Here is a 72,089-nt window from a genome sequence, read left to right as displayed (position 1 = left end):
TAAAGGTTATATCATAACATATCCTATTCTATTATGTACAAAATTCAAAATCTGCATAGTTAAGATGCAATTAGTCAGTTTGAAATTCTATCAAAAGTACTTTACAGGAAACCTGTCAAGTCAGTTAATGAAGGAAATTGGTTACTCGGTTAAAACGAAAAAAAAAAAGGAGTAAATCGGTAAAAGGTGAACCGAGTGCATTTAATGTTTTGACTTAACTTGCACGGAGCCCAATAAGGTATTTTTGAGTACTTAAAGGTATTTTCGCGGTCATTTTCTTTCACTAAGTTTTCAAGAGAGCAGAGTAGAGCGAATCAAGGTGATCAACCTTCATTCAGAGCGAATTTCAAGGTATTTACATCAAATCTATTCACACTGTTAAGCTAGTTTCTGATCTAGTCAAATTGCTATTATCTATCGAGTGTGAAGCGTCAATCGTTTGTAAACCCTAAGGATAATTTGCTAAATTTTACCTGAAACCTACTATGGCGCCCAAGATCCAAGATCCCTTAGTTGTCAAAAATGTGGAGAAGCCCTCGCTGAAATATTCTTTGACTCCCAAAGTCGCCTCTAAACCGGATGACAAAACTGCATTTTCACTCATCCCGGATCGAGTCTTGTTAGTTGAAGATGTTAGATTCTTCACCAAATGTCGTGTTGAGGAACTTGGTCATGTTGAGATTAGTGATACATATGATGAACTTTGTACTAATGGCAAAATGAATAGCAAATTCGAGCATATCAAAATCAAGGGATTAACTAAAGCCCTAGCCTATCCCCGTGTGTTCAAACCCCAATGGGTTAAGTTTGTCTTGAGTAGAGTACATGATGATTTTATGTAGCTAGAGGAGCAACCATTCAAAATCACTAAGGAAATCATTCATGTGATCACCGGGTATCCTATCTATGATCATGCACAAGCACAGAAAATGATATCACAGAAGGAGCTAATCAGTCTAAGTACAGTAGAATTTGATTACCGAGGACTGAAATTGAACAATGTCACTGATGCAGAACTCAAGTTTGCAATTAGAGTAATTGGTTACTATTTCTTCCAATCTGCAAGGGAAAACAGTGTACCATGTGTCGCAGTTGACTTGGCCTACAAAATAGTGAAGAAGGGAATGAAAGTAGATTTATGTGAAGTGCTACTGAAGAACTTGTTTGAGAACCTGAACACAATAAGGAAGCCGAAGAAAAACAACTCGGCAAATAGACTGAAGTTTGGTTCACTTCTTGTATGCGTGTTTTTCTACTTTGAGAAGTTCTTTCCCTCAGTCAATAAACTAGTTTGGGAGCTACACTGACCTATCACCCATCAAATCAATGATTTTATCAAGAAACTGGGAGATAACTTTAATGATATCATGGATGACTATTTTAGCAAATTTCAAGAGAAGATGCACAACAGGTACAGGATTCCACCACAACTGGTAGAAAAATATAAGGATGATATATGTTTTGAGGTGGACATTGATTATTGTTACATGAATGTTGTTGAACTGAGGACTCAATCTTTTCCACCAATGGGTTATGAGATTGACTATGATATAACACATCAGCAAATCGATGCCTATCTATCGTTGCCAAGGCATGCTACTGAACTAAGATATGGAACATATGAAGAGGTGAAGGAAAAAGTAAAAATGAGCATTGTAGTACCTAAGGCTACAAGAAAAGCTACAAAAATGATAAAGGTTTTATCTAAGAAATTCGGAGAAGAATCCTCCTCTACACCTGTCAAAGGCAATCTTGCCATTACCGAAGAGGAATCAGAAGCTCAAGAGGCAGCAATAACATTAAGTACCGAGTTGCCTAAGGGTAAAGTTTTGAAGAGAAAGATACAGGACATTTCAAAGGCCCTACCGACACCACCAACAAAGAGACCCAGCACTAGAGCATCAGCTACATAACCGAGTAAGAAACAAAAGAGTGTTACTGTACCCAAGGTAACCAAGACCTATAAGAAATCTACTCGGAGACTCATTTTGGCAAAAGAGTCTAGTGATACAGAATCTGATGATGTGAACAAATTTTAGATTGTAAAAAGCAAAAAGGTAAATATTCATAGTGTTGAAAATTTTTGTGCCAATCTTAAAGAATACGGTGGATTTGCAGGATTTAGATATCTTAACTATGAGACTAGGAATAATGATGAGAAGCGACAAATTGAAGAAGTTGTCATCTGCACACTTCTAAAGTTTCAGCTAGCTCCATTAGAACTAGTAAAGTCACTTCCAAGTGAATTATACTTACATATTGATAACAGATGGAAATATGCAATGGACTCAGAGAAAAAAATAAGAGAAAGAAGTCTAGTCCATCTATTTCCTTATATGTCTGTAGCAGAAATTAAGGAACATTTGACCACATACAATTATAAATTTCTTGTCAAACAGAGAGCCTTAAAATTGATGAATGGGCTATACATTGATGTGGAAAATGAGACAAAAGCCAAGTGGCAGGAAATCTTCAAACTAAAGGATGTCGGTGAACAATCTCAAATTGAAATTGTTGATGTCACCGAGCAAGATCCTGGTGTCACCGAGCAAGGTCCAGACCCAGCTGACACTATTCAAATTGATGAAGATGTTATGGATGAAGAAGCACCGAAGCAGGAAATGATTGAAGGCACTACCTATGCAAAACTTGTATCTAGTGAATCTGTTTTAAAACTGTTTATGGTGAAAATGGATAACAATAATAACGATATTGAAAGGCTAAATGAATTCAACCACAAAACCCTAGCCTAACAACAACAAAGATCCACCATAACATATGAAGATTACCTAAGACAATGCAAATCAAATGAAATCACAAAGATTATACTATCACATGTCCAATAGGGTTTGAATCTCCATTCTTCATATCTTCATTGATCTTGCTTGATATATTTGCTCTCAGATTTTATGTGCACAAGAGCTCAACAAAAAACGGAATGTGGCTGCAAGTAGGATCGCCTATGTTCAAAAGCGTAGTGTAGTCAAATAGTCAACAGGGGGGTTTGATAATGAAGGAAACATCTCCTTATATAGAAGACACTATATGAAATGGAGGGATAAGATTGAGAGGTGTAAAAGGAGGTCGGCTATGATTAGAGGGTAGGTAAAAGAAATAATAAAATAATGAAAGGGGTATGTAGTGTATGAATTAAGAGATGAATGACATGTGTCATGGGTAGAAAAGGTTAATGAATTAATTAAATAAATAAAGATTTATTTAATTAATAGAAGGAGTGAGATCAATTAAATAAATAAGATATTTATTTAATTTAGGAAAAGGATAATTTAAATAAATAAATGTATTTATTTAAATGAGAAATAAGGCTAGAAGAGGATAAATGAATTAATTAAATAAATAAAGATTTATTTAATTAATAGAAGAATTAAGCTTAGATAATTAAATATTTATTTATTTAGACTGGACAATTTTGGGTGTCTACATTTTGCCCCTCTTTGAGACAATGCGGCTTGTCGTGTTGTTTCAAAGAAGATAAGATGAATTGATACAGAGTTGCCCCAAGATGGGAATGATATGCCCCCTCGAGAGATTGGATGAAAATGTGTGAAAAGACCACAGACAATCTCTCGATAAGAAAGAAAGGCTAGAATGGACTGACCAGATAAAGTGACAAAGTCACAGGATAACGAAAACTGACACAAGAGACTAGGGTTAGGGTAGTCTATAAGATAGACCACGAGGGGAAAACATCCTCATTGTCATCTACACATCCAAGAGATCGGAGTGCAGAGAGAGAATAGAGCAGCAGCAGTCAGCAGAGATGGCATTAGTGCATAGATTCAATCGCGTTCACCGATATCAGAGGCCAGCAGATGCAAGAGAGCCGATAAGTACCACAAAACCTCCTTGTACTTTGTTGTAATAAATGTTGTCATTAATGCATGCTAGGTAATGTAATAAATGTGTGTTTATGTTAGGAAAACGTGTTTGTGTCCAAAAATGTGAATTTGTGTCTTCTAGGTCAAATCGACAGTTCTGTGATGAACATACGTTGTCGATTGGATAAGTTGTTGAGAGGATACACTCAAGCAGATCCTCTGGAGAAAACTAGGATAGCAAATAGGGCTAGGATTGACAATTCTGTGATAAAACATACGTTGCCAATTATGAAACTTCTCAGGAGGATTCACTCAAGCAGAGGCCCTAGGATAGGATAGATCAAGGCACTTTGTGATGAACAGGGAGTACCAAGACAAAGTACTTTGTGATGAACAGGGAGTACTAAAAAAAGAGCAGCACTTTGTGATGAACAATGAGTGTAAATGTAAGCAGCACTTTATGATGAACAGTGAGTGCAAATGTGAGCAGCACTTTGTGATGAACAGGGAGTGCCAAACACATAGTACTTTGTGATGAACAGGGAGTACCACTAGGATAAATAGCAACATTTTGTGATGAACAGTGAGTGTCACTAGCACTGAGATGATTGATTTGTGTGACTGTAGGAGCATTTGCCTATGCTGAAGTCACGGGAGAGATTCTCATCGACTCAGATGTTGTGACCTGAGTTGACAGCCGAGGACCGAGCTGCGATTGAGACTATGGGATTGAGACATATTTTGTATGTGCCTGAGTTTCGGGTGAACATGGGATTGCTAACTGCACTGGCGGAGAGGTGGCACTCTGAGACTTGTATTTTTCATTTGCCGATGGGGGAGATGACAGTCACCCTGGAGGATGTATACAGGATTCTACGGATACCGATCGATGGGGAGCTAATTCTGTACGATCGAGACGGAGACAGGGATGCCCTTAGGTGAGTGTTCTAGGATCTGAGACTGGAGATGAGGGTGGGACATGTGGCATGGGATACCGTGACATGGACAGGATTAGTACTACCAACAGTGTTGGCAGGAGTGATCAGTGGGTTCCTCTGTCTGGATAGGGCGACACGAGAATTGGCTGCGGGATTGGGGAGGAGGAAAGGAGGAGGATGAGACAACTAGGCTCAGGAGACAGAGGGGACAAGAGAGATGATCATGGGGTGAGTCCTTCCAGGGCTCAGACTCTGTCAAGGCCAACTGGCTCTGAGGAAGGGAGTTCATCATAGCCGTAGAGGGCTCCCTATGTATCAATTTTGTACCATTTTGTATGATGATGTAAACACCTTTGGGTGATTGTAGCCATATGATTTTGACATCATTGTATCATGACACTTATGATTATATATATGAGATGATTCATCTTTACGGCAGTTATATGCATGTGTACCTATGTGATGTATGTTTCTATGTGATACTTATGATATGGATGCAAATATGTATATGATGCAATGCAATATATTTTTTTGTTCTTTTATGTTTTATATGTGTATGCATGATGCAAATGTGAATGTATGTAATGCAGATGAATATGATAATGCAAATGTAAATTGTGCTAACAGGTGTTGTGTGCAAGATGGGATGTGTATATGGTGAAAATGGATAACAATAATAACGATATTGAAAGGCTAAATGAATTCAACCACAAAACCCTAGCCTAACAACAACAAAGATCCACCATAACATATGAAGATTACCTAAGACAATGCAAATCAAATGAAATCACAAAGATTATACCATCACATGTCCAATAGGGTTTGGATCTCCATTCTTCCTATCTCCATTAATCTTGCTTGATGTATTTGTTCTCAGATTTTATGTGCACAAGAGCTCAACAAAGAACGGAATGTGGTTGCAAGTAGGATCGTAATGTAGTCAAGTGCATAAAAGATTATTAGGGTTTGATAATGAAGGAAGTATCCTCTTATATATAAGACACTATATAAAATGGAAGGATAAGATTGAGAGGTGTAAAAGGAGGTCGGCTATGATTAGAGGGTAGGTAGAGGAAATAATAAAATAATGAAAGGGGTAGGTAGTGTATGAATTAAGAGATGAATGACATGTGTCATGGGTAGAAAAGTTTAATGAATTAATTAAATAAATAAAGATTTATTTAATTAATAGAAGAAGTGGGATCAATTAAATAAATAAGATATTTATTTAATTTAGGAAAAAGATAATTGAAATAAATAAATGTATTTATTTAAATGAGAAATAAGGCTACAAGAGGATAAATTAATTAATTAAATAAATAAAGATTTATTTAATTAATAGAAGAATTAAGCTTAGATAATTAAATAAATAAAATATTTATTTAATTAGATTGGACAATTTTGGGTGTCTACAGGATGCAGTTGTGATATCTATATGTATGTATGAAATGCCTATATGTGGTAATGCAGGTGCAACTACATGAAATTAAAATGTTTTTGGTGTGTCATTATACTTAGTCATGTGATAGCGGGCTACACGGACTCGAGAAGGACGATGGAAGTCAATCAAGAAAGGGGGATGAAAGACAGAAGATATGAAAGTGAAAAGAGCTTCTTATGCATTATCATCATTGGGCTTTATTATGGCAAGTAGGTTATGACAATCGAGGCATATGTTCGACTCAGAAAGTCATTGTACCTGTTTGCATGGAGATAAGATAGTTACAAACAAGGAATGCCCCAGTTCACACTAGACTCACAGTGTCCTCATATCCTTGGACAAGTCATAGCATTACTAAGAGACAATCCACAGACAGCAAATACAAATAGGTGACGATACCCCATCCTTGCCTTTCTAGTCAAAGACATCCTGGAGATAAAATCTCTAGTCAGAGATATCCTGGAAAAGCTAATAGATATGTCACCAAAAGATAAAATCAAAAGAAAACCAAGACTCGACACCAACATCCACTATAGTCCTCAAATTTAGTGTCTCTTGTCACTTGTATAAGTCTTATTTGATTGTGGTCACAATGTTTACTTTCACAGAAAGGATAGATAGCACTGAACCATATGTTGTCTGAGTCTGTTGAAAGATTTGATTTGTTGAAGCCCATTGTTGTTGTTGTGTCTCATCTGAAACTGACTGAATCCATGAAACTGATACTTTATTGCGACGAAGATGAAACTTTATTGCAGATCTGTGATGCAAATGTTGTTTTATTGCAGATTGCACATGGATAGACTGAAGGAAGCTAAAAGAAACTGTACTCCTCGAAACATGTGATGTTCTCAGTTCCACACCCATCACTAGACGTAGGATTTGCCTTAGCCACAGATAGGATCTGATTTATTATGGATGGAAAGGGAGGTGAAAAGGGAGGTTTATTATGAATGGCTAATCAATCTTGGGTAGATCAATAACAAGCCATGATGGGAATGGGTAAGTTTATTATGAACGAATAGGTTGTGAGTGTGTGCAAAGTGAAAGGATGAAAGTGAATCTTGAAGGAGGGAGGAGCAATGTCTCTACGCATGGCGCTGGTGACCCAGTTTTCACTATAGTACTTGCCTAGGGCGCAACCGAAGTGGTTTTCACCATTGGACGAAATTATTTCTTTACTTTTTTCGATTTTTCAATGTTTTTTTTTTTTTTTTGTCACAAGGCGCCTATTTGTCAGGTTTTCACCAAGTAACGATTTTTTATGTTTTATGATTTTTTTATATTTTGAATTTTTTTTATTTTTTTGTATTTTTTGAATTAGGATATTCCAAAGAGCTATGTGTAGAACCTGCGAAGGTGCATGTTGTTGATAGGATCCTCCAAAAGTTCACCTTCTGTAGTTGAGAGCTGATATGCCCCACATCCATATGCTGCTGTAATGATGTAAGGACCAAGCCAATTTGGTTCAAACTTGACCTTCTTCTCTCTGTCTTGCTGATTTTTGGGGTTTTCTCTTAGAGCCAAATCACCTACCTCAAATGTGCAAGGCTTGACTTTGTGATTGTAGCTGCAACGTTCCTTGACTAAATGATATGTAACTTGAGTGACTGTCTTCCTTGATAAAGGAACTGAGATAGAATTACTAATGTGTGGACTACACAGGCTTGTATGTGTGTCACCTGAAGAAGTTTGAGCATCCTTGATAACAAAGTCCTTCAAGGAATGTCCATTAAAGGTCCATGACGTATCGTCGGAAGGGAAAGGATGTGTGGAACAAGTGGTTGAGTTATGAAGGCTTATGATTGTGAAAAGAAGTGAAAGTATCATGACATGATGAAGACTTAGGATCAACAAGTATGTTTTTTTATTTGAAATTTTAAAACTTTTGCCTCCAGTTATTTTGATATTAGGGGAGATCAACTCTTGCTCTTTTTTCTTCATATGATTTTTATCCTTGACTTTGATTTTTGCAGAGTCCAATAGCTTTTGATTTTGATTTGGACTAAAGAACTTTTCTTTATTATTGACTTTTAGATTTTTCTTTTCAAAGCTTGATTTTTTTATCCCCAATTAGTAAGGGCTTTTGTGATTCTTGTTGATCCAAGTTTGGAAGTGGAGAGGAAATGGAATGAATGGATGATATGGTAAGGCTATGTGATTTTTCAAGAGGGTTGGCGATACACTCAAAAGATTCTTCGTTGGAACCATTCTTAGGAGTATTTATATCAAGAGATGCTTGCACCACTAGAGGAGATTTGCATTCAGACTTAGTAGCTACAACACTAGGTGGTTCACACCCAATTCCTTGGCATTGCAAATTCTTTGTATGTTGTTCCTGTCAACTGAATGTGTTAGGAGATAGTAGGAGTTGATCAACATGAAAGATATACTCCCCACATCCCATGTCTTTAACATTGAACTTTTCTTTGATCTCTACTTGTTTTGATGTAGAAGCTTTCAATGATTCTGGATCCACATATGATGATGAAGGAATAGCTTCTCGATTGACTGGGATTGTTATTTCTGATCTAGTTTGCATATTGTTGCAATATATGAATGGATTTGGGTCAACTTTGACGGTCACTTGAACTCCATTATGTGGGAACTTGATACATCAATGATATGTAGATGGGACTGCTCTCATCTCATGAATCCATGGACGTCCTAGCAATGTATTGTATGTGAGATCGAGATCAAGTACTTGACAAACCACATCCTTTGTAACTAGCCCAACTCTGAGAGGTAAGGTGACTGTACCCTTGGATGAACGCTCTTCATCATCATATGCCTTAATGGTAATTTTGTTTGTAGAATTCACAGCTTTATCAGAATATCCCAATTGTTTAATAGTGCTCAATGTACAAATGTTTAGACCTGCTCCTCCATCTATCAGGACTCGTTTTATTTGATGTTTGTGTATGAAGGCTTCAATGTGTAGAGGTGCATTATGTGGCTGACTCACGGAGGCGTCGTTGGCTTCTGTGAATGTAAGGGAGTGTGGAACAGAAAGGTATCCCACCATGGCTTGAAACTGGTCCACGTTCAGATCGGTAGGGACGGAAGTGTCTCTCAAAGTTTTGCCAATAATGGCTTTATGTGCAGGGGATATGCGTAAGAGCTCAAGGATGGAGATGAGCGCGGGTGTCTTCCCTAATTGTTCTACAAGGTCATACTCAGGTTTGGTTGATGAGGAAGTGGTGTTCTTGGCTGGAGCACCTTGCAAAGTGATTTTACCTCGACGGGTTGTAACATGACATTCACAGGTAGGTTCAGAAGAAGATCCAACGCCTTTTAAGACAATCTTGGGTCTCTGGGTAGAATTCTCAGGGTTTTTGTCCTTGATGATAATGGTAGAGACATAATTGTCCATCGAGATCTAATCAAAGTTGTAGGATGCTCTGGTATAGTTGGTTTGATCATCTGTGACTTTAGCTTTTCCTTTGTCATGTTTTGGGAATGGTTCCTTAAACATCTCATGTTCTTGATTGGATGAGTGCCCTTCAATCTCAATGTCACCCCTATCAATGAGATCTTGTATGATGTTCTTCAGTCGATGGAAATTTCCTATCTTATGACCCTTGCTCTTATGAAATTCACAATATTCATCATCATTCCACCAATTTGGTTTAACCTTTGGTTCATATGAAGGAAAATCCGGAATAGTGATTACCTTGTTTGCCACTAGCTTTTTGAAAACTGACTCAAGTGGTTCTCCCAATGGAGTGTACTTCCTTCGTGATTTAGAAGTTGTTTGAGTATTCACCTGATTTGATCTGGAAAAAACGAATTTGGGTCGCACTGTATTGGCATCAACAACACCATCATTGACTGTGTTCTTGTTTTTATTCCAAAATCTTGGCTTGTATTTTCCTTTAAATTCATCTTTGTTTTCCTTCAATATCTTAATGACTCCTTGTTCAATTAGGACCTTTTCTGTCGCTAAGCCTTTTTCAATGACGTCCTTGAAGGTGGACAAACAAGCTTTCCTTAGATCATAGCCAATGTCTTTGTTAACATTTTGAGTGAACATCTCTACCATTTGTTTTTGTGGAATTTCACAAGAGCATATGCTAGCTAGATTCCTCCATCTTTGTAAAAATGATGAAAAAGAGACTCCCATCTTTTTGCTTGGTGTTGCACAAAGTAGTGATTGATATGTCTATCTCTATGTTGTAGGAGAAATGTTGAATAAATGCCTCTGCTAAGTCACCCCATGACTTAATACCAGGTGGAAGCTGGGAGAACCATTCCATAGCTTGATCACCTAGGCTTTGTGGGAATAATCTCATCAAATATGTCTCTTCTGAAGCTACCTCAATGCAAGCTGTGAAAAACTGTCTTATGTGTGCCTTAGGATCCCCTTTTCCTCTATACTTATCAAACTTAGGTGTCACAAAGTATGTAGGAAAAGGAGGCATTGGAATGCTCTTGTCAAATGGATAAGGACATATGTCTCTCATTGTGTATGTTGGCTTCGGTGTATTTATGTCCTCCATTTTCTTTTGTAAGTCCCTGATTTGTTGCTCCAAATTGTTCTTAAGTGGAGATCGACTTCTTGGACCATACCCTATGCTTGAGGCACCAATTGGAGGAGGAGCATGTTGCATATATGGATGATATTGATCATACACATGTTCATATGGAGGAGGTCTATAGTGATGCTACATATATGGACCACTTGGTATAGATTCATGTTGAGGAACGAAATATCTATTTTGTCCATGTATACCATACTCTACAGGCATGTCATGTTCTAATGTGTTGCCCCCAAATTTGACACGGGGTTTCCTTGTGTCCAAATTTTGAGCATACCTTTGAATATCCAATTGCTTTGGTGGTTGATCCTTAGCATTGATATGTGATTGAGCATATTTCTCTGCATAAGACTTCCATAATGGTCTGTGAAGGTGAGTATCATATGCTTGACCATGTGTATGTGCGACCTCTGGTTTTTGAATCAAAGATGATGGTGATTCAGGCGCAAGATGTGGTCTTCTATTGCCTCCACTATTAGGTCTCCTGTGATCCATGTTGAGGTGAGGTTGTTGCAAAGGTCGACTTTCCATTATTTGAGACATGTCAAAATCATGAGGTATCTTGGCTCCACTTTGTGCCATCATTTGTAAGAGGTATTGTCTATCCCTCCTCATTATTTCCTCAACCAATCGATTGAAACGGGGATCCATAATGGATTCTTCCACATTTGCTGAATGTATGGAGAAGTTGTCCATATTGTAATTGTGTGTATCATTGTTGTTTGTAGTGTCCATGTTCTCAACATTTGGAACGTTTCTATAAGCATCCATGTCAGGTAATGTAGTATGATCAGTATTGAAAAAGATATCATTGTCATACTCATAGGAGCTCATGTTTGTGGACTCTTGAGCCTCTTTAGTTTCTCTCCTAGATTTTTGAAGACGGGTTTCAACCATGAACTAGGTATTGACCGAGATGTGTGAGACTAGATGAAAATGGAAAAAGTATGGAAGACCAAGGGTTGGATGGAATGTAAATGAATCTGAAGTGTACTTGCAACGTCCAAAGTGTAAGACCAAGTATGTATGTAGTAGAGTAGGTGTGACTTCCAAAAAGAGGATAGTTTCTCTTGATGAGTAAGTTGACCTTGACTCTAAGTAAGACCAAATGAGACCCAAAGGTGATAGACCTTGATGAGGGACCACTTAGCAAAATGTTGTTGTATGTAGTGTGTTGACAAAGTACGATGAGGACAAGCAAGTGACCTTTTGACTCAAGTTTAGACAAATGTAAATTTAATGCAAGATGTAAAGCAATGATGGACTTTGTGAGACTCGACGACAAGTTGAATGCTAGATGAAAACTTGGAGAAACAACCTAGGAAGCTCAAGAATTCTGAAACTGATTGCTCTTGTTTGCTGGACTGTAAAATATTTCCAATTTGTGAAGTTGTTGGTTGTGACCAAATCTGAATGTTTGACTATTTTTCGTGACAAGAGGACACAATGTTGATGAGGACTCAATGTTTGCAAGTGTTTAGACTCAAAATGACTCCAAGAAAAGTGTGTTGTTTGATGTAAAAATGTTTTGCATACACTTGAAGACACAAAAGACACAATGTTTTGTTGTTTGGTATTGAATATTTTGAATGTTTAAAATAAGTCAAGCACAATTCTTATGGCTGGCTAAGACAATAGTTGTTGATCCCACATGAGGTTTTACCTCCAAGGCTACACTATTCAGAGTGGATACTTAGATGGTTGACCTCACTGGCTCCACCCTCGGCACTCACTTCTCAGGTCAGCCAAGCATTAGTCCCCACCCCGTGGCGAACTTTGTATCTCTGCTAAGAACCATATGTGTGTGGGCCGCTACCAGAGGTCCGACCTCCTACCTCAACAACTAGAAGGATTTTGGCTTCTAAAACAAAAAAGTGCTAGTAAGAGCATCCGCTCGTGTGGCCATACATGCGGCACTTTCAGCTCTATAAATACAGAAGGCTCCCAGCTGGTAGGAGTTACGCCCTACAACTGATCAAATAAATTTGATCAAACGGGTTTATGGGGAGACATAGTGTCGGTATGAACTAATCAGCACACATTATCCATAGTTTTCACCATGAATATAGTTGTTTATAGTGGTTCAGAAGATGTGGGTTTTCCTCGCTACCACTTGGGTTGTTCTCTTCTCACTAGTGGTCCTAATGACCACACGGGAAGACAGACCCTCTAAAGATTAAACAAAAAGAGCCTATTGCTCAAGACACAAGATAATGGTTCAATTTTAGTGCACCAATTGAAGTGTTTGCTAATATATGAAAACAAAGCACACAATAAAAATCAAAAACCCTTGCCAAGGTCCTGCAACAAAGATCTATTAGTAGTTTGGATTGTTTGAAATAATCACCCCTTCCTGCAAGCACACAAGTTAGATAAATTTTAGATCCAAAAGACTTTGTGAAATAGGGGTCTTCAACAATGCATTTTGTTGACCAAATCAAAGATCTGATTCATCATAAAAAATGACCACCTGTAAAATTTCAAGAGATTTCCAGAAATGTAAGAAAATCCAAAAAAATTGCTAATTTGCTCCAAAAATTAATTTTTTATGAAAATTCATATAAAATGCAAAATCGATCCAAAAAATCTGAAATTTTTACTGAAGAGTCCTGATAGTCTTCCAAACCTGCATAAAAAAAATTCTGCAACAAATCCAAGCAGTATGTGAGATATGAGTAAAATAATGCAAAACCCTAATTTTTAAAGATCTGATTTTTGAGGAATGATTTTGCATCAAATTTAAAATCAAAAGGAACAAATCCTATGTATAATTCTAAAATATTTCCAAAAATGTAAGAAAATCCAAAAAAATTGCTAATTTGCTCTCAAAATTAATTTTTTATGAAAAATCATAAAAAATTCATATAAATTGAACAAGTGATCCAAAAAATTTGAAATTTTTACTGAATCTTTCTAATACTTTTCCTGACCTGAGCAAAAAATGTGATCCCAAAATTTGAAGCCGTTTGTGAGATCTGATCAAAATAAAGAAAAACCCTAATTTTTAAAGATCCGATTTTTAGGGAAATATTTTGCATTAAAATTAAAATCACAAAGAACAGATCCTATGTATAATTCTAATTTATTTCCAAAAATGTAAGAAAATCCAAAAAATTCTCTCGTTTGCTCTCAAAATTAATTTTTTATGAAAAATCATAAAAAATTCATAGAAAATGAAAATTTGCTCCAAAAATTCTGAATTTTGGATTGAGAGCTCTTGATACTTTCTTCAACCTGTAAAAAAAATTTGGTGCAAAATTTCCAAGCCATTTGTGAGATATGATCAAATTTCTCTAAGATCTTGATTTTGTGTCCAAAACCCTAGCTACACAAGATTATTCTTCAAATTGTTTTACAAAACAACAATATAGGGTTAGAAAAATCTGCAAAAAACACAGATCTAAAAAAAATACATGTCCCACGGTGGCGTGACAAAATTTTTATGGTGAAAATGGATAACAATAATAACGATATTGAAAGGTTAAATGAATTCAACCACAAAACCCTAGCCTAACAACAACAAAGATCCACCATAACATATGAAGATTACTTAAGACAATGCAAATCAAATGAAATCACAAAAATTATACCATCACATGTCCAATAGGGTTTGAATCTCCATTCTTCATATCTCCATTGATCTTGCTTGATATATTTGCTCTCAAATTTTATATGCACAAGAGCTCAACAAAGAACGGAATGTGGTTGCAAGTAGGATCACCTATGTTCAAAAGCGTAATGTAGTCGAGTAGTCAACGGGGGGGTTTGATAATGAAGGAAGCATCTTCTTATATAGAAGACACCATATGAAATGGAGGGATAAGATTGAGAGGTGTAAAAGGAGGTTGGCTATGATTAGAGGGTAGTTAAAAGAAATAATAAAATAATGAAAAGGGTAGGTAGTGTATAAATTAAGAGATGAATGACATGTGTCATGGGTAGAAAAGGTTAATGAATTAATTAAATAAATAAAGATTTATTTAATTAATAGAAGGAGTGAGATCAATTAAATAAATAAGATATTTATTTAATTTAGGAAATGGATAATTTAAATAAATAAATATATTTATTTAAATGAGAAATAAGGCTAGAAGAGGATAAATGAATTAATTAAATAAATAAAGATTTATTTAATTAATAGAAGAATTAAGCTTAGATAATTAAATAAATAATATTTATTTAATTAGACTAGACAATTTTGGGTGTCTACAAGAACAAGTTCAGCCTTATCCGCTGGTGAAGCCACCTGTCTCAACCAAAGCTCCTAAGGACACAGATCAAGGTACCGAAGGTAACAAGTCTGAAATAGCAAAAGATACAACCAAAGATCAGACGTCTCAAGCACCGTCAAGCACTGCAAATGTTACAGCTGAGACCCCTAGCACCGAGACACCCAAGGACACTACAACGGCTACAGGAACCGACCAAAATGTTGCATCTACCGAGCAACCTACCGAGGGTTAGCAAGCCTCACAAGCACTTGTCTTAGTGCAACCGACCAAAGGAAAAGAGAAGAAGGTGAGAAAGCATAGTTTCAAAATTGATTTGACTAAACCAATAGTGTTGCCCAATATCAATATCTCAAAATTAAAAGGGCAAGCACTTACCGATTTCGGTGAACTATGCAAAGCAAAGGCCGAACAGGAAAAACAATTGGCTATTCAAAAGAAAAATAAAGTACTTCCGAAGGTAAAAACACTACTAACAGAAATGCTACCTTCAGCAACAATGTCAACCGATGCAGCCATCCACATTCAACTAGATGAACTCCTTACTCAAATAGAAACATCTGGAGTTGATGCATCTAAGTACTTAAGCAAGCTAAAAGATAAAGAGCTTACAGCAAAAATGATTGAAGAGGTACAAAAAGCTCTAGCTATAGGAAAAGTAAAGCTTGTCAAATTCATTGTTGAGTTGTCCCCTCAACTAAAGCATATTCTTTATTTATTTCAGAAACTTTGTACATTCTCCTTATTCATTAAAAATATCAAAAATAAAACTGATGCAATTGAGAAAGAGATCACCGATCTCTCAACTAAGTTAACCACAGAGCCTAATTCAATTCAGAATTTTTATACCAAGCTTCAACAGCTCATGGCTCAACAGTTAGAACTCAGAAATGAAGAGCATAAAATCAAGATGGATATAATGACCCTTCAGACATTATTCCTTCCTCATCTCTCATCAGTACAGGAACAGATCAATAGAGCTACACACCTATCAACTACACAAGAGGGAAGCACTCTTGATGGCTTAATATCACTATTAGCTGATATTCAAGCACAAAATTCATTAATGGAAAGTGTAAAGGATTCACTCTCAGTCACCCTCATTGACGCTCGAAACAAGTATAAATCTATTTTTGATCAGTTACCGCCCCCGGATGGAAATTAAGTTTTTGATGTTTGTCAAAAAGGGGGAGTAATATTATAATACTACATAGGGGGAGTAATACTATATTTAGAGAGTGATACAGTTTTGGTAACACAGTTTTAAGTATTGTATACAAGGGGAGTATACCGAGCAGAATATACAGAGCAAGCAGAGCACACAAGCACATAAGAGAACTGAGCATGCAAAATTCAGAGTTATGTATAGAATAATGATAAGGGGAGTATATCTGCATATACTATTTCATTGACTATTGTATATATTGTCAAGTGTAGTCATTTTGCAAAGTATATAGATTTTTGAGTTATGACTTTGAAAGTAGTTTTTGTCAAACATCTCAACTAATGTCAAAAGGGGAGATTGTTACTACTTATCAAATTGCCATTAGTTTTTATATTCAAAGTCATACTATATATTCTAGTCGGTTAGCATTACCGAATCATGCAGTTGGTACACACAGAGAAGTCGGTATGAATAGTCTAGTCGGTTAGCATTACCGAATCATGCAGTTGGTACACACAGAGAAGTCGGTATGAACAGTCTAGTCGGTTTCACAGAACACGGTATTCACCGAGCTATTTATCGAGTATCTTTTTATGGCTACCGAGCAGTAAAGTTAACACACCGAGTTGATATTCACCGAGTGAAACGTGTTACCAGATACATTGAACCTAGACATGCACATGAAAACGTGTTACAAGATCGAGGCACATCTAACCGTTATTATATTGGAAATTGCACTAGAAGATTGTGTATGATTGCAAGGTCAATCTAACCAATGAAATATTTTGTTTACTTATTCATTTGAGGAATCTTGTTTGTAAGATCGAAGCAATGAATTAGATCACCGTTTTTAAAGATCTATTTATACAGCATGGGAAGAGAGTAAAAAGTGTGTGTATATATGAAGGAAGACTGTTACAGAGACACAAAGAGGTCACTGAGAAGGTTATTAGAGAATAGTCGAAGAACAGAGTAAACAGAAGGGTTTACCGAGTTACAATATGAGTTACCAAGGTATGCTATAAGCAAGGTAATCTTATTCTGAACACATAGAATCTAGTATAACATTTCAAATGTAAAGTTGCAGATATTTGTAATGATTTTATTGTAATATTGTGAAGTTGAAAGAGAAACCTTTAACAGGGTAAAAGACTCTAACCAAGTCTATAAATTGTAAAGCCTCTAACTAGGTGCAACATTCAGATTAATGTTGTAAAATCCTTTAGCAAGGTAGATCTAACAAATCTTGTTACTTCTAACAGGGTAAGCTATCAGAAATAGCTAAATGTAGCTCTAACCGAGCAATCTTTATTATTGCAGTAGTGAAGTTGTGGGTATCATCCCCACCGCAGTTTTTCTCTCTAACCAAAAGTTTCTGCGAGACCAAAATATATGTGTTATGGAGTGAATCATGTATGATTGTTATCTGTTTGTTTTAACTTTATTTTATGTTACTGCACTATTCTGTTTATGCATAACAGTAAGGTTATTATTGAAGAAAGGTTTTGGAGTACTGATTCACCCCTCCCCTCTCAATACATTAGCTTTCCATATTGGGCCTAACAGTGAGGTATTAGCAGAAGTGAATGTCCAAATAACAACGAGGAAATAAAAAAAGTATGTGCAAGGAAAATTCGAAAGAAAGCATGTGGAAAGCACCGTTTGGGAGAAATAAGGAAAATACTATATCAAACATTTCAATCCTACATATGACCATACACAAAATACCTACATAGAAATGGAAATAAAATGGAAAGCAAAAAAATGTTAATTACACATATAAGAACTAGTTCACACCAACTTAGACATGAGACCAAAAGATGGATGAGTGCGCAGACAAAAGGTGTAGTTATTGCACTCAACAAGTGGTAGAGAGAGAATGGTATTACATCATGGAATGGTCAGCTTACAAGGATATTCGGATCAATTATATTGAAACACTAAAAGTGGACAACTTGAGTAATTTGTTTGAAGAAGAGAAGATAATAAGAGTTGCAGATTTCTTCGTCAAGATACACAGTAGAAGATCCAATATGCATAAGGAAAAAGAAATTTAGGTGCCCTATTTTGGATGTGCAGTTTTTTCTTTGTTGGCAATCTGTGATCTCATAAACTGCTTGACCTGGTAGACATGATTAAAAACATTCATTCATTCAATCATCATTCCATGTCATGGTCAGCCAATCTCACACGTTTAAAATATATATTGGTAGGCATTTAAATGATGATCAACTAGCAGAACTAGAAGTTGTATGTGAATCTATCGTAAATCTTAGGGCGCAACGCATTCACCAATAGGGATTTAAGGATAAATATTATGATACTCAATAAATTTGTAACATATATGATGTACTCTCAAACAACTGGGGTAGTAACGGAAGCAAGGGTTGGATGTTTAGAGGGAGTTACATCTTCTTCATGACCATACAATGGTTTACACGAATGAATTAAAAAAACAATAATCTCTTGTAAGAATTGGGCAGTGAATCCTTCGTAGCATATTTTATTTCAACAGCCTTATGATCAGTGATATTCTTGCTATTAAGCTAATAAAAAAGGGAGCAATGTTAAATTAGTCAAGGGGAATCGAGCCGGCCAAAGGGAAGTAGGTGTTCATGTCAACTTCTGGGAAACTCCGATGGAACCATGTGTTTGAGGAGCAATGATCAAACAGTCAAAGCTTGATGACAGCATGATTAAATATGTTGCCTCAAACCTGTTAGACAAGAAGACATCTAGATTCCATAGCTAGCCACTTAAAACCGAATTAGGGGAATTTCAGTTGACTTGGAAACTTAAATCGATTAACGTGTTGTGGTGAGTAGTACGTAGGGAAGAGATGTGTCTTCCCATGTGGGAAGACATATCTCCTCACTACGTAACCCCTCATTCACATATATAACTTGCATACAATGAGGATGATGAAAACACCGAAATGAATAAGTGGTGTACATCCTTCAATCCACACTACAGCAGTTCAAATACAACTTTCAGGTTATATCTCCATCTCTTATATCTTCTTGATCACAAAATTTTCAAATAAACTTAAAATGGTATCAGAACCAAGTTAAGGAAGATCAAATTAAATTATGTAACGATGTTATAGACGTTCACCCAACCCTTAGTAGATCACATTCCTAATAATCCTAATGGCAACCGAAGTTAGGTTTGAAGATCGATTAGATAGAGCATCAAATTTTGTATCTTGGAAATTCAGGATCATGCTTGTTTTAAAAGAAAATAAAATTGACTCCCATGTCAAAAGTGAAATTCCTGAACCCTCTGATGTTACAGAGAAAATTCAATGGAGCAAGGACAGTGAGAAGGCTCTTAAGATAATTATGGATTCAGTGAGAGACCACATTGTGCCACTTATTTCTAAATATGAGACGGCTTTTCAGATGTTCAAAGCCCTAGCCAACATTTATGAAATCAACAACACTAGCAGGGCTCTCACCTTAAAGAATCAACTACACCATATGAAGATGAATAAAGGAGAGACAGTTACATCCTATTTCTTGAGGATCACTGAGCTTAGGGATCAACTATCCACTATTGGACATCTAGTAGACAACAAAGAACTTGCTATAATGGCTCTAAATGGACTTCCTACCTCATGGGAATCGTTCATTCAAGGAATCAGTGCTCGTTCTAAATTTCCTAAGATCGATAGATTGAAAACCGATTGCATTCAAGAGGAATCTCAGCCTGTCACAAGAGGAATAAAACAAAACAATGGTAATGAAGACATTCAAGTTCTAAACTCTAATTCCCACAAGAAAGGAAAGAAGAACAACTTTAAGAGAAAGAGGGACAACCGCTCAAATGGAAAGAGGTATTCAAACAAGAAGAGAGACATTTCTAAAGTACAATGTTTTAGATGCAACAGGCTTCAATGGTAGAAATTAAGAAAGGGAGTGATTCCGAGAAACTAGTCTTCTACTCAACCCTCTCTAGTCAAGTCACCTCCATTTCCAACACATGGGTGATTGACAGCAGAGCATCTCGACACATCACTGGATTTCGTGAGCACCTAGATACACTTGTGGAAAATTCAAATGAAGAAGTGACAATTGGTGATGACTCAAATTATCCAATTATGGGAATAGGAACCTGCAATATTAACCTAAAGTTAGGCATATCCCTACAACTGACTGAAATTCTATTTGTACCTGGTATAAAGAGAAACCTTGTCTCAATTTCTGCACTTGAAGATAAGGGTTACAGATTAACCTTTATGGAAGGATAGGTACTTGCTTGGCCAAAGAACTCCACCATCAAGAAAGCCCACACCATTGGAGTAAGACAAGGGAGCCTCTGCAGACTTTGCACCACTCCACCTCAAGCCTTGATTCATGAGACTCCAAATTCGAATGAACTTTAGCACAGAAGATTAGGGCACCTTCATTTCCATGCCCTACCTAAGATAGAGAAAATGGTGATTGGCTTACCCAAGCTAAGTCAAAATTTCGAAGGAGCCTGAAAGGGGTGTGCCTTGGGAAAGAATACTAAAGGGTCTTTTAATTCTAGCAACAGTAAATCCAAAAATGTATTAGAATTAGTTCATTCTGATTTATGTGGACCCATGTCTCTACCTTCCTTAAGGGGATTTTTATATTATGTAATATTTGTAGATGACTATTCTAGGAAGACCTGGATATATTTTCTGAGGTACAAAGAGTCTGAAGAAATCCTTTCTAAATTTAAGGAATTCAAAGCTCTTGCAGAAAACATGACAGGTAAGAAAATCGTAACCTTAAGAACAGACAATGGGGGAAAATACACTTCTGATATGTTTAAAGATTATTGTATAAATGTTGGGATTAAGAGGGAGTTAATTGTACCTTATAACCAACAACAAAATGGGGTAGCTGAAAGAAAGAATAAGACTAGTAGAAGCTGTTAGGGCTATCTTGTTTGACCAAAATATAGAAACCTCATTTTGGGTTGAAGCGTCTAGGACAGTTGTGTACATTCAAAATAGATGTCCTCAATCTCTTCTTGATAATAAAACCCCTGAAGAAGCCTTTATTGGTAACAAACCTGACATAAGTCATCTCTGGATCTTTGGGTGTCCAGTCTATATTCATGTTCCCAAAGAAAAGAAATCAAAGTTAGAGCCTTCTGGAAAGAAAGGGGTATTTGTTGGGTACAGTGAAACCTCTAAGGCTTACAGAGTATACATACCTGGTCAAAGGCAAATTGAACTAAGCAGAGATGTCATCTTTGAAGAAGACATAACATTCAGGAGGTCCAAAAGCTCTAATGAATTAGAACACCAAGATCCTCCTACAAGCATGGATGAGGATTCCACCTCTGAGATTCAGAGGGAGACCCCTGAAAACGTTGAGCATGAAGTTCAAGGCTTAGCTTTAGAAGAACGTTATCCCGAAACTAGGAAGAGACCACTTTGGGCTAAAAAGATGCTTCAAGAAGCTGAAATTTATGTTGCTCCAAAGGGGACCTTCAGAGAAAGTAAGAGACCTAACCTATTTTCCAGTTATACTGCCTTGATGAGTGAGATCATTGATGCAAAACCTTCCTGTGTTGGAGATGCTCTCAAGCATCAAGTTTGAAAAGATGCTATGCCAGAAGAGTATCAGTCAATTCTGAAAAATGATGTCTGGGATATTGTGCCTAGGTCTAAAGGCAAATCTATGGTATCTTCTAAATGGCTCTTCAAAATCAAACATGCAACAGATGGCAACATTGAGAAGCACAAAGCAAGGTTTGTTGTCAGAGGTTTCTCACAGAAAGAAGGTATTGACTATGAAGAGACATTTGCTCATGTTGCCAGATACAGTTTTGTCCTTGCAGTTTTGGCTATTGCAGCATCTAAAGGATGGAAAGTCCATCAAATGAATGTCAATACTATTTTTCTGAATGGTAAGATTGAAGAAGTTTATTTAGAGCAGCCTGAAGGTTTTGTGATTCATAAGGCTAAATCGCATGTCTGCATATTAAAGAAAGCTCTATATGGACTGAAATAGGCTCCAAGAGTATGGTATGAAAGAATTGATCACTCTCTCTTAGAATTAGGGTTTTCCAAGAATGAAGAAGATCTAAATCTCTACTACAAGGTAATCAATGGTGAATTATTAATTCTTATTCTTTATGTTGATGATCTACTAATTACAGGAGAGGATAATTGTATTTCTCGATGTAAGAAAGAATTAGCCTTTGAGTTTGATATGAAAGATTTAAGAATTCTTCACTACTTCCTTGGATTAGAATTTTGGCAGTAGGCAGATGGTATAATCCTTAATCAAGGAAAATACACCATTGATATACTCGAGATTTGGAAGGATGGATTGTAGATCCATGACCACACCTATGGAAACAAATCTGGACAAGTTAAAGGAAGCAATTGCAAAATCAGAGTTTGCAGATCCTACCTTCTACAAACAAATTATTGGATCTCTGATGTATTTGGTAAACACAAGACCTGATATATGTTATGTTGTTAATGCACTAAGTCAGTTCATGTGTGAACCTAAGGAAATACATCTTCTTGTTGCAAAACATATTCTGAGATATCTTTGAGGAACTATTGGTTTTGGTCTGAACTATAAACATGTAGACCTTAACCTACATGTATTCACTGATTCTAATTGGGTTGGAAGCATAGTTGATAGGAAAAGCACATCAAAATGTTGCTTCAGTTTAGGATCAAGAATGATCTAGTCTGAACTATAAACATGTAAACCTTGACCTACATGGATTCACTGATTCTGATTGAGTTGGAAGCATAGTTGACAGGAAAAACACATCAGAATGTTGCTTCAGTTTAGGATCAAGAATGATCTCATGGATATGTAGAAAACAGTCCTCAGTTGCTCAGAGATCTACAAAAGTTGAATACATTGTAGCCTCCATGGGAGCAAGAAAAGCAATATGGCTCAGAAAATTGCTTGTAGAATTGTTTGGTCAACCCTTAAATCCTACTGTCATCTATTGTGACAATCAGAATTGCATCAAGCTCTCAATGAATCCAGTATTTCATGACAAGTCTAAACACATTGGGATTCTTTATCACTATGTTCGAGATATGGTGGAAAGGAATGTGATCCAACTGAATTATATAGTACAGGTGATTAGATTGCAGACATTCTTACCAAGACTCTCTCCAAGATCAAGATTGAACACTTATGAGATAAACTTGGAATGGTTGAAAATGTTATTTAATTGAGAGTCTCGGTTATTCTGATATACTAATATATTTAAAGATGTTTAAAGTGTAAACTCTTTTATTTGTCATGTGTGTGACTCCATGACTTCATGGACCCCCTGTGAACATTATTGAAGGGTGACAACTTTTCAATAATGAACACTTGTTTCAAATTGATATTGTAAAGTGACGATTTTACAATTATCAATTTATCTGTCTTGATGAATATCATGTGACTTGATATCTGTGGACATGTCATGATAGTATATACATCTCTGAAACATTATGATAGATATCAATTGATCAATATCATTAAATAAACCATAATTATGATAGAGATCTTCATGGTGAATATTATGAACATAATATTCGTGGACATGCCATGAATCATTAACAGTATGGTAGGCATCATGTGACTTGATGTAAGTGCACATACCTTACTTGATAACTACGAGTCATGGTGAGTATCACGAGACTTGATATTCATTGTCGAACCATATCTCTAAATATCACTATGGTGTGATTTCTCCTCTTCACAATCAATGGATGAATTGTGATGTTTTCTCTAACATGAAATGTGTCCTCCCTAGTTAAGAGGGAGTGCTAATTCTTGTAACGTTGGTCATGAAATTTCATGATTCCGATGCATAAATTTGATTTCATATCAACATATATAATAATAGATTAACTATTAGTATATACGTTAAATAATAAATCAAAATTGAAATATTGTTTGCCACCGGTTACACCATTTCATGTCATCGGGTTGTGATTAAGCAAATTCTTAATAAATCACGATCGATCAAGTGAATGCTTGTTAACGTGCTGTAGTGAGTAATACGTAGGGAAGAGATGTGTCTTCCCATGTGGGAAGACAGATCTCCTTACTACGTAACCCCTCATTCACATATATAACTTGCATACAATGTGGAGGATGAAAACACCGAAATCGATAAGTGTTGTGCATCCTTCAATCCACACTACAGCAGTTCAAATACAACTTTCAGGTTATATCTCCATCTCTTCTATCTTCTTGATCACAGAATTTGAATAAACTTAACAAAGACCTCATGGCAAATGGCCTGCAATAAAACGTAAAATCAGGCGTTTAAATTGCTAATTAAAGAGATCATTTTTTAAACGAGTCCCCGAGCATGGTAGTCTTGATAGTTAGAGTATTTTAAATATTTTGACTGAACGCCAATGGTGGAGCTTTTTTGTAGGTTTTGTAACCGATTGCCATGATATCGTGACTTTTCAGCACATGATACGTATCATACCAATTAAGTATATAGTTAAGAACTTCATAGAATTCCATAAATTTCATCTATTAGTAGCAGACTGGTTTCCACGAACGCAAATGGACAATGTTCGACCAGAATGAAATTTTAAGTGAAGGTAATTCTGAACTTATCCATCCATCTCATCTTTATATGCAAATTTTAATCCAAATCCACTTCCTAGGTCCCATAGTGTAGACATATATATGATACAAAATAAACTTTCAACTCTGCAAAGCTATTCCGAAAGTAAGTAAAATACAATAATAAATACAATGCCAACTACAACTATTCCATACAGTAAGGACTTGGGAGCCCCAATGCTTAAAAATCATGCGGAGCTTCTTCAAGACAAAGATTGAGATCCACCAAATTTTGACTAAGAATAGTAACCGCTGATTCTTCTGGGTTAATAGGAAAATTTTGCATATAACCTAGTTACTATGCAGACCAAACTTAAAAAGAACTCATGGCCCCAAAATGTTTCACTACTGAAGGTGTAAAACAAATGGGCAAAAGGTTATAAGCCGTGCCAGTAGCACACAATAATATATGAATGAGCTAGGTTGATGACAAACAATACTTAATCACTGCCAACATATGTTTTGTCTTCATAATATTTCTTCTCACTTTCAACTTTCTTCTCGTTTCGCTTCTGCACACAAGAACAATTCTTCAAAATCAAACACAGAATAGTAGGTGGTAAAACCTAGTAACACATAACCTTGCAATCAGAACCAGCAATAAACATAATTACAGTTGGTAACCTGTTAGTATAAACCACAGGGATATGTGCAAAAAAAATATTATGTGGGTTATGATTAATCGTTTTCAGATCAGCTATATTGCAATATATTTGTAGAGATTAGTTCTCTAGCAAGTTGCATAATAAATTAATAATCTGGTTTATATTTCTTTTGGATTTGACGGTGTAGATTTTTTTCATTATGGACTAGAAATTTCACGAGTTTGATGAAAATGCAACTTTTTCATAAATTTCTTGAACCCATTTGCCAGAAATCATTCCAATGTAATAAATTTTGAACTCATTACTGCCATAAAATCAGTCCCCTACAAAGTACTACATGATTCAATAGCTTGCTCCGAATAAGCAACAAAAACCATTTCTTGCACTCACCTATGCTCATTACTAAACAGAAAGCTTTTCATTGAGAAAGCTCTTACACAATTACATACGAACATTTTAAAAAATTAAGCTTCAGTGTCAGGCTGAATAACAAATCTATGATTTTCAACACGAAAATAAACTATTTTTAAAAGGATATTTCACTGTCCATAAGCAGTAAACTTACAGTTTCAGCAAAATATTGTGGGTTTTCACACATAAATCCCATATTCCAATGGGGTATGTTTAACCAAGGCAAAAGCAATTAGGAAAAAATGCATCAGTAGAGAAAAAATAAATAAGATAAAAGCTCGTTGATTTGACAATCACCAAGTAGTCCAACATATCTTTTAAAAATTCATTATAAATCAATATATCATTATCAACCACCTATTAATTAGCTAATTTCATCAGTCAACGGGGTGCCACAGTAGATATTGGGCTGAGTACAGCAATAATGAAACCATTTTAGACTACAGTCATCTAGAAAAAGGTTCTGTTTATGAAAGGATACAAGCACCCATGTAAATCTGGGGAAAATAGAGTATATAACAGCCAAACATTAAGAACCTTGGAGGATGAACATAATTTTGTCTATAAATTATTATCCAAGAATATAAACTTGCACAATTGATTATTTATAAGAATTCCTGATTTTTAACTTGTTGACTTAATAATTACTGTCAAAATTAAATTTATTGAATTGCTTTGGATCATAGTTGAACTACTCGCCAAGGCCCAAAAAAAAAAAAAAAAATCAGCAAAAACTCGACAACTTAAAAAATTGCTTAAATTTAATTAGAAAAGCATTTTTTTTGCAAAATTCAATGAGGAGATGCATCCAATGAGTACACAAATGAAACAAGTTGAGTCTAGATATATTTGATTGATTTAAATGCAAATTGGGTACAAAATGGCATCCTCATGTGGAATGCCAATGGCTCTAGTGAAAACTAGGGGAGAGATAGAACTAGAGGGTCTAGTCCTAGGAGTCCGATGTGGCTTGTCCACCTTGCCAAAATTAGGTTGAGGGTAGCACCACTCGTGGGGATCTGAGGATGAGAGAGGGGTAGAGAGATAGGTCTAGATCTTGGGGGAGAGAGGAGAGAGTGAGTGGTAGAGAAAAGGGATAAAGGAAGAGTGATAGGGAGATAGATAGGTCTAAAATTCGGAGCAAATAAAGTAAGTGAGATAGAGGGAGCGAGAGAATGCTGATAGGAGCCTACTGATTAATGAAATTTGACTAAGTCTGAAAATTTAAAAGATCTTCTAGAACCTAGAATTTGCATTATGACTCCTAGAGATCTGAAACTACTCTCAAACATCCTGCCAATATCTACATGAAATATAACTTAAAGTATAAGAAAGGAAAAAAACATATTGAAATGTGACTTATATTGAAATGTTAAATTGACATATTGACATATTGACATATTGAAATGTTATATTTCATGTATATATATTATATTCTGATGAAGAGAATGAGATTGACTTGAAAAAAAAAATTAGATAATTTTTTGACATGTTTGGACCTCTTTTTTATGCAGACAAGTTTTTGCTGAAAATCCGCCGAGTTTTTGTGAAAAACTTGCCAAAAACTCAGCGAGTTTTTTCCAAAAACTCAGCAAGTTTCTTCCGCAATTCAATGGCATAAATACTCGCCAAGAAAAAAAACTCGCGAGAGTACTCTGCGAGTATTCCATCTATGCTTTGGATACTCGGAAATCTGCCCAGACTTATATCAGGTATTATTTTCTGTAATATTTTCAATTTTTCTTCAAGTCTGCAGTAGTTTAATGTCTTTGGTAAATAATTTATTAATCTAGGAAGCACCAAGTCTAAAATATTCTCATACAACAAAATGCTCATCCTCGTTTACCCCAAAAAAAGTTTGTTGAAATATCCACAACACCTTCAATTTTGTAACTCAAAACATTTGAATTTGGGCTAATCAAAATGTCCTTATCGAATGCATATTCATCCTCAATGTTTTTTTGAAAATCAATCAACTCCTCACCATGTGGAAGTTTAAAAGATAGTGCATGATTTGGTGCATCTTCCTTCAACTTGAACTCTTCCTGCTAAATGAGTCGAACCCCTTTAGTCTTCCCTTTATTGATATTTTGGTGACACATGCTGTCATTAGAAACTAATCGAACACCTTCTCCTACCAATGACTCTTTATCTTCAACTTGCTTTTTAGGTTCCTCTTCTTCTTGCTCATTGGTACGTTTATTTTCTTGTGGCTTTAGTTCTAGCCCTCTTCTTGCTTGGGTTTACTAGCTTCTTGTGATTCTGATTCTGATTCGGACTTCATTTCTTATATCAAAATAGATTCTTTTGAGTCTTGTTCCTGGATCTCCTCCTCGGCCATTTTCCTTATGTATTCATATATGCCTCTTTAGTCAAGATAATGATTCCCGAGTTCCTTATGTTTTAGACAGAACCTTGGCTGAAAAATATAGTATTGGGCCTCCATAGAACCTTTCATCTCTATCTTCCATGTAAAATTTCAAGTCTCTGAGACTAGAATGCATCCAACATGTTAGCTTTATCCTGCTAGCTGGCAGGATCACAGCTCTAATACCACTTGTAATGCCCCCTTTTTTATTCCTTTAGTTTCAAGCCCTAGCACATAGAATATAAACATCCACAACACTTTAAGCTTATGGACAGTGAATATAAACAACACTGTATAATGACCCCTTTTATTTGGGTTTGACCAAATAAAAGTGTTGTGGATGCAAATCCGGGTGCGCATTCAGTACGGGGTCCAGTTCACCGGAAATCATAAGCTTTTTTTATATATATTGATGCGTGCCTATGAATTGAATTTTTACTGAGTTTATTTTTTATTTATAAATTCAGTTAAATTTTTTAATAAATTTATTGATTATTATATATATTAATATAATATAATACTATGTCACAAGGTTCGAGTTCGAGTTCGAGTTCCGCAACAATGAAAATCTGATGAAGTTTGAGGAAGGCAAAAAAATTGAAAAAAAATTCATGATTAAATTTGTCTTATATAAATTCTATATTTTAAGAATGTGATATATCCATAATCTTTTTTTAAATTTCAATTATTTAAAATTATATTATATAAAATTTAAATAAATTATAATATTGATAGCTGCTGTTTCTAGGTAAGATTGTGTGTGTTTTTTTGCATCAACGTTTCGGATCACACTCTGTGGTTGATCATAAGATGAAAGAGAGCAACATAAGAATGTTTAAAATAAAACAATACTATGTTTGCATAAATTAATTTAAATTAATTATAATATATTTAAAATCTTAATTTAAATATTTAAATTTGTTAATTTTAAAATAAAACAATACTCTGTTTGCTTAAATTAATTTAAATTTGTTAAGTTTTATAGATTGGTAATTTTAAAAGTAAATTGAACATTTCAAAATATTAAATTTTAATTTATTAAATACTAATATTAAAAATAAAACAATAAAATAAAGTAATGGATGAGTTTGACATGGATGAGTTTCTTAATCCAGCACAGGCTCCACCCCCATATGACCCTTCTCATGGTGCACCAAATAGTATACGATTTAATTTTTATAAATGCCCATTATTAAAATTTAAAATACATATTTAAAATTTTATAAAAGAGAGAAATAAGCTAATTTAATAAAAAACCTAAATAAAATTAACGCTAAACAAAAAACTGTAAAAATCGTTTATTTTTCTCAGCAGCCTTCCTGGAGGTTGCAGTAGGTGAGGCGACGCCCAACGTGAGTCAAACAGGCTTTGTGAAGGTTGACGCCCAGCATGAATCACTCAATTTTTTGCAGGTCGACAACTGGAAAATGAAGTCTGAAGTCGACCAACACTCTACTCTCACTCGAAAAAATGTGTAAACTGTCGGTTGCAAAAGGAATAAATTGTGCCCTAGCGAAAAATAAAAATTGCTTGCGGCACAGCCCTCAACCTACCTGGTTGCCTTTTCCCATACGAACTTGAAGATGAATTTCAATGAATTTTATAAGTTTGTTTAATGTTCGCCGAATTTCAAACTTATAAGCATGAAATTCGGCGAAATATTAAGTAATATATATATATATATATTATTTTTGTACTAATGAACCCAAAACGAACCAAACCCCTTTTCAAAGTTTTCTCGAACCAGAGCCAGTGCCCAAACCTGAACCGGCAACTTAGATTAACAAGTATTCCTGATTTTACTGATCAAAAAAAATATTCCTGATTTTTAACTTGTCGATTTAATAATTATTGTCAAAATTAAATTTATTAAAATGCTTTGGATACTCAGAAATCTGTCCAGAATTATATCAGGTATTATTTTCTGTAGCATTGACAACTTTCATCAAGTCTACAATAGTTTAATGCCTTTGGTAAATAATTAATTAATCTGCCTGAGTTAGGGGAACTCAGAAAGGAAAATAAAAGGGTTTTTGACCTTTAATTCCTGTCATGAGGAGCTTCATCCTTTAATTTCTCTGACGAGGGCTTCTTCCTCCAGTAAAATGAACCACAATTCCCATGCTCCAAAGGAGTAATAATCAGATAATAAAAGATGTATCGTCATATATTTCCCCCTTCTCCTTGTTTGCTGTCTCTTATACATCTTTTTTCCTTCAATGGTTCATGATTCTTCATTATCTTTAATAAAATTAAACTTTTAATTTTATATTTTATTTTTTATTATTTTATATTTTAATTTATTATTATTATTATTACAATCCCATTTCAGAAAGGGATCATTACATCCACAACACTATTATTTGGTCAAACAATTATATGCCAGCATACAGTGTAGTAATACAGTCCAGTGCGTTGCTGAGTTGATTTAAATGACAGATTACACATAAATTAAAGGTTCTGCAGGAATGTACATATTGCTCTTCGAATCATGTATGAAAATAATAAGAGCTAAATTTCTAATTCCAAGAAAGAAAAAGTTCACCATGTCAGAAACAAACATATAAAACTTATCTCACCTGCCTATTTAATCACGATGAAGCAAGTTGCAGAAGATGGGGGCATTAAACAAATAGTTTACTTTAATAATGTGTGTGTGTGCAGCAAAAATTATCTGATTCTTTTATAATGTCTTATGCAACAACCAGGTGAACACAAAAATATACAGAAAAATTTACCACGCATGCATAACATGGTTGCTAAATAAAACAAAAAGCAAATGAAGGGTTGAAAAATAAAACCTTGTAGGCTTCATGGTTAGCAACAATCCTTTTAATAATTGATGATGTTGTTATGTCTCTAGGACTCTCTATAATCTTAAAAATTCCCATGGCCTTGGGAGCTTTATATGGGTCAGCATCTCCCTGCACCAAATGTTTTCAAAATTCTATTCAGGAAGATACATTTATACTGAAAAAATAAGACAATGAACATCTATGGCATAAAATGAGCATAATGATTTTACATAGAATCAAATTATTTAAACATGTTTACAGATCATAAGAAACTTACATGTGACAAATAATTGCTTTCAGCAACAGTTCCATGAACAACTATCGAAATATCGAATGTCGTAATCTGTTCAAATCAGAATTGAAACATTAAGAAACTAGAACCTTAAATAATTTGTTTGTAGGGAAACTAAATAGCTTATATAGATTTCAGAACATCATCTCAAACACCATTACTTCATTCTAACCATACCCAACAAAAGGTGATAGGCAAACATTTGCCAAGTATGGCATATATAAAATCACGGTACTAAAATATTAAAGGCAAAAACTGTTAATGTTTTGTAGCTTCGGTCAGATTATTCTAACTGATGAAATCAAATACTTAATTGGCCTATCGGCCTTAAGCATTTGACATCTATCCTCCACAAGACATAATCGGATTATTTGCTTTATGTGCTTATTAAGATTACTTGCTTTAATTGTTAATCTATGAAACATGATTATGAATTAATCATATGTATGTATTTAATAATGTATATTTATATATTATTAAATACATACATATAATTAAATTGATTATATTAAATACATACATATAATCATGTGTAAATTGATATTGAGTATCGATCAGATTATATATTTAAAGTAAATCATAATTGATAAAGTGCATCAATGATAAAGCAAATCAAAATCAATAATAATTATCAATTAACCAATATATATCACTATTGTGAATCGGTGTATTTAGTGACAGCCGAAACTATGAGACATGCTCACATAGAGACATGTCTCTGCGTGGACATGCTCCACGTAGAGGCATGCCTCTACGTAACCATGCCTCCTCTTTATATATATAGAGGTGGTCGATCGGTACTTGTGGATATAAAGAAAACATTAAGTGTTGATACAAGCATCTACAGCCACTTTCACTACAGCAATATACATACTGGTAATTTGATAAGCATTATATCGATTACTTCGTTGTTCTAAACAGCACATACAAAGAGATCGATATTGATATAAATCTATCATTGTGAACAGCAGTTCATATTGAAAGTAAATCAATATTCTTAGAGATTGATAATACAGTAAATAAGAATTGGAGATTATATTCTAAGATTAAAATTTCAAATACCCTATATTCAAATCTGATAAATCTTCGACATGGTATCAGAGCCAGCCTAAGGAAGATCCAATCAGATTTGAATCAAAAGGCTGTCAAATTTATCATTTGAATTTTTAGAAAAACATTTCCATTCTCCAAATGGCCAACGGTGTTAGGTTCGAGGATCGTCTTGAAGGAGCCTCTAACTTTGTCTCATGGAAATTCAGAATTATGCTCACATTAAGAGAGCAAGAGTTAGAAGCATTTGTAGAGTTAGAGATAACTATGCCAAACGAAGAAGATGAGAAAAGACAATGGATAAAGAGCAATAATAAGGCCATGAAGCTATTAGTGGATGCAGTTAAGGATCACATAGTACCTATAATCTCCAAGTTGGATACAGCATTCAAAATGTTCTCAACATTAGAAAGCATGTACGAGATAAACAATACGAGCAGGGTTCTATCACTCAAAAAAACTTCATCATGTGAGGATGAACAAAGGAGAAACAATTTCATCATACTTCATGAGGATCACGGAATTAAGGGACCAACTCTCCACTATTGGTCACTTCATTGAAAGTAAGGAGCTAACTATGTTGGCATTGAATGTATTACCAGCTTCATGGGAAGGATTTATACAAGGAATTAGTGCTCGTTCAAAACTCCCTAAATTTGATCGGTTGCAGACAGTCTGCATTCAAGAGGAATCCAGGCTAATCACAAGGGGGGAATGGTCAAAGCTCTACAAACGAAGACATTCATGTGCTTAACTCTCATTCTCACAAGAAGGGGAGGAAAGGGAACTTCAAGAGGAAGAAGGACAAAGATGCAAGAGGCAAATACTCATCCAAGAGAAAGAGGGATATGACCAAGGTGCAATGCTTTAGATGTGATCAGTATGGGCATTACGCCATAAAATGCCCAGACAGGTCAAGACCTCAAGCCACTATTGCAAAAGTTGGTAAGACAAGGTTAGAAAATGATTCGGAGAAACTTGTGCTCTACTCAGCCCTATCAACCAGTCCTAATACCTGGGTGATTGATAGTGGAGCATCACGTCACATTACAGGATTCAAAGAACATCTTGGTAGTCTAATAGAAAAATCTGATGAGGAAGTAACTATTGGGGATGACTCCAACTATCCCATGAAAGGAATTGGGACCTGCACTATAAACCTTAAATTAGGCATTTCTCTCCAACTCACAGGTGTGTTATATGTTCAAGGGATAAAGAGGAACCTAGTCTCCATTTCAGCTCTTGAAAAAAAAGGATATAGGATCACCTTTATGGAAGGTAAGGTCTTGGCATGGCCCAAGAACTCAACCATCAAGAAGGCTCACACTATTGGAGTGAGACATGGGTGCCTCTACAAACTTTGCACTTCTCCTTCTCAATCCCTAATACATGAGTCAACAAGTACATGTGAAATTTGGCACAGAAGATTAGGACATCTCCATTTTCGAGCTCTCCCTTCAATTGAAAAAATGGTAATAGGTCTACCTAAGATTAAGCAAAACCATGAAGGAACATGCAAAGGATGGGCCTTATGGAAACTCATGAAAGGCACTTTTCACACTAGTGAGAGCAAATCTAAAAATGTACTAGAAATCATGCATTCTGATTTATGTGGACCCATGTCTGTAACCTCTATAGGAGGATTTTTGTCTTATGTTATCTTTGTAGATGATTTCTCTAGGAAGGCATGGATATATTTTTTAAAATGTAAAGAGTTAAAAGAAATCCTTATGAGGTTTAAGGGATTTGAGGCTCTAGTAGAAAATATATCAGGAAAGAGAATTAAAATACTAAGAACAGATAATGGGGGGAAATATACTTCAGATAACTTTAAAAAAATTTGTATCAATGCTGGGATTAAGAGGGAATACACAGTTCCTTATAACCCTCAACAAAATGGGGTGGCAAAGAGGAAGATTAGAACTATTGTTGAAGCTGCTAGGGCTATGATGTATGATCAAAAATTAGAAACATCATTTTGGGCTGAAGCCTCTAGTACTGTTGTATATATACAAAATAGATGTCCTCACTCCCTCCTAGATTACCAAACCCCTTAAGAAGCATTCACTGGAGTTAAACCTGACATAAGTCACCTAAGAATCTTTGGATGTCCAATCTATATTCATATACCCAAAGAGAAAAGATCCAAATTAGAACCCTCAGGCAAAAAGGGCATATTTGTAGAATATAGTGAAACATCTAAAGCCTACAGAATCTACATACCTCGAAAAAGACTAATTGAATTAAGTAGAGATGTCATATTTGAGGAAGACATTGCTTTCAGAAAATCCAAAAGCACTCATGAGATAGAAGACCAAGAATCTCCTCTAAATATGGAAGAGGATCATGCTCCTAAGATTCAGAGGGAGACTCATGAAGTAATAGAAAATGAAGGTCAAAATGAATTCATGGACCCTGCCAATGAACCTAGAGACACTAATGTGAATCGGAAGAGGCCACTTTGGGCAAGAAAAATGATTCAAGAGGCTAAAGACTGCAGCACCACAAGGGACCTTAAGGGAAAACAAAAGACCTCACAGGTTCTCCAGCTACGTTGCCCTGATGAGTGAGATCATCAAATCAAAGCCTTCCAGTGTCAAGGAGGCCATTAAAATTCAAGTGTGGAAGGATGCTATGACAGAAGAGTATCAATCCATCATTAAGAATGATGTTTGAGACATTGTGCCCCGACCAAAAGTTAAGTCAGTAGTGTGTTCAAAATGGCTCTTCAAAATCAAGCATGTTGCAGATGGTAGTATTGAGAAATACAAAGCACGATTTGTAGCCAGAGGTTTCTCTCTGAAGGAAAGAATTGACTATGAAGAGACTTTTGCCCCAGTTGCTAGATATACTTCTGTTAGAGTTGTCATTGCCATTGCTGCATCTAAAGGATGGAAGATTCACCACATGGATGTGAAGACAACCTTCCTGAATGGGATAATAGAAGAGGAGGTATACTTGGAACAACCTGAAGGGTTTGTCATACATGGAAATGGATCACATGTATGCAAATTGAAGAAAGCCTTATATGGGCTCAAATAGGCTCCTCGAGCCTGGTATGATAGATAAATATCTTTTGGGCTTAAACTTCTCCAAGAATGATGCAGATCCAAATTTGTACTTCAAGGTAATTAATGGTGAAATGTTAATTCTCATTTTATATGTTGATGACTTACTGATTATAGGAGAAGATCATCTAATTACCAAATGTAAACAAGATCTTGCATCAGAGTTTGATATGAAGGACTTGGGTCCTTTACATTATTTCCTCGGTTTAGAAGTTTGTCAACGAACAGATAGCATTGCCCTAAATCAAGGTAAGTACACTATTGACATTCTAAAAAGGTTTGGAATGATGGAATGTAAGCCCATGTCTACCCCTATGGAAACAAACTTGCACAAGCTAAAGGAAGCAACAACAGAATCAGAATTTGCAGATCCCACTTTATATAGGCAGATAATTGGGTCCTTGATGTATTTGGTTAACACCATGCCAAACATTTGTTATCCAGTAAATGCACTTAGTCAATTCATGTGTGAACCAAAGCAGATACATCTGATTGCAGCTAAGCATATTCTGAGATACCTACGCGGTACTATTGGGTATGGTCTCAAATACACTAATGTTGACCTAGATCTTCATGGATACATTGATTCAGATTGGGCTGGAAGTGTGGTAGATAGAAAGAGCACATCAAGGTGCTGCTTCAACTTAGTATCAGCTATGATTTCCTGGATTAGTAGAAAACAATCCTCAGTAGCACGGAGTTATACAAAAGCCGAGTACATTGCAGCCTCCATGAGAGCAAGGGAAGCAGTATGGCTAAGAAAACTCCTTGTGGGATTGTTTGATCAATCTTTGGATCCTACTATCATCCATTGTGACAACCAGAGTTGCATAAAGCTTTCAATGAATCCAGTATTCCACGACAAGTCGAAGCATATTGAGATTCCTTATCACTATGTTAGAGACGGTTGAAAGGAATGTGATTAAGTTGAAGGGATAAACTTGGTATGGTTGAAAATGTAAGTTAATTTGAGATTGAATCTAAATTATTTAATTTTGTTGTACTAATATTATGAAAATGTTTAATGTGTAAACTCTTTTGTCATGTGTGTGACTCCATGACTGCATGGGCCCTGTGAACATTCTTGAAAGGTGACGACTTTTCAATGATGAACACTTGTATTTGGTTGATATTGTAAAGTGACGGCTTTGCAATAGTTGACATCAATATCATGATGGATATCATGGAACTTGATATCTATGGACATGTCATGATAGTTAGCCTCTCTGTAGACATTATGGTGGATATCATGAGACTTGACATCAATGGATAACCATAATAGTTGAGATAATCATGGTGGATATTATGTGACGTAATATCCATGGACATGCCATGATTTAATATCCCTATGGTAGGTATCATGTGACATGATGCTAGTGCACATATCATAGTTTATGGATATATATGAGAGTCATGGCAAATATCATGTGACTTGATATTTATGGACATGCCATATCTCTCAGATATCACGGTGAGGTGATATCATTTATTAATGGATCTATTGTGTTCTGGGATAGAATTAATCCTCCCTAGCTAAGAGGGAGTGTTAATGTTTTGTAGCTTCAATCAAATTATTCTAACTGATGAAATCAAATACCAGTGAACCACGGGGACGCGTCCCCCCCCTTTTTGGGCGCGTCCCCCCGTCAGAAACGTCTCGGGGACGGGGGGACAGGGACGCGACGTCCCCCGCCGTCCCGCCACCGCCACCCAAACGCCACCGGGACGCGGAGACGTCCCCGCGTCCCCGCGTCTCCCAGGGAGACGTGGAGACTTGGAGACGTCTCCTTGGGAGACGTTTGGGCGTCTCCCAAAGAGACGTGGAGACGTCTCCTTGGGAGACGTTTGGGCGTCTCCCAAAGAGACATGGAGACGCCTCCACGTCTCCTTGGGAGACGTTTGGGCGTCTCCCCGTCCTTCAAGAGACGTGCAGACGTCTCTCCAAGGACGGGGAGACGCCCAGACGTCTCTTGTCGCCCCCACTTATATGCAATGTTTAAAATTAAAATTTTTAAAAAAAGTGAGTTTTTAAGTTTTTGGAGGGTTAAGGGGTAACTCTAATTGGACGTGGGCCAATAGAAAAATAACACCCGACGCCTTTAGAAAATAATAAAAGTATTTTTGGCCTCGCGGGGCGCTGCCCCTCGACCCCGCCCTGTATCGCGACAGGGAACGCGCAAGGGGCGCTGCCCCTTGACCCCGCAAGGGGCGATGCCCCTTGACCCCAACTTGGGGGCGCTGCCCCCAAACCCCCGTTGAAAAATATAGGGGGAAACCACGCCGATAGAAGTAGGGAAAATCTAACCTCCGAGTTTGATTAGGCTCCATATAACAACACAACTTAGAAATCTTGGTATTTAGATTTAGTATTTCAAATTTCCTATAGTCTCATTTCAAATGTAATTCTTACACTGTAATACTGTCATACATCTTTTCAAAACTAGTTTTTCAAGTACTATATGTATATGTACAAGTATATAAGCACCACCACCCCGCCACCCCCCCCGCCGCCGTCCCCCCGCCGTCCCCAAATTTAGGCCCTTGGTCCCCCCGTCCCCCCGTCCCCCCGTCCCCAACGCCCGTGGAACACTGTCAAATACTTAATTGGCCTATCGGCCTTGAGCATTTGACATCTATCCTTCACAAGACATAATCAGATTATTTGCTTTATGTGCTTATTAAGATTACTTGCTTTAATTGTTAATCTATGAAACATGATTATGAATTAATCATATGTATGTATTTAATAATGTGTATTTATATATTATTAAATACATACATATAATTAAATTGATTATATTAATTATACTTTAATCATGTGTAAATCGATATTGAGTATCAATCAGATTATATATTTAAAGTAAATCACAATTGATAAAGTGTATCAATGATAATGCAAATCAAAATCGATAATAATTATCGAGTAACCAATATATATCGCTATTGTGAATCGGTGTATTTAGTGACAGCCGAAACTATGAGACATGCTCACGTAGAGACATGTCTCTACGTGGACATGCTCCACGTAGAGGCATGCCTCTACGTAAGCATGCCTCCTCTTTATATATATAGAGGTGGTCGATCGGTACTTGCGGATATACAGAAAACATTAAGTGTTGATACAAGCATCTACACCCACTCTCACTACAGCAATATACATACTGGCAATTCGATAAGCATTATATTGATTACTTCGTTGTTCTAAACAGCACATACAAAGAGATCGATATTGATATAAATTGATCATTGTGAACAGCAGTTCATATTGAAAGTAAATCAATATTCTTAGAGAATAATAATACAGTAAATAAGAATTGGAGATTATATTCTAAGATTAAAATTTCAAATACCCTATATTCAAATCTGATAAATATTCAACAAAAGCAACAATAGAACTGGCAATAAATGAAATGTTCACATTAAGAAACCATAAAGCATAGAACACAACTCGAGACAAGAAAACACACCCATCTGAGGTATGTAGTCGTGAACTTCATTTTGTTTGATGCAATACCAAATGCAGCATATATTTAAATGAACAAAGAATAGGTATGGGGAAAACTGACTTGTCATAAATGTAGCCAGTATGCACATATAAGATGTTGAGAAATGACAGTAAGGTTCAATAGACATAGTCTGGTGGTAATGCAGGAGCAATTGTTGTATGATGACTTGCATTGAAAACCCATTGGACTTGCCTCCCCACATTATGTAGCCAGGTGATTAAGTGCCACCCACAAGTACAATCCAACCCCCAGGCTGTTGGCCAAAATGTTTCCTCATTTTGCAGTGCACTGTATTCCCTAGGGTATGCATTGATTCCTATTTACCTAACCAAAAATCATGACGGTGCACAGTATCCCCTTCAGTGTGTAGTGTTTCCTATTTATCTAACCCCAAAATCATGACAATCTCTCTTGACAAATGCAATTGTAGATTAGGAGTCGGCACCTCTAAAAGCTGGGAACACTCAAAAAATTTCATGATAAAGAATATCTATTAATCCAGGTTACCTGACAGGCTGACACAAATACACAATAGTTTTTAAACATAAACAGATATCAAAATAAGTAAACATTTGATTTTTAAAAATCAATAAAATTGCACAAAATTAGATACACAACTTATGAAACATTGATGACCAAATATAAAATAAACTATAAATTATATCTGCATCCAATCATTTCAAACACCAAAAGTAGTATAATTTATATTTATAGTTATCATCAGGGAAAAATACTCTCAAAGCAAATCAAACTAGGACGTGTGTTAATTATCAAGATCCTTATGTCAAGATAAGTACCAATGAAGATCATCCATAATTCATCACTATAAAATAAGTTCTGGATTGACTCTGAATACAAATTCAAACTGAAATGATTAATTATATCCCACTTAACCATAATTTATGTTCTTTGAAGTTCTAGATCAAGAAGTTAACAAGTAAACTACACCATATTTGAGTGGAAAAAATGCAATGTTTAAATAATGAATAGGCAAAGGAATAAGGGGACCTTTTTGTAATATTTTTACCAGCCATTTACGGCTATAACAAAAACAATACAAGCAAGTAAATACATACACAACCTACTAGAAAACCAAAGGAAATAACATTTTTCAATTTTGCAGCGTTACAGAGATTTTGTCTGCATTCAAGCTCAAAATTAGATGCCTTCTGCAGCTGTTTCACTTGTAAGTTGTAACTGGAAAAATAAATAAATAAATGAAGAACAAGAAACATAAAATGTATACAAAACAGCAAAGACTTGTTTGATTTCAATGTCACCTCAAACAAAATATATATATATAAGAGCATAAAATCAGAAACAAGAATGAATGGATAAGCAGCACGAACCATATCTTTAGTGACCTCACATGGTGCACCAATAATAACTTCATCCACATATCGACATGACAACACACTAAGACTGCGCTCATGGAGATGCATGATAGGATGATGAGGTCCTCTGTTTTTACTGTAAAACAAAAAGAAAGATAACAAGAAAATATTCAGTCAAATGTGATCACCAACTGCAAAATCAAAACATTATTAATGCAAAACACAGCTAGAAGTCATTTATTCATGTTTACCACACATCCTGCAGATGTCAAAGAACATACATGATTTGCAAAAGAATAAAGCAGAATGGTTAAAATTTCAATGAGACGATAGCCTTCCTTTCACACTTAAAATTAGATAAATAACGTTGAAGGCTTGAGGAAAAAAGTATTTACAAAAAATTTATAAAGTACCTAACAGTTTGATCTGTGTGAATGCCAACAAGCAAGAAGTCTCCCAACTTTCTTGCACATTTTAGTATCTGATAATCACAAAATATCCAGTAAGCTGAACTAGAAATATTATAACACAATGTAAAGCACCATAATAAAGCATGTGCGTGTGACAACAATTGAATGTCAATTTAGATAACAAAGAAGTTGAACTCAAAACGATGAACAAAATTTGTTATTGCTTTACCAGTGGTTGTTCAAAATTCAAATGATAAGAGAACACTTCAGATCATAAGTTCAAAGGCTACAAACAAAAGTAGTGATCTCATTGTGCATGTTTAAAAGTTTGTAAAAGAATATACGTAAGAGCATAGAGCATACCTCTACATGTCCAGCATGAAAAAGATCAAATGCACCATCAATATAGACTATTCGTGCATTTGGTCCAGGACCCTATAATCATGCAGAAAAAAGAAGAAAAAAAATATTCTGTTAGGCATGAAAGAATACAAAATAACAAAGGCAAATGCAAGGCTAAGTTGCACAAAACTGTGAAGCATTTAAAAGTTGTTGCAATTAAACAAATAGTTCATTATTTTGGTTATACTTCAGTATATTCATTTCGGTGCAAAACAAAATATATATAATTTGAAATGTCAAAAAAACAAAAAACTAAAGAAGTGATACACAAAGGGATAGCAGATAACGTTGAAAGATATCATTTTGAACATTAGCAAAACACTTGATTCATGTTAATTGATATAGAGGTATGTTTTAGTGTTAAGCAAAGTAGAGGTTTATTTTGGTGTAAACATAAATGAATGCATAGTATGATGCTGGTTAAAAAGACGATTTTGAGGGGAAAGTGTGCAACTTTATTTTTCATTGTGCACAAATGTAGTTGTCTATACTTACACCCCTAACTTAATTCCAATGCTTGCTTGCCTCCCAAAAACCTTACATGTGATGAAACCCATTCAAACAATTGACAAAAAATAGATCTTTTTTTCTCTATAACATACTAAAGGCTGTACATTTCAAGCCAATCTGAGAAAGCACAATAAGGGTTTTATTCTGACTTTTGGTTTCATTGTCTTGTTGTGGTCCTAAACAATGGTTTTACATGTAATTCATAGTTTCTCAACCTATGTTTGAATGTCATGGCCTTATATGCCCTAGTTCATGTAAATACAATGGCTCCATTGGATTTCAAAGCTAAAACCGGTTCCTCTGCATCTATTCAAGGTCCTTTGTGCTATTTGTCTAGTCATTGTGCCTTTGCTGAGCTTCAAAGCCTTATTAATGACAGCTTGCTATTGCGCACCTAAAACATACATGCCTTGCACTTTACATTCTAATTTACAAGACTTGCATTAATCGATTCCATATGGCTTAAGTGAAATCCCTGTAGTTAAACAACCATTTGTGATTGGCTCAGGTGGTCCTCCTTTGTTGGTATTTGCATGCATAGCATCCATGTCAAAAGTGAGATGTGCCACTAGTGCTAAAGTGGGGGAGCTTGTGATGAGTTGTCAAGTTTACATTAACTGAGTTGTGTGTACATCAAAAGGTGGTGGGTCTACAAAGTGGAGTTGGTGCTATGTTGTTAACGACTTTGCATAGAGGCATCTGTGTCATTTTCCTATTGCAACAGCTAAACTATCACCAGCAAATTATTATTTTCACATGGTTTTTGTAATGTCCCCTTTTGGGATTACCCTAGAATTTGCCTAGAATCGCAAATTCCATTCAAATAAAAGATGTAAAATAGTTAGGGTTATAACTTTACCCTTAGAAATGCATTTTTAACAGGATAAACCCTGATTTAAGTCCTGCAACCATATTAAACAATATAATATATATAATTCATAAACCTCGATTATTTCCATTTGGGTTAGTAATCACACATATTAGTACAAACACATATAACTATCATAATTCATTAGAGAGGTCTAATCACGATAGAGTTTTAAATGAAGGAGCATAATAGGATGGGCCCGAAGCAATCTTCACACTAAGCCCAAGAGCGGACACTCACCCTCTTGGCTCCAAGTGGTAGGCACATTGGACATCCACCATGGAGTGATCTGCCTAGTGGAATGCTTGTATCTGCACCCCCTATCCATGTTTCCTTATTCATCCTCTTATGATCAAGAGCATGAGGAATTCAATAACACTTCCCCTACAACCTATCGTAATTATGGAGTCCCCTAGAACATCATATAAGGCACGTCAATCTTATTCTTTTCCATTAAGCCCAAAAGAACAGAATGACACCTGCAAAGAGAACCCTATAAGCTGAAAGATAACAAATGAGAGCAAAAGTAGAGGGGGCTAAACCAAAACCAGGCAAAAACCATGTTTACAGCTGTATTTTGGCTTGCAAAGGAAATTGAATAATTCAGGGTCCACAAAGAAAATGTCCAATATCTGCTAATCAGATGGTGTAAGTGTAAACCAGCACTATACCTAGCCCAAGCATTGTGCAAAAGGAAGCAACCGAGTAAACTTCTTAACAGAATACAATCCAAATGCGGGCCACAAAATAGCCAATAACTATTTAAGAATTTATGTCAATTTGATGATACAAGAAGTCACAAACCAAAGGGAGCATAAACAAACAATCAGCAGCCTTAAGTACGAAATCCACAAAAACCTTCTCAAGAGGAAATAAGTTAACAGTGTTACTGACCAACTCAACATCAAATCATCACCAATTCATATAACAAGCCTTATAAAATTAACTGCTTAATAAAGATATTCCAACTCCTTAATTTGTTAGAGTTAGGTGTTGGACAAATTTCTGAAGACTTAGTTCTTTAAAATTTACTTTCTTGTTTCATATCCTTCAAGTTGTGTTAACACCTCTTTATGATGCATTAACTATCAAAAATAGTATGGTATGGCAAGGTGAACATTAAAAAGTTAAACTCCTATAACGGTGCAATTAGATGTCCAATTCAACCGGGCACATTCATTTGAAAAAGTAATTTTTGTGAAGATTTAATTTTTAAATTTTCTGTTTTTGTCTCATATCCTTTACTTGAATTTAACTGTTTAACATGATAGAATTATTGAGTTATAAAACCTTTTTACCTTTCAAATCAACAGTAAAATATAATACATTCAATACATTGAAAATTTATGCCATGGAGAGATAAAAACAATGACGAATTTAATAAAAAGAAACAGAACATCACTAGAAGTGGAAAACGCTAATGACTCAGATGTGGAAGCTCTATCTACCTTTCCATTTGAAAATTGCACAATCCTGCGAGAAGTAGGAAGAAAATGAGAAACCCGCGTTCCACTAGAAGTACCCCCACCTTCATCATTGTGATCATGACCATGGCTAAACTGTCGCTGCAAAGAAGCGTGACTGTAATTATCACTGTTTGGCCTGTCCCTCACACAAAGCAGCATCCGGCCTGGCCTCAAAATTTAAGCATTTAGCCCACAATTTGAAATCATGCTTAAATATATCGATTAAATCATACTTAAATATAAAGATTTCCAATCTTTAATACAGAAGCTTAAGCAATATGGTAATTAAACTATGTCAAAAATCTCAAAACAAATTCTTAGAAAATATATAAGAAAAAAACCACCAAATTTTTAGGAAAGAAAAAAAAAAATGTTTAGATGTCAAACTGCAGAAACTGTCAACAAAAAGCCAAACAATACTTAAGCAGGGCTAATTCTCAACAAAGAAAACGATGAACGATCCAGAATAGTGTCATTACAACATCAGTTAGCATTAAAATAGCTTTAAGTCAGTGGGTTGAATTGTTGCTATGCCAATAAACATGAATTTAACATTCATGCCAGGCTACTGAAGCAGGGCTGAATGGCAGAAACAGGCATGAAAGTGTCAAAATGTTACATTACGATAGCGTTCCTGAAAATGATTCTGCAAACTGTTCTAACTAAGCAATGTAAGAACAAAGGGATAAACTGATGCCATCCTGCAGTTCAATCCAAAATCAAACAGTAAAGACAAACTAACAGTCAAAAAAGAAAAAAATGCAAGTGACCAGTATAGGATTAATGCAAAGTCATTAAAGATTAAATAGCTTGAAGTCGGTCAGCTGAATTGGTGCTACATCACAAAGCAGGAATCTAGAGATCAGACAAGCCACCATCACAAGACTGAATGGCATTAACAGACATCAAAAAGTCAATATCTTGCATTATGACAGCATTCCTGAAAATGATCCTGCAAACTGTTCTAACTTAACATTGTAAGAAAATTGAATAGATTGATGCTACCCTGCAGTTATATCCAAATAGTAAGGTCAGAATAAGAGGAGTTTTTCTGTATGTCCAACATGCCAATTATAGACTATAAGCCCACACATTAATCTGGAATTGCAGACCTATTAAAGTTGAAAGTGCATTATCTGCCTCATAACATGATAATAAACATGCAGAGATTAGTTACAGATTCAAAAGTTATGCCAGCCTATGCATTAAGAGGCAACCCTCAGCACCACCAGACTTTCAAGTTTTCACAATTGAAGCTACACAATACACACTAACAAACTCCCAAATGAACTCAGTCAAAAGTTTATTTGAAGAGAAAGTATTTAGACTGAACAGACAACCCTTGCTAAGAAACCTGATCTTTCCTTGGAAGGTTGTAATAAACAATGGCTACAGACGTGATACACCAAAACAAAGTTGTTGTTGTTGCCATTAGTGTTGTTATAAAAAGTAAAAATATTGAAGAAAGAAGTGATGTTAATGTCTAAAGATTAGGAAAAGTACATCGATGGAGCTCAAGAAGTATATCCACTTATAATAGACAAATGCTTGGGTAAAAAGAAACTGGTTATAAAAAAGGCTAAATAGCATTCATTAAAAAACTATAAATATAACTAGAGAGATCAACTTTTTGTGATCAAATAGCTTTGATTGAGGGAAGGGGAAACTTAATGATGCATAAAGCTGATGAAAATGAAAGCAGGAGATTAGAACAGATGGTCAGTTATAACACACATTTATAGCAAGGCTCAGCTCTAGAGAACCAATCACATCATCCACTATCATCGAAAACAGCCAATGAAAGGTCCAATAATGCCCCTTCAAAAACACACATTTATAGCAAGGCTTCTAGAGAACCAATCACAACATCCTCTATTATTGAAAAGGGCCAATGCAAGGTCCAATAATGCTCCTTCAAAAACAAACAAGAATAAGAGGGGTTAGGCTAGACAATCCTAGGGGCAAATCAATATCCCCCCTTAGGACTTTCCCTAATGTCCACAGCCAATGAAATAATGAAAAACCTATTAATACCCACCTGTCTCTGTGATTGAGACTGCAAACAGCCCCTCACTCTCAAAAGAAAGCATACTCAGTAAGCCCTTCTGTGTGTTGGGATGCTTTGGTAGTAATACGAAGTAGCATCACCTCAGTGACCTATCCCCATCTTGGAGCTACAAAGTGATACATAAGGATTAAAAAATCAAATCACTTCATCAAACAACCAATAACTCATTACAAACAAAGATGAAGCATTGAGTGTGTAAGATCCGCTGGGCACATTACAGAGTGTTTTGCTTGGCAACAAACTCGTTAGAAACAACAGAGCAGCAATAGCATTTTCGTCAAGGTTTTTTCACTTGCAACAGTGGCAGTTCCCTATCTGTCATGGTGGGTTTATTAGTCATAAGGCAGTTCTGTCAATTCCTCTGGCAATTTTTCCCATCACATACAAGAAGACAAAGTAACCAGAGAGAAGGTAACTTTCATTTGACTCAAAGCTTGCGAGTCCTTTGGTGCATGAAAGGACACTTCCAATATATGATATTTGTAAGAGGCTTTTCAGGAGTGAGTGAATTGAAAAGTTTGGTTGGTGCAAGAGTTAGACCTGTTGGCATAGACTAGTTGAATGATTGGTGATAGAGTATTAACATACTCTATCCAAGCTTCTTGAACCTAATTTTGGCCAAAAGAAGGAAACTGGGTATTTGCCACTTCCAGTTGATTTCCCCCACAGTAGAGTTTATTGGTTGAAATATTTGTGCCAATTGAATTGTGGCGGTTGTTCTATGCTTGTTCCATCTTTGTTACATTCAACTATAGTACATAAACTACAGTAATTCTAGCACTACCTGCATTCAAATTTATCAATTTAAAATATAATTTAAGAAAAAGAACATATACATCTGTAAGTTTCCAGAATGTACTGAATTTTGAGAAATAACAGTTCATATCAGTATCAACACAGTTTAATCTCCCAGTATTGAGGACAGTTGTTTGTAGAATTGTATGACAGTTAACAAGATCCCACAAAGAGGAATTTCATCCTTCGGTGAATCAAGAGTTGAGAAAGATAACTCAAGAAGGTGAATATTAAGAAGAAGAGTTGGCTCATTCAACAACTAGTAGGAGTTTATGATGAAGACCCATGAAAGCCTCATCAAACAACAGGAGGTGCTTGTTAAGAACAAGAATCCATGTATAAGGTGATACACGTTCAGTGTAAGAAACTTGAGTGGAGGAATCGAGAAAGAGCATGCACAAAAGAAGAAGGGAGAATAAGGATCAGTATATAGAGAAGCAGCCCAAGACAAACAAAAACAAAGCTCCAAGGTAGTACAAAAAAAAGGTAAGGTTAAGGAGTCCAATAGAACCCCTTTTAAGTTAAGTTGAAACAATATTAGTTATTAAATCTTTCTGATGACAAATAGATGCTAAGATATTGAAAAATAAATTTAACAAATAGAAATTTACTTTTTTAGTGTGCATGAATTCAGTGAGGCACAAAAGATTTTATTTGCACATATCAAAATGGAAGGTTTGTTGCTTTTTTTTGTCATGGCCATTTAGCAATAACAAGATGCTTCAATTTGTAAGCCTTTAAGAGAAACACCATGTAGCTTTACCCAAAACCTAGAACTCGCAACAATTCCCCATAGTGACATTATACGTGATGCCTTAAGAGTTCTAGTAGATCATATACCTAAGAATGATAGAATCGTGGACTAACTACAAAGATTATGTGATTAAACCAAAAGAACCCCATGCTTAAAATGAAATACATTGATAGAATAATGACCTTGACATTTTAAAAAAGACTATTATTCCCAATAATTTATTTAACATTTTATTCCCAAAGAATCGCATATGAAAGAATAGAAATCATGTGTTTTATCCCCAAAGCAACACAAATGGCTAAATAAATATCATTTGTAGATCAAACATAGAAAATAGCAACATTAGTCTACAATATGATGACTTAAATTAAAAACATCAAAAATTGAGGACATTAAAAGTTATACAAATGAGCCAAAACAAAAAGTTAAAAGACCTTGGTAGAAAATTTTGGTCAGCCCATTGCACCTTATAATACCTTCTACCATGTATGGATGCACTCCTAACTATTACAACCTTTTTTTAATTTTTTTTATCAGAGAAGGGTTGGATGGTTAGACTAAACACCAACTAATTTTCCACAACTACCACTTGAAACCTAACCGTCTTAACCAAGCTTCCAACATTGGGGTTAGTTGAAATAACAAATTCATACTTTAGCCCACATAATTATTACACAACATAGCTACCAAGTACACGGGCTAATAGTACATTACAAATGGCCCACCTAGCATCAATACTAACATATCTAGATTAACTTCTAAAAATAAAGGTCGGATAATTTAATAAATTGGCCCACCATTTATATAATCAAATAGAAACATGATACATAAGACTTAACATCAATAATACAACCATAGGACCCCATTATTCTAGACTAGCAATCTAGCCTCTAGGATTTGATAGAAATTATAATCCTCTAAGACAATTGTGTTACTTTTCATTTAATTCTATTTCATTTCTTGGAGTTTTTATTTGTCATTCCTAACCTTTCACTATACAAACATATTTTCTAAGTTTTTTGGTTTCTTTTCTACATTTTCCACTCTTCTCATAAAGTTTTTAAGTGTTTCTTCACCCCATTATTCTAGACTAGCAATCTAGCCTCTAGGATTTGATAGAAACTAAGTTACCAGTTCCAGTTCGGATTCAGGTACAAATTCGCGGATTCGGCAAAAAAAAAACATTTGGGAATGGGTACAGGTTCATATATATATATATATATTAGTTTTTTTTAATATATATATGTTCAAACTTCAAACATCAAAATTATATATGTTCACAGTTCAAACATACAAATATGAAACATACAATGTAACTTTCTCATACAATGATACATAAATGATAACAGATAAATCATAAATCATAAATCCATAATTGCCAATGCCAATAAATATTCTGATATTGATATATTGTAAATCATAAATGTAATATCATATTCATAATTTGCAAAAAAGATAATATTCAAGTTTCAAGTTTCAACTGATTCAAGTTTCAAAATGTTAAGATAAGATTAAAAAATTTGCTTTTTAATTGTTTTTCTTTGTTTTCTAACCCGTGGGCCCAGTTTTTGGGAACCCACGGGCTTGGGTTCACCCAGGTCCTCCTTGGTTCGACCTGGGTCCCACCCGGGTCCTGCCCAGGCGGCTGAGTTCCGCAGGACCCACAAGGAACCCAGCCGCCTGGGCAGGACCCAGGTGGGACCCAGGTCGAACCAAGCTCGGACAAGGACCGGGCATGAACCAAGACCAGGACCCGGCCATTTTTGGCAAGAACCGGTAACTGAGGATAGAAATTATAATCCTCTAAGACAATTGTGTTACCTCTCATTTAATTCTATTTCATTTCTTGGAGTTTTTATTTGTCATTCCTAACCTTTCACTATACAAACATATTTTCTAAGTTTTGTGGTTTCTTTTCTAAATTTTCCACTCTTCTCATAAAGTTTTCAAGTGTTTCTTCAAATTTACTAATAAGATATTTCAGGTCATTATACTTTCATTCTTCAATCTTTTCAAGGAGATAATCCACTCGTGTGTACAGATGCAATTGTAATGTAAAGATTGCATAGTGAGTTTAATGGTTTTTTCTAAGAAATTGTGGATTTGATGTTTTAGAGAATAATATTTTTTTAGATTAGAGATCATATCAGTTTTTCATGCACTAAGGAGCTTATTCTACTGAAGGCAATGTATCATTTAAAATGGAAAAAGAGAAAATGATGGTATGAATAGTTACATGTAAGGGAGAAACTCGATAATGTTCAAATCACCTATTCTAAGAGTTCTCACCCAATAACTCTTTATTAAAAATATTCATCCAGCATCCAGTAACATGTTAGTTCTCTTCAACAAAAGATAGGCATTTTCTTTCAAGCATCTAAACATTATTCACACCCAAATCCTTCACCATCAAACAAAAATTCACATGTGACAGTACAATGTACTACACAATACTCACTCAAACATCAATTTGCTCAAAGGGCATCATCATTATCAAGTTCGAACTCTATCTCATATAGATACATAGCTTAAGCCATTTAAAATAAATTTGGCTACAAGAATGGCCCTTGCCTCACAATTGCAACCACAATTGGCAAGGTTTTGCTGCTGATGCATTATGGGTTAGTAATTATGGCTACAATTTTTAAAACATGAATATTCATTTCACCCTGCTTGAACTTCCAACCAAATCCCCACCCCCTTTCCTCAAAATTAAAAATCTTGTTAAGTAGAACTTCCACATGGATTTCTATCTTCCTAGCAACAAATATATGTGCCAAATCCTTGACTTAGATTGAATCTATCCAGGTTGGAGATGCATATATTGAGCACCATGTCATCCTGATATTTGGCATAAAACCCTAAAACATAGAATTTCTCTATGAATTCTTCCATTGTCATGTCTTTCTATAAGAGGTGCATGAATTGAGAAAGTTACAAATTGTCCCAATTCCAACTGCAATAAGTTAATGCATCAACAAACTAGCTAAAGATCCCTCTAAGGTTTCAAGAGAGCCATCTATCTCCCCATGTATGAGCTGCCCCATCCAAGTCCTAAAAGTCAACATTTGCTAAGCTAATCTTGGTTGGCCATCCATGTACCTCTACTTTCTCCCAAATTTACTATTCATTTCTAGATTAATAGAGAGCCACAATGAAGCTTCTTTCAACTCATTTAGAAGGGCATTATCAAGGTCTCCCAAGAGTTATAATCTTCCTTATTTTAAAACAGATTCCTTATTACAATAGACTTTATCTTCCTTCTAATTTCTATAGTAGATTCTATAATAATCCCTCCAGCTCCTCTTTGATCACAAACATTGATCAGATCCTTGGATAAACAACACATCAGCATTTTGCAGAGGTGGCAAAAATCAAATGACTAATACAATTTTAAGTGCTTTTTCAAATAATTGAAAACAATTTGCAAATCTAACTTGAAAGTAGAATGCCAAGATAAATAAGGGATCGCTTATATACACAACATAGATTAAAACCTCTAGATAATTTTAAAAACACAAAAAATCAAAAATGACAACATCTATATTTAACAAAAGAAATACATAATTTGGAATTGGCCTTACCTTATGTTCAAGGGAGAAGAAAATCTAATAACATCATGAAATAGCTCTTTACTAATCTAAACCACAGATAGAAACATGGACTTGGTAATAGTTTGGTTGAGCCAAAAAAATTCACAAGCTTGAACTTGGCAAAAGCTTTGGGGAAAATTCAGTAATAAGTTGAAAAGTTTTCCAAACATTAAATTTTTAAAAGCACATTAATTTGTAAATTATCTCTGAAAACATACATACATAAAACTGAATTTACAAAGGTCACAAGTAGTTTTTCTCTTTTTTATGGATCAAAAATGACTTCAATTCACGTCGAAATGTCATATGATTATAAATATTAATAACATATCCATATTAATAATGTACAAATTTCATACATGGAATACGTAGGCTGAAATATTTTTTTGCTTTTGCAGCACCCCTTGCAGACCCACCACCAAGCCCAATCTAAGGCCTTCAAGACAACAAAAACCTTCATGACATATACTCAAATGCTCAAGAAAACAGATTCAAAAAATTATGAAAATGAGAAGTTTTTTGATCGACAGACATATTGCAACACTGCCAAATTCTTCTCCACATTTCACAAGTTGCTGCCAAGTTTTCACCGATAATTCAATATTGAGTTATACTACAAGTAACTTGCAAGCAATTCTGACTAGCAAATTCTATGAGTTTGAGGTAATTTTTTCATCTATGATCTAAAAATGACATATTATTCTCCCTTCCAAAAAAAAAATATTTAGTTTGGTGTTTATCTTACTTTATATTCAAGGGGGGAAGAAAATCCCAATAAAATGGTGAAATAATTCTTTACTAATCTAAACATGGCATATTATTCTCCCTTCTAAACTAATGCATTAACCATGGCCCAAAGGCCAAAAATAGACCATAACAAACTACCAATAATATGCTGTGTCTAGGTACACAAGATATAGGTGCTTAGGTTTCTCATAGTCCTCACCTGCATGGGAAGAATTCTTGTGCTCGACAATTAAAATAGCTCAGCAGGGAAATAATTTAGGACAGGTTCCATATTATATAATATACAGCACTAAAGAGAGAAAATTTTGCCAAAAATTATAAAGAGTTGATTGCTTCAACTATGATTCAAATCCCTCACCAATCAAAATAACAGACTCACAGCAATTGGAACTCAAAAAACCACCCAACAATCAAACCACAAAATATCTGCCCTATTCAAAGCACAGAATATTTATGCTGCAGAAACAGAGAACTGTGCCAAAACTCAAAATAGTAAAAATGAAAAACTCACAGCATTTATTTATGAATAACACTTTCATGTTAATATGCCCAATCCAGAATTGCATGGCTAAATGCTATTCAGCTAGCAAGAAATTTATACAATAAATAAACTACTTACCAACAATATCAGTACTAGAGACACCCTCAGTACGCTTTATCTGCTTGTAACGTCCAGCCTTCTTGGCAAGGGCATATGCATCACTCCCATCAGGGAGTAGACAAGGATCATCTCCATGTATAATATAGTCAATGTTATACTCGTCAAACAATTTGTTCATAAAACCCTCATTAATTGCATATGGAGCATTGGCTATAACCTCATCAACCCACTTTATACCACTGACCATTACCATCCTGCAAATATACACAAGTTCAAAAACCTACATTTTATCCAAAACCCTTAGAAGTCTTAACAGAATAGAACATGTAGGTAACCTAAAACAGTAACACAAAGTAATTGAATGAATTCTAGTCACATTAATTTGCACTGGTTCTAATACTAACTACTCATCTTGCTTTCAAATTAAGGTACTATTGAATCAAAAAAGGGATAAACTTTAAAAGATCACTAATGCAATTAACTCTAACAAGAAAAAAGGCAAACTTTTAGTTTTGTGAACTGTCATAGCTTCTCCATTAAATATGCTAAAAGCTAAGAAAAAATGCACAGTTTAGAGCACAGCCTCCAAAAATGGTACTACCAATAAAGAAAAGGAGAAACCAAAGATATGTTCAATCAACCAAAAAAAAGCAAATGGAATAGGAATAAATATCAAAGAGATATTGAACCTATTCAGTACAAGATTGGAATGGTACATGATAACAAAAATTTAACACAAAATAATATTCTCTGAAGACAATACTAATTGCATTGAGTGGATATATTTCAATGCCTTCAACTTTATTGCTTAACCACATCGTTATATCGAAATTGTATAACATTTTTATGATTCTACATTTCAATGAAGTAGTTCATATGAAATCCAAGTGCATGGACCACATTAAGGAATGAATTCATGTGAAATAAAAAAAAATTAATATATAAATATTGAAAAGCAATTAGTTAAGTTAAATTGCTTAAATGGGACTATAACAGCTTGAATATGACATGGCACCAACCTATCCTGTTAGGAAGTCAAATCGATGTCCAGGATTACCTAGCAGTTTTAGTAAGAATAATGTGGACCAACAATTGCTGTGAGGAAGTTACATGGATACAAGGGATTACTACCCCTTTTAGTACAAATAATGACAGACAGAACATCAAATACCTTTTCAGAATATAATGAGAAGTGCCACAATGTAGCATGGTAAATTAGACTTGAAAAACAAATATGCAATAACTACATCTTCCAACTCGCTTTAGATTTATATTTACTACCTTAAAATGATTGTTAGTGTTACTATTCCAGATTCTCTCTGGATTTCACAAAATCGAGAGAAGATAAAAGTTAGATAGAAATCATACAGATATAATGTATATTTTTTTTGGAGGTAAGTAGATGATAAGTCTGTTACAAGGACATATTAACCTGTAAGTATTGGCTTCTTTCCAACACTCAACTAGCACTATACCACTTCATCATTTCATCTATTTACCAACCCTGGTTTCTATTTAAGAAGGAAGTGGATAGTAATATTGTTATTAATAGTTACTAAACTTTGCGAGTATCGACTCCTTTCCAACTCTCACCCCACCCTACATACTATTACTTGAACTGTCTTTCAAGCTAGGTATCTATTCAATTGACAGCATCCCTATCATTTTCACCAAGAATCAATTAACTAAAACAAACACCATTTCACCTACAGAGCTTCACCCAACAAATAGTTAAATTGTCCTTGATCTATGCTCATCAGAATCAATTTTTTCAATGTCCATGTGAATTTTGTTTTCATTTTTTTTTTACATGTTCTACTATGTTTTTGAACAATAAATGGCAGCCTTCTAGGGTTTGTGTTTTCCACTTTACCATGGGAATGTGTCTTCCTAAAAATGCAATCATTTCTATGATAGAGATGTCCCCGAGATACAGGAACTCCAAGGAAATGTCCCCCCACTGTTTTGCCATCACCATTACATGTTAGGGGGTGTTTCTAGGATGTCACCCTCAGAGACGGAGCATTTCTAAGACGTCCCCCTGTTCTAGGGACTGCAAGGAGATGTTGGGACATCCTTAGGACCCACTCAATTGCATCTCTAGGACACATCGGAAACACCCAAGCATCCCCTACATCATTCAATTTGAAAAGTGTATTTTTTAGATCAGAATTTTTTTTATAGTTGTGCCAATTATCCTAATCCTAATGGCTAATGGGGCACTCACCCTAAGGAGATACAAAAAAAATTGAAGAATGAAGATCCGGTTAGAAATGGTAAAGACTTGGTCTTGCCAAAAACATAGGAATAAAATTGTGAAAAAGACACATGCCATTTAGGTTTGTGAAGTTTTGAAGGCCTTAAAATTGTGAAAATGACAGTACCCCTTAATCCCACTAGGGGCACTAGCCCTCCACCCACTATCATCCTCCCATCATCCCCAAACTAGGCCCTCGATCTCCCTATTCCAAGACAACATGAAATAGGTGCTTTTGTCCTCAAATTCAGTTTTTTTTTTAAAACTAGGATCCACAAGTATATTTGAGTTTACAAGCATAGGAGAAAGTTCTAGCTCTATAGCCCATGGTGCAACATCTTCTATGCCTACCCTTTTTGCCTATTTGAGGTCTTTGGTGCAACATCTTCTATACCAACCTTTTTTGCTTGTTTGGAGGCCTATGATGATTCTAAGCCAATTCTAGAAGGCAGTTATATTTGGCAATGCGGCCAATACCATGTCAACTACAATAGTTCATACAGCCAAAAGCCCACTTTTGTGGTATACCTACAAGCAACAATTAGAATCAAAGTTGACCATAAGAAGAACAATTAGGGATTGCCAAAAGCACAAATTCTCTCCTATTTAAGAGCAAGGAAACATTAAAAATGACTCTAAAAGAGCTTAATATAGTCTCAACTCTCATCCTTTGTCAAGAAAGGGATCCCAACCGAGAAAGCCACCTAGAGGTTCAACTCCTAGCCCAATCATGGCCCCTCAAATCTCTTTTTTCCAAAAACCTCTTTTTCAAAAGCTGTTTCTATTCCCAATGAAAGAAAAATGTGTGTGCCCATTAGAAGTGTCATTTCAAAACGAATCAAGGGATATTGCTAATGAACTCACTGGCTGTTGTTGCATCGGTGCATCTAATAAGACTCATTATCATTATACCACATAAATTTCAAGAATTCAAGAAGCAATCAATTATCCAACAACCTTGTGTTGAAACGTCTCTCTCTATACACTTCTTGTTGGCATGTTTCCAACTTCCATGCCATGTGTTTGTTGTTCATCTTTGTGGAATTTATACAATTATGGTAATTCACCAAGGTTTTGGATTGGCTTCTATAGGTTTCAATTAGAAAAAAATCGTCAAATTCAACTATTTCATGGAAAGACTCAATCCCTGACCAATGCATCAAATTATGTTCTTGATATATTCTTCCCTCTTCCTCTCTTCTTCTTTTGGTGATGTATCATTATTAGCTAAGCAAGATTCCCCATAAAGAGTCTAAAGTAGGGAGCTAATACTTCAAAATCTAGGCCTCAAACAAACCTAAGACCTTTCTATATCATCTCTTTCAATACCACTCTAATCTCTTGTATCACTCTATACAAGAGGTATATCAAAATATTTGATACATCTAAATTTTCCCAATTGATACCCTCTTATGCATTTTTCCAATCATTTTGTTTTTAGATTTTTTCTTGTTGCTTCTTGTATTTTTCAAATTTTCAAAGCAAAATTTTTTAAGCATTTTATTTGAATTTGAGGGCACATTAAAGCATTCCTACTTGATCAAACTGACACCCAATTATTTGAATCTCCAAATAAAAACCTTTTCTTAATTTATTTATTCATTTTAAAACTTATTTGTTTACACCCTAAACCCAAAAACATTTTTGGGGCATAAAGTTAGGGATGGATTTCTTTAGTACTTTAGTACACTACTCTGCCCTAACCCTAAACGTTAGTCTATTTAAGGTTTGAGTTATTTGATACAAGTTGTATGTTACTATGCCTCAACCCAACCCTAAACCCTGAAAGTTTCAAAGTTAGGGTTATTTTTTTTAATACTTTGGTACACCCTAAACTCAAATCCTAGACCCTTTTTTATAGAAACCTTAATTTTTACATTTTTGAATTACAATCAAAGTTGGGTTTATTTATGCTTTGGTGCACCCTAACCATAAACCATGAATTTTTTTAATTTTAAAGTTGGTATTAAGACTGTAATACTGCATAAAAATAAAACCCCTAAACACTAACTTTTTCATGGGTTTAGTCTTAAGATTAGGGTGTAGTTAAGCATAAAAATAAGACCCAAACCCTAACCTTAAATGCTGAATTACTACAATTTAGGGATACGATTAGGGCTTTCTATGCTTGACTATAACTTAGGGTTAAGAGTAGGGTTTTTTAATATTTACCATGTGTGTAATTGTTTCTTTTATTGTAAAATACTAAAAGCATTTACAAGATATCCACTATATCATGTAATTTTGGTTCTTAAAACCCTCTATAATGCATCAAACACAACATTTGGCAAGATTACCCTCTAATATTCCAGGAAGTCACACCCCAGTGATAATAAGGAACTACAGAAAAATTTGCCTGCAATTATGTCCTTTATATATTCTTCTCTCTTCCTCTCTCTAGTCTGCAAGTGATGTATTTTTAATAGCTAAGTTACATTCCCCATAAAGGGTGTAAAGTGGGGAGCTACTGCTCCAATATCTAGGCCTAAAACAGACCCAAGACCTGTTTAAACCATCTCTTTTGGTACCACTCTACACTCTTGTACCACTCTACTTCCACGTACCACAAGGTATAGAGAAAGATTTGATACATCTAGATGTTTGCTATATTGAGAGGACTAATCTTCTATACAATCACTCTTCCACATATCTTCAAGTACATAGGGAGGTGTAGCATATGGGCCAAATTTGGCATGGGAGGTATAGGTCTTATATGAAAAGGCAAGAATTATCCTCACCAAAGGTCATGCTAGAAAAAGACTATGAATGAGCTTGGTTGACAAAATTAAGTATACTAACCTTTTGGAAAGGGCATCAGTTATCACATAAAAGTTGCCTTCCGCTCTCAAAACATGTTCTTCAAACTATTTTTGCTTATTAAATTTCCATTCTACAAGCTCCATTAGGATTCTTCCAACTATAGGGTGTTTAATGAAGAGCCTCTCATGACAATGTGTAAAATCAAAACAAAAATTTGAGCTAGGGTAAAGTTCCATCTCCTGTCAATCTCAGTAGAACAAGATTGAAAACAATAAGTTGTAAAGAAATAGAATGAGGAAGATCTAGCACTATCACTGATGATGATAGGACTGTGGGTCCACAACACATTATTTGTGAAAAAACCAAATGAGCATTGCAAAATGTATGATTATTCTATTGATGTACAAAAAGCCACAACTACTGATCTAATGGGCAGTGTAATACTAATCTATTGGGCAATGTACCTCATTAAATTGGCTAATGAAATTAGTTGTGCAATGCTTATTAATCAATGTTCCACCGAGTTTCTTAACGGATGGACCAAGGGTCTAAGTTTGGGTATGGCGACAGGGGGCGGCAAAAGGGTCGCACAAATCATAGATGTAAAACTCTGCACATCCGAGCAAAAATCGCGAGTACTCGCGAGCCCTAGTCGGGCGAAAGTCACTCGCGCATATACTCAGTGACGAGTTTTAAAAAAAATCGCGACGAGTATAACACAAAAAAAATTGCAGAAAACCGCCAAAATGCAAGCAAAAAACCGGTGCAAAAAACGATATTAGAGTTTTAAGTCAACAAAACCTAAACGTTGTCATATTTTATTTCATTGCAAATCGTGACGAGGGGGGAAATAAACAACGCGTCCAGGGCACGAATCGCACGATTGCAGGCAAAAATCCAAGCGACAGGGCAAGATTGCAGGTTTTTACGATATTTTTGCTGATTGAAACAAGCATTTTTTTAAAAAAAATTCTACAATTCTATTATTCTAAAAATTTTATGTTTTAACAATATTATTTATAGTCTTTTTTAAGATTATTTACTTGCAAAGGGAAAAAACTTAATATATTAAGTTGCTAACACTAACAGTGTTAATAACTTTATATATTAAGTTTATTATATTATGTAATAAGTTTATTAACACTTTTATTTAAAAATAACAGTGTTAATAACTTATTATCACTGTTATTTAAAAATAAAAGTGTCAATTATTAACAATTTAACCCCAGTGATAATAAGTTATTAACACTGTATATATAAAATTATTAATGTATTGTTATTTAAAAATAACAGTGTTGAATCTGTTGATTATATTAAGTTTATTAACATTGTTATTAACACTATTATTCACTGTTATTAATAACAGTGTTACTCTGATATAGCTAGGAATGTAATAAGTTAATAACAGTGTTATTGTTCTCTAAATGCTGTTTCTCTCTATTGCTAGGTTCTCTTCCTATTTTTCTAAAAGAAAATGGCTTCTACAAGTGCAAGTAAAGGTGGTGGCAGAAAGAGAGACCCTTGTTGGAAACATGGGACACCAGGTCCAGAACGAGATGTCATTTATAACCATCGCACTACGGTTATCAAAGGTAGCATTAATAGGCTCAAATATCAACTTGCACAGATCGAATGTCGAGATACCAGAAAAATGTAAGTCGTCTTGAAGAGGCTGTGAGGGATGCAATAGCAACGCTTGAAGCATATGATCAAAGGAAGGCAACAAAAAAGAGAACGGCAGAGGCAATGGCAGCCCCAAGGGCAGATTTGAGTTCTATAGGGTCGGTCACATGTAGATGTGGGTGCATCTAGTTCTTCCCTTGGGCCACAGATACGAGGATCGGGAAGTGTGGGCAGCCATATGGAAAACTACTTTGTTCCATGTAACACTCCTGGTGCACAACCTGGATTGCTAGGCACTGCATGGAATAAAGTGTTGTTTGTAATTAGGGATGGTGGATTCCAATTGCCTTAGGCAACATTGGAATCCGCCTAAGGGTCTGGTCCCTCCTCTAGCGTGTAGGGCTGGGCCCTATACTTCATGGCACATCAGCCCTATACTTCACGGCACATCCTTAAGAACCCCCACGCTACTCCACGCCACATACGAAGGTCCAACCCCATAATCAATGCATTTCGGATTAAAGGAAAACAATGTAAATTAAAGGATAAAGCCAACTCAAGTATAAGCCGACATATATGAACAATGCACCATATAAATAAAGATGCTTCCCACCTCAATCACACACATTGATTATTCATTTTATTCCATGCGAAATATATGTCTGCCATTGCAAGTAAAGGAGGAATATTATATCTGCCATTATAGCGAAATACCTCAGTTATGTCAGCGATCTACTTCTGCCAGTAGAAGTGTGAAATTCATTCATGTGAAGAGCGAACTGATGTTGGAGGAGAGCAAACTGAAGTTGCAGCCCATAAAAGAGCAGACTCCATACATTAGCAACCTAGGGTTTGGACCTGATTGCTGTTGGAAGGGTTAAAGGTGCAGATGTGACTACTTGATGCTTGTGAAAGTGCAGTTTTGTGGAAGACATTATCAGTCCTAAGTACAAACACCTTCAAGTACTTGAGATAAGTGTTGTAACCCTCATATGAACATAATTCATAATCAGATCTGAGGATCTTTTCTGGCTGGGTTTTTCCTACTAGGAGGTTTTCCCAAGGTAACCGTGTCTTGTTCTTATTTTGTTCCCTTCTTTGTTATGCTTAAATCTGGAAAACTACAAACCCTTCATTTAATCAATTTAGTTAGTAATTAAATTCTGATTTTCTGAGTTTAGATTAATCTGAAAGTGCTAAAATTAACATAAAGAAGCTCATGAACAAGCAAAGGTGGCGTGTGCCAGATATTGGATCTACAACATGTCGTTCAATGTTGTTTCTAGTCCATATTGGGAGCAATTGGTCACCGCATTGACTGTGGCAAGTAAGGGGTTCAAGTCCCCAAATCATTATGAGATGAGTGGGCCGTTATTGCAGGATGAGGGGTCCAAAACACTCACTAATTAGTGGAAGAGCAAAGGAGTATTTGGGAAAAGAATGGCTGCATCATTCTTTTTGATGGATAAACGAGTGGTAGGAATAGGACACTAATCAACTTTCTAGTTGCTTCAGGGGGCCAGTAAGTATTTTTTAAATCAGTTGATGCCTCCAATGAAGTGAAGAATGCAGAGACCTTGTGCAACGTGTTGGATGAGGTGGTGATGGAAGTGGGAGTGCGGAATGTCATCCAGGTTGTGACTGATAATGCAGTTGCATATGTGGCAGTCGGCAATCTTCTAATGGCTAAGCATCCGACATTATTTTGGAGCCCTTGTGCTGCCCATTGTCTTGACGTGCTCCTTAAGGACATAGGGAAACTAAGCTGGGTGAAGGAAGTGGTTGAAGATGGAAGGAATATCACCAAATACATCTACAATCACACATGGATCTTGAATCTTATGAGTGAGCACATTGATGGTAAGGATCTTGTGCGATCGGGGGTCACACGCTTTGCTACCAATTTCCTCACCTTGCAAAGCATACTAGCTGCATTGCCCAACCTGAAGCGGATGTTTGTGAGTGAAAGATGGTTGAGGAGTCCTTATGTTACGAAGCTTGAAGTAGAGAAGGTTGTGTTTGACATTTTTTATCCTAATTTTACTAAGATGGTGGAGGAGATCATCAATGTAAGTTTTGAAACTTTAATTGATGATTTATTATTTAATTTTCTAATATTACAATATGCTGATTTTGTTAAAAAATTTATATCTAGGTGTCGGAACCGTTGGTGAGGGTGCTACGAATGGTAGATGGGAATCATAACCCCATGGGGTATCTATATGAGGCCATGGATAAGGCAAAGAAGCAATTCAACACTTGTATGGGTCAAACAAGACTAAATATGAACCCATATGGCACATAATTGATCGAAGGTGGAACCATTATCAACTCCACCAACATATTCATGCTGTTGCCTACTAGTTGAATCCCAAGTTTTTCTACTCCCCGAGTTTCAAAGCAGATGCATAGGTTAAAGTTGGCCTCGACACATGCATCCAGAGATCAGTTGATGATGAGAACCTTCAAGACTTGATACTTGATGAGTTGCAGAGCTATATGAAGGCCACAGGGCCATTGTTTTCTTCACCTGATTGCAAATGTAGGAGAGACACCCTACAACTAGGTAAAAAAAAACATATGTTTAATTTTATTTTACCATTTATTTCTCTCTTTTAAGATTATTAAAATCTTTACAAGTTATAAATGACATTTTTATCCTGCAGATTTGTGGTGGAAGATTAAGGTGCCACAACGCCTAATTTTCAAAAGCTTGTCATCCGCATATTATCACAACCTTGTAGTGCTTCTAGTTGTGAGCGGAACTAGAGTGTTTTTGAGGCCATTCACACCAAAAAAAAAAGCAATAGGTTGACTCAACAACGCTTGAATGATCTTGTCTATGTGCGGTACAACCTTTGATTGCATGAGAAGAAGGTGCAAGGGCAAGATTCACATGAAGCACTTGACTTGGATGACATTGATCCATATTCAGCAGATTGGGTTGGTGCTCCTGAAGATGTTGATCATGATTTGGATCCATTCCTTATCGATGAGCAACTAAGTGAGTTGGAGAGGGTAGGAGAGGAATGGGATGCGAAAGTGGCAGCACATGAGGAGGAGGAACACGAGGTTGATCATGCAACTAAGGCACCTATTGAGGCACCTATCACTATGATCGAGGCACCTATTGAGGATGTTGCCACTACTTCAGCACCACCCACCCAGCAGCAACAATCTGTTTTGAGCTTTAGTTGTAGACGCAATTTATGATTTCTCATTTTCATTGATACAAAACTTTAACTTGATATGTATTCAGAATTTCAAAGGTTGTAGTTGTTTTGTGGTCTATGACATATGTCACTATGATACATTGATATGTGTTGAACTCAATTTTATTCACATGTTGCACTTGTTTTTTGGTTCATGCTATGTATTTAACTCAAACTTTGATTTATATATCATGGGAATCAGTATATGTTCTACAAATTTGGTGTAAATGTGTATTTTTGAATAATATTAAAAAAAATGTATTTTCAAATGTTCGACAAAGTTGTCGAGTTTTGGCGAGTCCCGAGTTTTTTAAAAAATTTGGGGTTGCCGAGTCATTACTGAGTCTGAGTTTTTCCACTATGGTGCAAATACATATAGTAATTGAAAAATTAGTTATAAAAAAGTGTGAGGAATAAGTATAAGAGCTATAAATGAAACTTTCCCACGCTATGTAAAATTTACAATAGTAAACATTAAAAACATGAAAATTATTGCATTGAAAATTTGAAATTAGAGCATTATCAATGGTGGACAGAGTTTTGGAACTTTGGGAGCAAAGTGCAAACCAAGAATAAGTATAAGAATCGCAAATGAAACTTTGGCTTACTCATTGATGTTTAAATTTTAAACTACTAAACATAAAAAAACATGGAAATGATTGCATAAACAAGAAGAATGGTGGGGGTCTAGATTGTGGCTTTGACTATGAATATGTTGAGATTTGCAACAAGGGATATGTATTATGTAGATTTTTAAGATCATGATTCATCATTGGCCTATTACTTGCTTAGACTTATAGTTTTATGGGGATTTGGGGGCAACACCAAAACGAGATTGAGGGTAGCACCCCTGCGAGGAGTGAGAGAGATGTAGAGAGATATGTCTAGATCTTGGGGGAGAGAGGAGAGTGGGAATAGAGGAAGAGTGATAGAGAGAAAGATAGGTCTAGAGTTTGGAGGAGATAGAGAGAGCGAGAGAATACTGACAGGAGCTTGCTGATTACTAAAATTCGACTAAGTCCTAAAACTTCTAAAACTTCTAAAACCTAGAATCTGTATTATAACTCCTAGATAGTTGAACCACTCCCAAACATCTTGCCAATATATACATGAAATATAACTTCGTATTATACTTAAATGTTATATTTCATGAATATATTCTAATGAAAAGAATGAGACTGACTCACAAAATTTTCACCATTTTTTGCTTAAGGACAGAGATTTTAAGTGGTGACTATAGGAGACTCCTAGGGGTCCCTAGGACGACCCAAGAACTTCAGGGTCCCAAAGATGTCCCGTCATCCCCACCCTATGATGATGGTGGAGGTTTGGTGGGGGGACATCCCCACCTTGTCCCCACATCTTGGAGACGTCCCCGTCCTAGAAACCGAGGGGAAATGGGGAAGATGTGTCCTAATGGTACACTATTTTTAATAGTCATTTTTAGGTTAATGAAATGAAGGTCAAGAGTACACTCTTAAGACTTCAAGTGATATTTGGGAATTCTACTAGTTGTTTGTTAGTTACATTTTTGGTTTCATCTAGACTTGATACTATAATTAGCTAGTTGATTCTACACTGGTTATTAGTAGTTTTGTAATGATGCAGTTCCCTTGAGAAAGGATTCTCATGGCTAAACTTCTGACTCTATACCAAAAAAATACTTTATGCCAATTATTTAAAATACCAAAAACATAGCCACAATGATGATATATACATTTCTGCACTCATCTAGAAATTGCAAGGATCTCTAAAGTATTTCTATATAAACTCAGCCATAGGGGCAGAAATCTAAAATAACTAAAAACTAACCTAACTATTCAAAATATCTTCCTGTAAACTGTTAATTATCTCCCAATTTTTTTGTTCGAAATTTAAACTAGCAAGTACATTTCTACACTAAATGGAAATTATTGGCGATCTAAAATTTCAGCTTCAAAGAAAGTTTGGAGGAATAGATGTGACCCACCAAAAATTAGGGGAAATAATTTGAAATACCTAAAAAACCACCTTGTGACAATAATTCTCTATTGAACTATTCATTTGACAATTTCTGGAGGTCTCACTTTTCAAAAAAAAAAATCCAAAAAAGGAGACATCTGAGATTAAATTTCCTTCATGTAGTCTAAACTTTAACACTTCAACCCTAACCATAATTATGAAAGATCAAAATGACTTTCTACACAGGATGACCTCAAACAGTAAAAGCATTGAACCTTTCATTCAGGAGGCCAGGGATAGGCCCAATAAGCACGATGAAGTGTTGAAATTTGGTTAATGTTTGCATTCAACAAGTGGTAAGGGCAGCGAGATCAATGATTCAAGACGACCTACAAATTAACTTAAGATGGTCATGATTCAAACTACCTTTTTACACTTTTCTACATACTATCTGCGATCTCAGATTAAAAAACAATTCAAATATTAAGAACAAAATTTTCTGATCCGAAATGCTGATCATGAAGAATTAAAATACAAAAACGTGCCCCAAATAAACCCACAACTTACTCCTTAAAAACACTAAGTGAAAATACCTTTCCTCCATGGTCCAAACGGGCGGGCCTTTATTGGCAACAATCTCCTCGTCACTGACCACACCGACAACCAATTCATCACCAAGCGCGCGAGCCTGGCGAAGAGCATTGGCGTGGCCGTAGTGCATCAAATCGAAGCATCCGTCCATGTAAACCCTAACCTTCTTATTCTTCTTCTCTCCTTCGCCCTTCCTCTTAGGAAAAAGCCCAAACGAAGAGGGCCGCATGGGCGGCAGAACAGGTAAGAATGGCCCTAAATAGCCAGTAGAAAACCCCAGCAAAGCTGCAGTGAGCATGAGCCCACCCATTACGCGGGGCACAAAAATGGCGTCCCAGATCCAGTAATTGTTGCCATTGCTATCCCATCCCATCGACGATCCCATCGTTAGGAAGGGAACTTCAATCTCAATTTCACACCACCAGAGCCACGCAATTCCTTTTCCACCCTTTCTTATCAGATCAAAACAATCTAAGCAAGTATGGGCTGAGAGGCTTACTTTCTAAAGCATCAAACAATTGAAGTATGTATTCCTGTTCGTGTCGGTCTATGCCTATGCAGAATAGATTCGATTCGCTGATTTTTTCTTATGATTACGATATCAACAAGAAAGGAACGTGTGTACTTCCAGGGCTCTGTTTGTGTTTCTCTCTGATTTGCAGCGAGGAAGAGTCGTTTAAGAATTTATTTCAAATCTGCCATTACTTGTGTCGGCTATCCCAAGATAGAGGAAGATTCACCTGCAATAAAACTTTACTTGTGGTGAAAAATCTTCCTGTCTTGGTGACCGAGATTAAATCTAGACTTTGTCGTTTAACTCGGGGAGAATGAAAGGTCAGTATTTTGACTGTTGGACACGTTTACGCGTGTTAAATGCGTGTGATCAAAATTTAAGGCAAAATTGTCCACATTCTAGAACTTTAGGGCTTTTTCTGGATTTTTTATTTTTGTGGAGGATATGAGTGTGCTGAAATCGAGATTCGTAACTTGTATTAGAAGGTTCGTGTGCCGACCCGATTGAGTTGAATTGATGGTGTCGAAGTGTGATTTGTGGTTGAATTTTTTCTTTGTCATACTTTGTATGAAAAAGTGGACCCACTTGGTTGTTCTAGGCCTTTACAAGGACTGACTGAGTAAATGAAAAGTAAGTGCTTTGTACTTTTTATTAAATTTTATTTGTTGTATCTGTCTGGCAGGTATAACTATAGACATCAGATCTGATATATGTGATGTATCATTAAGGGTGTTTTCAAATATTAATGAAAATGATTTTTGTACAATAAAATTTAAAAGGTAATTATTATGTGTATCTGAATGTTGCCATGTCATGAAGATATTGTCTTGTAAATGAATGAGTTATAAAGTGTGATTTGAAAAACAGATGCAAATAATTTTATACAAATAAATTCAAAAACAGACAATTATTTATGTAGATTATGGAAAACTCTTGTCTACTAGGGGAGAGGCTCATATAGTGGACCACTCCAACTTTGTACCTCTCAAAATTTTACAGCGATTTATTTGTCATGTCCTCTACTTAAAAAAGTTAGTTTCAAGTCCACATCGTCAACTATGATGTCACGTTAGATCTCAAAGATGTGATATATTTTTTTATTCGATATATTTGTTGTATTGTTATAATTATAGACATAGTAGTGATATGTTTTTTTTATTTGATGATGGATCATTAAGTGTGATTTCAAATGTTAATGAAAATAATTTTATATAATAAAATCTAAAAGCTTTATAATTATGGTGTACTTGGCGTCAGGGTAGACATTGTCTTCTTGTTTTGGATCATTAAGTCTGATTTGAAACATCAATGTAAATAATTTTACACAAATGAATCCAAAAACCAAGAGTCGTTTACATAGACTTTGGAAAACTCATGCCTTCTTTGTGTTGCTTCTGGATTAGATTGTGTGAGTGTGTTTTTTTTGCGTCAATATTTTGGATCAGGCTTTGTGTTTCCTTATGCTTTCTATCATCTTGATAATGGATCACGGAGTGTGATCCGAAACATTGATGCAAAAAAAAAACACTCACGTAATCTAATCCAGAAGCAACACAAAGAATTTGCATGGATTGTGGAAATCTACTAACTTCAAACTCATGCCTGCTATAGGGGAGGGGGCCATATAGTGGAGCACTCTAATTTCTCACCTCCCAAAATCTTATATGGATATTTCAAATCACTCAATTTTGTACAGTTTCTTACTTGTAAAGTCCCCCACTTAAAATCTTTGGTTTCAAATCCTCATGGCCAAATATGATGCCACATTAGCTTGTTTTTATTGTTGAGGTGTCCAAAATGATCCAAAAAAAAAAGTAAGATCCATAATTGTCCACTAAGTCATGTTTATTAGTGAACCAATATGGCATCACACAATTGGTTTCTTTTAAGATTTGGTGAAATCTTTCTAAGGATAAGTATTAGCATGACATTTTTTGTACTCCACTAAAAATCTATCTGTGTTCAACTACCATCCCCACTATTGGACTCCACTCCACTATGGGCTCCTCTCCATTATATAACCTTACCTTCAATCAATGTGAGGAGATGGTACTAAAGGTTGAGTCGTGTATAATGTAATACTAAGATTTAACTCTTTTCAACATCGAGTTAATTCAAATATTTTATTTTATGCATGCTTAGATAATGTTAGCTTTCAAATATGGATATCAAAGTCATCTTGTTTTTTGTCATTTTTTTATGAATTGAGATATTCTAGGGGTGAATATGATGTATTTATTTTTATTTGTATATATAATCACCTGCTATGTTTCAAAAAATGTTTCACTCAAATAATTGAGATTTGTATTTCATGTTGTTGAGTTTTTCTAATGCCATACTCAACGTGTAGATAGGTAGAGAGATTTACATAATTGGTTGAATGATTTGTTGGTGGTATTATTCCTTTCATATTTATCTACTTCATGGTCTATGGTTTTGGCAAATACTACAATGTATGTAACACATGATATAATATCAATCTCTATAATTGTCAACAAAACACTTACAATTGGTTTCTAACTCCATCCATTCTAAATTTGCAACAATTCATCTTTTTGTGTTGTTAAAGTTGAAACCTTTTGCAATAAATTCGATACCCTAAAATGTCAACTATATTAATAATGCTTCTCTAATTGAAATGAAATTATTATGATGAGATGTGGCAATTACCAAACATGTAAGGTGCAAATTCATTATGAGGTCGATGTGCAAATAAAAAAGCATGTCATTAAATAATATAACATATGGTCATATATATTTGTGTGATATGTCTATATCATTGTAAAATGTTTCCTAGTTCTTGACTATGTGAAGGTTATAGTAATTTGCCACATGGTAATGTGGAAGATATAGGAAAGGATGCATTAAAGCATTTAATTACACAACTCTCTAGATTTCAAAATAGTGGCGAAAGGGACAAGATCTATAGTAGGTTCATGTCTTTTGAAGTGTCTTTTTGTGCATTATGGAAAATAACATAGGCTAGGATTCATTGTGTATCCTCCACCACGAGTATCAACATTTATGATTGGACCTTACAACAATGTGTTTTCCACACCCCAACTTTTGGAGCACATGGATATGGCGATTATTTGGATGATGAATCCATCTATATGATTTGCCATTATCAATTACACATCAAGTGTCCAACCTACACAAATCTAAACTACATTCACTCACAAGTAATAAATAACCCTAGGCTCTTTTGAAACTATAATAAACCATATGCTACTTTGAAACCCTGATAAAATACTAAATTTATTTTGAGATTGAGGTTTAGTTTGGCTAAAATTGCAATCCATTTCTTCATTAACCACTCCCCTCTACTTTGATGGATATTTGAATGTGGATTTAAAAGAGATTCTAACAAAACTATTTTTGTACCCTAAGATCCACTTTATGCTCTCCACTTATGCCTTTGCCTAATTTTACTTTTTTAGACACTAGATTATCACCCACTTATTTATCGATATTAATGCCACCACCTACCTATTATGTCTTGCATTCATAACAAAGCTATAAAATGATTATGATGTGGACATCAAAAATTTGAAACTTAGATAATGGGGTGATAATATCTAAGATCCAAACTAAAATATACATTTCCTTTTAGAAATCTTTACTTCCCTTGAGATTGTTGTAGTGAAAACTAGGCATGTCCATGCCACTTAATTTCATGTCATAAATGATATAACCAATCATTTATATTAATAAGCAATCCATATTTTCATATGCGGGTAGGTACTTTTTAACACTAGAAAACTAAAATATTCTTGGAGTTGTAGAAAAAATAAAAAATCATACATTTATGGGACTAGAAAATGTAAGGAAGACCAAAACACATTAAATTAAAATATAAACTAAAATATTCATGAAGTTGCAACAAAAGTAAAAAATGCATTCATTCATGGAACTATAAAATTTAAGTAATACGAAAACAAATATTAAATCAAAACATTATTCAAGCATCACATAGCTTTCTTACACAAATCATTCTACTTACTACTAAGATTCCAAACTATGTTTAAATTTATTACTATTGTCTATATTTGCAAGTATCCAATGGCTAGAAGTTCTCACTACAAATTCACGTCAATAGAATTGCACCAACATTTAATCTTTGCATATCAAAGTTCTTTCAATGTTGAAAATATGAAGTTATTATATATTTGTTGCATGCATTTATCAACATTCTCATTTTATGATGATTAGGAGAGTTGTGATTTGCATACCTCCATTTTAATTCCCATGTCTAATAAAGTAACTTCGTTTTAATCTCCAAGATTGCCATGGTACCCCTTTTAATATCTAAGGTTAATTTCCTAACCACACAAGTGCATGGCATAAAATTAGAGTATATTCATAATGCTTTTTTGAATAGGTATATTCATTACATCATTTTATCCATTGTTAGAATTTCCTAAATCTTAAAGCATAAAGATTAAAATATCTATTTCACCCAAGTGAAATTATATTCATGTTCACAATTGACCAAAGTTGGGTAGTGGGAATAAAAAATACATTCCCTTGAGGTTAAATAGCATAGAAATGTTCAATTTTGCACTCAAATATTTAATGCATGCATGACAATGGCATGTTATGTGCTTACGGTGCTTAGTTCTTCAATTTACATTTATGGCATATATTTTGCACTCATCATTAATACCCCTAATTCTTGAAATTATAATATAAATTTTAATCGCTAAAAGAAATAAATAGAGAAGTTATGCTCATGTCCAAAAGGGACCAAAGTCTTCCAACGAGACTAAAATTATAGTCAAATAATTATCAATATTAAATAGGATTAAAATGCTTAATTGTGCATTAAAACTTATGATTACATGACAATCAAATGTGTTTTCAAAATTCTTACATTAATTAGGACCATATTCAAGAATGCTTGGCAGCAATTTATCTATCAATGATGAACCTTCGTAAAAACTTCAATTAAAATTCCACTTCTATTGATAAGCAAGATAATTCATAGATATGGAATAGGCCTAAATGGATTTTGTGTCTACTAGAATTATAATTTTGAGTATGATCCCAAACAATATGAAGTATAAATGTTTTTGCATTAAGGCTTCCCACTAACCAAATCAAGAATAGAAGACTGAATCCAACTACGTCTACCATAGTTAGACTTTTCAAGAGGTCATCAATCATAAAGTGAAGATCTCATATATCTCAAAAATCTTGGCACTTTCATTAACAACCACCCCAATTGTGATGCCCATGACAAGTTTACGTGAAAATCACTAAAATAACTAACCAAATCCAAAAACCCATATAGGTGAACACAAACATCTCTCCACTTTAGTGGCTTGTTAAATCCCCAAAATACTTACATATGTAATTTCCAAAGCACTTACATATGTAATTTTGTCAATAAGTGTTATAGATAGATAGGTACATTTTATCTTAGAGTTTACCCATCACATAAACCTAATTATGATTAGTTTATTACTTTTTTCCTAACCACCCTGCCTATGGTTGTGTCCTTAGCATCAAGAATAAGTATTGTATATGACTTGCATATCATTTGTTATCGCCCTTCAACAACATAAACATCTATAACAATTCACACTATAAAACATCCCCCTCTACTCAACACTCTAAAAGATATCTATGCACAAACTAGTAGATACCCAAAACAAATCGAAAACATATTGCCCCTATAAATAAGACTAAACATTTTAACCCATGTGCAAATGGAACCAATAGTAGAGTATACTAAAATAGCAAACCAAAAAATGCAATCCTTTTACAATTTATACAACTCAAAATGAGTATATTCAATTAGAGGAATCATAAACATATTATAATCAAATATCATGCATATTATCCTTCCAAATTTATGGCTAGTCTATAAACTAATCCAAACAATACAATTTGCAATGACTAAATAGGTATATTTGCATTGCATATATTATTTTCAAATTTGAATTATGATTTTAAATAGACTTTATGTTAAGAGTAGTATCTCCCTACTACTATTTCTCCTACCTCTTCCTCGAGATATAAATAGAAAAGTTGGAGTGAATAGAGTATATTGAATTTTTTTTTGGTATACTCCAATTTAGTTGTTATTTTGGGCCTAAGATGTATAGCATTACTTTCCTAGGCTATAAGGGGTAATGTGATGAATGACCCTATTTATAATGATGTGATATTATGAGGGTTGGCCATTGTAATAAATTAAATATGGTCATTTCTATTTATCCACTTCATTCACGAACTTATCATTTTCTCATATTTGTCATCTACACACCATCAGTCTTGTTTTACTACTCAAAGATTTATTGACTCTTCTTGTTGGCCCTTAACTTTGTTTATATAATTTGTTGATCCCAAGGCAGGACTGAGAGGGGAAGGGGGGTGAATCAGACCAAAACAAAAATAAATGCACCACAGAAACTATTAAACATCAACACACATCCAACTCATGAACACCAAGATTTTCTACGTGGAAAACCCAAACGAGGAAAAACCACGGTGAGCCCTACCCACAAAAATATATCCACTACGTATATCAAATTACAAAGATCAAAGCTCACTACTCTTGACTTGCAAACCAAGGCTAATTTCTCATGGTGCAAGATACAAAAGAGGACTTGCAAAACATGAAGCTAACTGCAATAGGGCAAGATGCAAAAATGATATGAAAAGAAGGATCTCCTGATCATGAAGTTGTCCTTGAACTCTCCACAAAGTGACCAACATCAGAACACACACAACTCAGACTTCAACTGTCAACACTCTGTCTCATATCTCTGTCATTGCCTCAGCACAACTTGCATATCATTC

The 72,089-nt window shown here is 35.2% G+C and overlaps 1 protein-coding gene across 1 annotated transcript; it reads right to left on the bottom strand.

Annotated features, from left to right (window-relative positions):
- Window positions 1-24,805: 24,805 nt before the first annotated feature.
- LOC131072800 (ethanolamine-phosphate cytidylyltransferase) lies at window positions 24,806-65,634 on the bottom strand. The gene is made up of 9 exons (XM_058009057.2): window positions 64,771-65,634; window positions 52,403-52,638; window positions 43,809-43,990; window positions 40,944-41,015; window positions 40,584-40,651; window positions 40,186-40,306; window positions 31,198-31,263; window positions 30,927-31,049; window positions 24,806-25,253 (listed from the first exon to the last, which is right to left on the bottom strand). Exons 1-9 carry the CDS (start codon window positions 65,151-65,153, stop codon window positions 25,182-25,184), a joined length of 1,323 nt encoding a protein of 440 aa, XP_057865040.1. The 5' UTR covers window positions 65,154-65,634; the 3' UTR covers window positions 24,806-25,181.
- Window positions 65,635-72,089: the final 6,455 nt, after the last annotated feature.

The sequence above is a fragment of the Cryptomeria japonica genome, chromosome 2 (genome assembly GCF_030272615.1).
Source record: "Cryptomeria japonica chromosome 2, Sugi_1.0, whole genome shotgun sequence".
Classification (NCBI taxonomy): domain Eukaryota; kingdom Viridiplantae; phylum Streptophyta; class Pinopsida; order Cupressales; family Cupressaceae; genus Cryptomeria; species Cryptomeria japonica.
The sequence above is the reverse complement of the archived record's forward strand: the minus strand, read 5'-3'. Positions and strand labels throughout refer to the sequence as shown.

What these genes read in the sequence shown, in the direction of transcription:
- LOC131072800 (XM_058009057.2), bottom strand. Translation starts at nt 65,153, where the DNA reads ATGGGATCGTCGATGGGATGGGATAGCAATGGCAACAATTACTGGATC. An exon ending in GTTTGGACCATGGAGGAAAG is followed by an intron (nt 52,639 to 64,770) that starts GTATTTTCACTT and finishes GTATATTTGCAG; the next exon opens with GATGGTAATGGTCAGTGGTA. An exon ending in TGCAATTTTCAAATGGAAAG is followed by an intron (nt 41,016 to 43,808) that starts GTAGATAGAGCT and finishes GCATGATTATAG; the next exon opens with GGTCCTGGACCAAATGCACG.